General features: G+C 40.4%; 1 protein-coding gene across 1 annotated transcript; it reads left to right on the top strand.

The window, feature by feature from the left end:
• The first annotated feature begins 15,490 nt into the window (after positions 1 to 15,490).
• Positions 15,491 to 33,512, top strand: ISOC1 (isochorismatase domain containing 1). Its single transcript, XM_044780694.2, has 5 exons — positions 15,491 to 15,887; positions 25,764 to 25,883; positions 25,988 to 26,191; positions 27,789 to 27,905; positions 32,368 to 33,512. Exons 1-5 carry the CDS (start codon positions 15,579 to 15,581, stop codon positions 32,512 to 32,514), a joined length of 897 nt encoding a protein of 298 aa, XP_044636629.1. The 5' UTR covers positions 15,491 to 15,578; the 3' UTR covers positions 32,515 to 33,512.
• The last annotated feature ends 27,436 nt before the right edge of the window (positions 33,513 to 60,948 follow it).

Here is a 60,948-nt window from a genome sequence, read left to right as displayed (position 1 = left end):
TGGGGATAATCACAATACTTATCTCAATGGCTGTGTGGTTAAGTGAGTTACATGTGTAGAATACTCGAGTAGGCTGAATCATGATTCTCAAAGATGTCTGGTCCTAATTTCTGGAATGTGTAAATGTTACCTATATGGTAAAAAGGATCTTTACAGATGTGATTAAGTTAGGGATCTTGAGATGAGGAGATTATCCCATTGGACCCTAAATGCAATTGTATGTGTCCATATAAGGAGCCAGAGGGGAATTTGACCACAGACAGATAGAAGGTGGTATGAAGATGGAGGCAGTGACTGGAGAGATATGACCACAACTGAGGAATGCCAACAGCCACCAGAAGCTGGAGAAAGCAAGGAACAGTTCTCCTCTAGACTCACCAGAGGGAGCACAGCCCGCCGACATCTGAATTTTGCCCCAATGACACTAATCTTGGACTTCTGGCCTCTTGAACGTGAGAGAATAAACTTCTATTGTTTTAATTCACCCAGTTTGTTGCAATTTGTTACATCAGTCACAGGAAACTAATACAAATACTTAGGCCCATGCTTGTAACACACTAAGCACTATAAAAGTGTTTGCTATTAGTATGCCAAGAATATGGCCAGAAGTTCACACTCTGAAATACTGAGAACTGGACAGCTCAAGGACCATTAACTGTGTATTTTGAAGGAATCTGTATCTCTTTGAGTACAGAAGTGGGTTCCAAGGAGAAGCTTATTCTGATGAAGGAAGAGAAAAGAATATGCTATTTGGCAGTCCACCTTCCACCAGCAGACATTTTAATCAGATGCTACAAAGGAGAGGGACTCGTGCATCCTCAGAGGGAGGCAGTGGCCGCACTCCAAAGCCTTTTCCTTTTGCTTAATTAAGAAGATGTCCTATTTCTATTCCAGGAAGCAAAATCATCTGGAAGGGTATGTGATAGATTTATCAAAGCCTTAACAACTGTGGCCCTGAATAGTATCTGGAACTAAAATCTGCTTCCCAGAGAATGATAAGAAACCTATGCAGGAGAACGTGCTCTACTGTAGTGAGTAAGGGCCTTTGGAGTCAGATAAAGTGATGCCCTACTGAGTCCTGAATCTGCAGTTACAAGTCACATGACCCAAGAAGACATTTTACCTCTCTGGGCCTCAGTTTTCTTTGTAAATGGGGGTGAGGGGGCACAGTGGTGGGGAGACAACACTGGCTCATTGGATTATTGTATGAATCAAATTAAATAACACATGTTAGGTGTTTAGTCTTGGGCCTGGTGAGCAGTAAATATTCAATGAACAGTGTCCAAAAGACATGAGGCCAAAGCATTAATTCATTCAGAAACACAGAGAATTAAGTAGACAATTGGTTTCTATAAGGCTAAGAAAAAGTGAAAAATTTGTGCACAAAAGTCCCATTAAGTTTTTTGTTTGTTTTTAGCCCCAAATATTATATTCTTTACTCTCGGAAGCATGAAAGTCCAGCAGCACAATGTTTGGGGTAGCAAATTAGGACTGGAGAGGTTGTTCCTGAAAAGAAAAGTAATAGGAGATGGTCCAATTTTTTAATAAACTTAAATTGGAGAAAAATCTTGCCTATGAAAGTAGATTTTGGCATCAAAGCAATATTATAGAAATCTTATTTTTGCCAAGTTTTAGCTCCAGAAGGGAGGTTATAAGAAATCACTTAACTTCTTCATAGCTAGATTTTAAATTTTAATGGAAGTGACAGAATCAACAATATAAAATGGCCACAGAGGCCATGTAGAAAAGGCAGAAATGTACTACCTGAGTGGAGAAAGCACAAGGCCTCAGCATCTGCTTCAGTCATAATGCTCACGTGTGGAAAAACATCCCAAGATTGTGAGTAGGGTAATGGAGTGGAAACTGGGGCAATTGCCATCTCCTGCCTTCACTAAGCAAAGCCAAAGATGGAAGGCTGAATTAGGCCAACCTTGTGATAGTTTATAGCCCTTATTCTCTGTTGTCCACCCAGAAGCCATTCCCTCCTTCATCCTTAGTACCAAAATACCCACTTTGAAGTCTAAGCGTAGGCATGTGACTCACTTCTGGCCAATGACATGCCAGAAGAAGTTTGCTCAGGGCTTTCTGGAAAAGATGTTTTTTTCTTCGCTGACGGCAAGGGAAGCAGAGAATTTCTCTCCCTTGTGCTGCTCTTGCTTGCAACTACTGAATACAGTTGTGCAATGCTTGGAACTACAGCACCTATCACAGGACCATGAGAGGAAGCATGAGGGAATTAGAAAGATGCCAACCTTAAACTATGACATTGTTGAGCTGTTGACCCCACTGCAACCACCACTCTCCTCTGGACTTCTAATTACATGTAAAATCTAAACTATTTATCATGTATTCTGTTTCTTTCAAGTAAAAGTATTTGCAATTCATACAATATATGCAAATAAATTCAGATTGTCAATAATCGGAGTTCAGGGACCTTGGAGCACACTAGATGTAACTATATTACAACATCTTCAGGGAGAGGGTGGGAAATGACTCCAAATTGCTCAACCAGAGAATAAAAAGAATAAGGAGAAAGATAAATTCATTAAATTTAGATATTCATTGATTTGTTCAAGTATTTATTGAGTTTGTATTATTTGACAGGCGCTGTGCCGCTGGGAATACTTTGATGAAACAGGCAGATTGTCTCTGCCTTCATGCAGTGTGTACACTTCATCAATAAACTTCTGGAAAAGATGAATACTGAATGGGAAATGCTAAGACACTAATATAAGAGTGAGGGTCATCTACTTTAGATAGACCTGAAGGTTGAGAAAGAGCCCAGCATGGGAAAATCTTGGGAAACAACCTTACAAGCAGAGTAAGTGCAAAGCTTTGAAGCGCGAAATTTCTCAGAGAATTCAATGTGGCTGGAGCCGTGTGAGTTAAGGATAGAAAGACAGGGGAGAGCAGAGAGGTAGAACAGAGGTCAGACTTTGTAAGGTCTAGCAGAGCAACGTAAGGAAATGGGTTTCATTTCATTTTAAATATAGTTGGAAGCTAATGAGGGGTTTTAAGCAGAGAAGTATGTCCTCATTTATGTCTTTAACAGTTCACCCTGTCACCTGTGTGGACCATAGTTAGGGGGCAAGAGTCAAATCAGGAACACTACTTGCCAGTAATCCAGGTGAGAGCTGATGGGCTTCGACCAGGATGATGGCGACTTGAGGATTATTGGTTGGGAAAAGCAATGGACTCTGCTGATTCGATGAATGTCATGGTGTTGGGGGTGGGAGGGATAAGTTAAGAAGGATTCACAGGTTTCTGGCTTGATCACTGGTAGGTGATCCCACTTTCTAAGATAATGCGACTTTCAAAAATGAGGGAAGGCTTTGGAGAAAAACGTATATAGGATGAAAATTAAGAGTTCTGCTTTGGTCATGGAATGTTTGAGAAGTCCTGGAGACGTCAGGTGAAAAAGTCAAGTTGCCAGTCTGAAGTTCAGGGAGGAGTCAGCTCTGGAGATATAAATTTGGTTGTTATAACATATAGGTGGCATGTAAATTATGGGACTAGGTCATATCATTTAGGGAAGGTGTGCAGAGAGAATAAAAGAGGACTCAGGACAGAGGCTTAATGTGTGCTGACATTTAAAAGTCAGATAACGGAAGAACAACAAATTTTTTTAAAAGACTGGTGAAAGCAGTCAGTGAGGAGGAAAATCAGGAAAATCAGGGGAATATAAAGTAATGGCAGCTACAAACTAAAAATATTTCAAAAATCAGAGTGTGATCAGATGTGCTGAATGTCTCAAAAGTCTAGTAAGTTCAGACCACAGACATGGTCCCTAGCCACAGGCATGGTCACGAGATTTGGCAAGATCACTGGTGACCTTGACAAGAGCAGTTTTCAAGGACTGAGGAAGGCAGAAGCCATCGTGCAGTGAGTTAAGGAGTAAATGGAAAGAGAAGTGCAGTCACTTCTTCCAAGAAGTTTTTCTACGGAGAGCAGAGAAATGGGTTTATATTTGTAAGAGAAGAAGAGGAAAAGAGTTAATTTGTTGTCTTCTCACTGAAAACAAATCCTGTCTGATAAGAAAGATCCAGTAAAGAGGCAGAAATTGTTCATGTAGAACAGGAGAGGGTTACTTGCAGAAGAGAAGTCCCTGAGAGATGGAGGATGGTTGGAGCAAGGATGCTTCCTTCAACTTTTCAGGAGGGAAGATGTGGATGCTAAATGCTGTGCTGACCTGAAAAGCTCTACCAACTTTTGTCAAAGAATGGCAAATCACAAAACTGCATTTGCCAATGTGATACGCTCCCCTGCAGCAAAGCAGTGATGACAAGCAGCAATGGGATTAAGGATTCCAGACCAGCCATAACTGAACTTGAGAAAATTAAAGCCACACAAATCATGGTTAGTGAGATGTCACTGAACTGTCTTAGGTTGCATGGTTTCCAGATCTTAAGATAAATTTGGGAGACAATGGGAGTTATGGGTTTGGGAAAAAGTTTATAATTTTGCTTTTTCCTTTCTACTCCAGGAGTCCCTTTATTGAAAAATGAACCAGACTCAGCATTGGACAGGAACTACCTGATGAGATACACAGAAATTCTGAAATACAACATGTAATAAATTATAAACACCTTTCTATCTTCAAAAGGTGGTCATGGCAAGGTGAATGTATTAAAATAGAAATGTGGGGGGCCAGCCTGCTGGTGCAGTGGTTAAGTTTGCACATTCCTCTTCGGCGGCCCAGGGTTCGCCAGTTCAGATCCTGGGTGCAGACCTATGCACCGTTTGTCAAGCCGTGCTGTGGCAGATACCCCATATATAAAGTAGAGGAAGATGGTCATGGATGTTAGCTCAGGGCCAGTCTTCCTCAGTAAAAAGAGGAGGATTTGTGGCAGATGTTAGCTCAGAGCCAATCTTCCTCAAAAGAAAAAAAATAGAAATGTGGCTCTGAAAGCATGTTCTGTGAAAAAAAAAATAAGAAAAGACAGTTAGGAATACCAGATCAGGCCAAAATTATGACTGACTTTAACGTATTCATACATATCTAAGTTATACCAACAAATAAGGATAATAGACATTTACAAATAGTGTACCAAGTTATATGTAACAAAAAGGAAAATATAATTAGACAACTCCCTCATTTTATTATTCCAAAGGTATTAACCTGCTTGTACATTTACTCAAATTCTCTGCTTTCCGTCCTCGATAGAACAAGTGTCTCTGACCCTACAAGAAGCCCAAACCCCCTTCTGTGGCCTCTTTAAGAACTGTACTCTTTCAATTACCCTCTCCCGCTGCATCATTAATCCCTCCCTTTCTTCTGATTAATTCTCCCTGGTGTAGAATGATAATCCAATGCTTCTAGCATTTCCTATCTTTAAAGAAATTCTTCTAAACTCCTGTCCCCCTTAATCTGAAGAACCAATGGACTCATTTCTCACTACCAATTTTCTCTTTGAACTCAGTAAAACCAGGCTTCTATCCCCTACGTCTCACTGGAATTGGCTTTGCCAAAGTCACCAAGAGCCTTATGTCACCAAATTCTCTACACTTATTCTCATCATACTTAATCGCTCTGCAGTATTTGACATAGTTGGTTGTTCTTTCTTTCAATTAGAAATTTCCTTCAATATGAAATTTCTGGTTTTGTAGGTCTAAAACGATTTAGGCAATTTCATTTGGCTCAAAATGGTAGTAATTTTTGGTATTGTTAACTTCCATGATTCAAGGGTCCAGGGTTTTTTCCCTAGCTTAATATCTATTCCTTACCAATCTCATCCCTACCTTTACCTCCTTTGCTAAACCTTAACTCTTTGTCAAAGGTCTATTTTCTACTCTAGGTATCATCTTCCTCCAGGAGATCTCATCTGTTCCCATTGTTTAAATACCTTCTTTGGGCTGATGTCTTATATGTAAATCATGAGCTTCTGCTCCTATGAGGTCCAGAGATATATATATATATGCAACTACCTATTCACCATCTACTTTTGATACCTAATAAGCATCTCAAACTTAACGTGGCCAAAATAGAATTCTTGTTTTTAACCCCTGACACACTCCTCTCTTAGCCTTCCTCATCTCAGTAATGGGACCATGGCATTGCCAGATACTCAACACAAGGACTAGGAATCATTTTGGATTTCTGCCTTTTTCTAATCTCCCACATCTAATCTATAGAAAGTTCTCTTGCTTTTACCTCTAAAATAACAGCACATTCATCCACTCATTACCATTTACAGTACTAGTAGCCTAGAGCATGGTTCCTCAACCTTGGCACTACTGACATTTGGGGCTGAATCACTTTTCATTGTTGGGGGCTAGCCTGTACATTGTTGGGTGTTTAGCACCATCCCTGGCCTCTGCCTATTGGTGCCAGTATCATCTAAGTTCCCAGCTGTGACAACCAAGAATGTCTCCAGACATTGCCAAATATGCCCTGGGGCAAAATCACCCCTGGTTGAGAACCACCTCTCTAGAGCAATCTGCTACCACCTCTTACCTGGATGACTGTAACAGCCAATGATGCAGGTCTCCCTGCTTCTGTTTTTGACCACTACATGCAACTTTCCACATACTAGTAAGACGAGTTTTTAAAATCATAACTCAGTTCATGTCATTTCCCTAACTGAAACATTTCACTTGGAATAAAACCGAATTCTTTACGTGATTATAGCCATTGCTCACATCTCTGCTCTCATCTCATACAATTCACCATGTTCCAACCACATCATTCCTCAAACATAGTAGCCTTGTTACACTCCAAGAGTCTTTGTACTGATTCTTCCCTCTGTCTGAAATACTTTTTCTTACCTCTCAGATCACAGCTTAAAAGTTTCCTCCTAGGAAAGTAGATCACACTTTTGTGATCACAATTATTTAATTTAATTCTAATTGTGATCACAATTTATTTAAAATATCCTGCATTCTACCACTCCCAACTATGCTCATGACATTTTCTTCTTAGCCTTTTCAGTAACTAGGGTTATCTCATTTATTTGTAGACCATAAGAAGAAGGAGCTTCATAAGCACATTGTCTATCTTGTTTACCACAGAATCCTCAGTGCATATTATTTGTTGATTGGATGTTGGATGAATAGATGAAAAATTCAAGCAGTTCAATGTTATATTAATGTGAGTTTGAATAACACCACGGATGACAGTCACAGCTGAATGTGCCAACAATCAACTTTCAGATCCTCCATGATGTTATAAAATAATAATAATAAAGCCTAGTAATAATTTTCTTCTAGATGTCTCTATTAGATGATCTCTAAGGTCTCTTCTGGTTCTAAAATTTATCTGGCATCTCTTCAAATCATTTGACTATACCCCATTCCATCTATGTATAAAGTCACATCTTGAATACACCTTTCCATTCCTTTGCAGAATTGCAGAAAATTGTCAGAATTTCCCATGGAGAAGGGTGTAGCCGCTCCTGACACAGGAAGGGTTAATAATCACTGGAAAAAGCTTGCCAACAAACTGTGACCCGGAGGTGAGAAGGCCGGTTAGCCAATGATGGGTAAGACCTCCAGGGGGAGGCAACCTAAGACAGGCATCAGCCGCCCTGGGGGCACAGATGGAGACACCATATCGGGAGCAGGAGGGGCCGTTGCCTAGGAGGCCTTGCATGCTCCCAGAGAAAGTATACGAGCACAGCAATAACATGACAATATCAAAACAGAGGCCAAGGGAGGGCTCCTTGAGAAATCACTAAGAATTCTTGGCATTCGCTAATTACTTCACCCAGAACACCTGTGTATGTTTAACAGATGTAAGCTATGTATATATTGAAACGCTGGTTATAATAAACTCAGAGTGGCCGTCAGCCCTCTCCGCATCTATCCTGATGTGTACATTGGATTGCAACACTGACAAAGGGTGTAAAAGCTGTTATGATATTTTGCTTTCCTTATCATAAAGTTTCCAGAAAACACAAAGGGAGTTAGATAATCTTGTTTGGAGCCTGCTGTGGAAATACAGTAATTCTCTAAGAATAGCTATCCCAGGACTAACTTACAATGCAGACAAAGCATCACCTAAAAAGCACTGCCTTTGACTGAACATACCTTTGATTTTTTAGTATGGTGAGCTTGAAGATATGTTCAGTGTAACAATTCTTCACCAAATCTTTGTAGAGAGCCTACTGTGTGCCAGGCAGTGTTTTAGGGGCTGTGACACAGCAGAGAACAACAGAAACAAGTCTCTGCTCTCACCATAAATACAAATGGTGATAACCATTAAGAAAGAGAAGAAAAATGAAGCAGGAAATGGGTATAGATTGTGATCACAGTAAGTGATCTATTTTACATAAGATAGTAAGGGTGGGCTTCTTTGATTTGAAGTCCATATTTGAACACAGACCTAAAGTAAATGAGGGAGCAAAAACTCATATAGACTCACATAAAACTCAGATAGTGTGGCTATCTGGGAGAAGAGTAGTTTTCAGGTGGACAGAATAGCAAGTACAAAGGATAAAGAATGAAAAAGGGTCAGCGGGGCTGGAGTACAAAGAGTGAGCGGCAGAAATTAGGATCAGAGAAATAAGACATTGGGTTACACTTTTTATTTCAAATTATTTAAGGTAAAAATTAACGGACAGTAAAATACACAAATCCTAAGTATACAAATGAAATATAGAATATTAACATCACCCCAGAAAATTCTGTGATCCTTCCAATCATTCGAATTCTCTCGCAGGCAACCACTGTTCTGATTTCTATCACTGGAGGTTAATTTTCTCTGTTTCTGAAATTCATTTGAATGGAATCACACACTATTCACTCTTTTGTGTCTGGCTTCACAGGTTTTTTTTTTCTTCAGACTCATCCATGTTGATACGTACATCAGATATTCATTCTTTTTTATTTCTGTAGTATTCCTTTGTGTGAATATGTCACCATCTGTTTATCGAATCTCATTGATATTTGGATTATTTCCAGTTTTTGGATATTGTGAACAGAGCTGCCATGAATACTTAGGTGTAAGTCTTTTTGGGGACATAAATACTTATGATTGAGATTTTTTGGTTAAAGGACGGGTGCATGTTTAACTACATAAAAAGCTGCCATATCAATTTGTCCAAAATGGTTGTGCCATTTTACATATCCATTGCAATGTATAAAAGTTCTAGTTGCATATTGTTGTCATTGTCTTATTAATTTTAGCTATGTTAATGGGTGTGAGGTAGTATTTTTTTGTTGATTTAATTTGTATTTTCCTAACAACTAGTGATGTTTAAATACCTTCTCATGCTTGTTGGACATCTGTTTGTCTCTTTTTGTGAAGCATCTGTTCAAGTCTTTCCCCCCATTTTAATTTGGTTGTCTTTTTTATTATTGATTATTAGGAGTCCTTTATATAGTCTGCTCGTCTACCTGGTGGTATAGTGTCTCTCCTATAGTGTATCCTCTGGAGTGAGCATCATCGTGCAATATGAAAATTGTCACACATGAAGCTCATTCACATATGAACATTTTCATCCCAGATCTCTTTGTTCTGATTTTCCATCTTTCCTCCTCCAGGTTCCTGACTAGCTTACCAAGCTACTTGCCATTGCCCATGATTCTGTGTATTTTCTAAGCTCAGCTCTGGCAACTTCTCTTTCCATGCAAAGTAGATGACAGGTCATTGCCCAGAGCTTTGCCCACTGGGAGGATTTTCCTCTCATTTCTGTCTTCCAAGGCTTGCACCAACATATTAAGACAATCAATTTGTGAACTAAACTCAAGCTTTTTATCCCCATCAACTGGTGATAATGGATCCTCCATATGACCTGAGGGAGAAGCACTGGTGGAAGAGTAGTAGATGACTTGGGTGTCTAGGCTAGTTGCTTATGTAGGTCATTTGTTCTGTCCAGTCTTGCTTGTTCTTGATCCCATATGTGCCACTTCCAACTTTCTTTGGATTTCTTCTGGGCCTTCTTAACCTTAAGTCTCAGTGGATGTGACACAAATCAGCTCACAGTAGGCTGTTTCATCTCCATGGTCACTTGAAGTATTATCAGAACAATACAAGTTTCTGCTGCAGATGTTATGGTCTTGCTCCAAAAGTGACGGTGTTCGCATTGTGATTCTTGTATTAGGGTTTGCCATAAATCTAATGGTATCTGTTTGTACCACTAATATTTCCAATACTATAAGATCTGTCAGGTCGTATGGCCTGAGAGGCAGGGCTGCTTACACTGCTACCTGCATCTACTGCAAAACCCTTTCTATGACTCTGGGCCCCACTCAAAGCTGGCAGCATTTCATGTCACACAGAACGAGTCATAGCATTATTCTCAGTTGTGGAATACGCTCTCTATGATCCAAAGTGTTCTCCTAGGCACTGTGCTTCCTTCTTCATGGTGGGAAGTGCCAAGTGCAAGAAGCAATGATTTGTCCTGTAGCATGAAAGGGATGTCCTAGAGTGCCCTAAGCCACTGGACCCTAAAATTTTACTAATGTGGTGGGCTCTTAAAACTTCTTAGAGGTTCTCTCTCCCCTCTGGAGCTCTTAGATCTTACCAAGGGCTTCCACGAATAGTCACTTTTTGCTCATCTTGTCCAATTAGCGTGATGTTATCAACATAATAGACAAGTGTGATGTTCTGCGTGATGTCCAGCCAGTCTATGTCTCTTCAGAGTATATTATGACAGATGGAAAGACAGTTAACATAGCTTTGGAGTGATAATGTAAATGTATGGCCCACACATTTGCTTGTAGGAGCTGCCCTAGAAGCACAGTGTTTGGTCCATCTCTCAAAAGCTTTACCAGCGTCTTAAATTCTGTATGCTGGTAGAGTGTTTCTTAACTGATAAACTTATGGTCCACATCCTTGATAATGTACCCTTATAACCCAGTGCACGCATAATGTCTCAGTTCCCTGGTACGTACTTGATAGATACTGCAATTCCTTTGGGATATAGTCCCTTTTGTTCCTTATAAGGCCCAGTACATCTATGGCCTGGTTGTGCTGTTACTTAAGCCCATACATGGGCTTACGTATTGGGAGGGAAGGTGGGAAGAAAATCCTAGAGGAGTTCATGTCTTGCTGAGGAAAAGCCTCTGCACTGTCTTCAAAAGATGGGGGAAGTGCTAGTGATTAAGGAGTCTGAGGACCTATGATTTTCGGTGTCATCAACCCCCTCCCATGTAATGTGTCATGGTCCCATTTCCCAACCAGGACCCTAACCTTGGCATAGAAAATATGCATTCTTTAAGATTTTAACCTTCTTTGGCGCTCTGCTACTCTTAATATTAAGGCCTAGTCCTAGTCCTCAGCATTCTCTGTCTTCTCACTGCAGAAATCGAGAGCCTCTTTCAATGCCACCAAAAAGGCCTTCTGGCTTTCACCCTTGGCTTTTAATTGACAATTATTTTTTCATTATCTTTTTCTAGAGCATCAATCAATCTTTCAATTGTCACCTAATTCCTTTATCTTTATAATTAGTATTTTACCCATATTTTTGAAATGATTGATAGAGCTAAGGCATTCCTTTCCACTAGTAATGATCCCAGTGCACCATTGGTGAAAGTTTTACCAGTCACCAGGGGCTATCTGTGCTCCAGGTTCCAGAAGCGGTGAGGCATTCACAGCCTGACTGTGGATGACACAGATCCCAAATCCCATCCATACTGACTTTATTGGGTCATTCCTGGCACCAAATGCCACAGGTTGGTTTCCCTGGAAGCAGACTCTGAGGTAAATGCTAACATGCTGAAGACTTAACAGGAAGTGCTATTTGGGACAATTATTTCTTCAGATATTCTTTCTGCCCTATTCTTTTTTTTTTTTTTTTTTTTTAAAGATTTTATTTTTTCCTTTTTCTCCCCAAATCCCCCCGGTACATAGTTGTGTATTCTTCGTTGTGGGTTCTTCTAGTTGTGGCATGTGGGACGCTGCCTCAGCGTGGTCTGATGAGCAGTGTCATGTCCGCGCCCAGGATTCGAACCAACGAAACACTGGGCCGCCTGCAGCGGAGCACAGGGACTTAACCACTCGGCCACAGGGCCAGCCCCTCTTTCTGCCCTATTCTGTCTTGCCTCTCCTTCTTGGACTACAATTACACCTTAGACCACTTGATACTATGCTACAAGTCACTAAGGCTCTCTTCATACTTTTTAATCTCTTTCTGTTCTTCACATTGGATAGTTTCTATTAATCTGTTTACAATTTCACTAATTATTTCTTCTGCAACCTATAATCTGATGTTTAGACTATCCAGTAAATTTTTCATTTCATTCCAAATATTGTAGTTTTCAGTTTTAAAACTTGCATTTATTTTTTGTCATTTTCATTTCTCTGCTGATATTCCCTATCTGTTCATTCTTATGACCATTCTTTGAAGTCTTAAATGTACTTACAATAGCTGCTTTAAAGTTCTTTTCTCTTAATTCCAGCATCCGGATTTTCTTCAGGTCTGTTTCTATGTACTGGAAAATTTTCAACAGGAGTGATATACTCTTAAATTATGTTTTAAAAGTACTACTCTGATTGCCATGTGGTGAATGGACTTCAGGGATACAAAAATCAAAGAATGGGACAGTTTATAAGGACAGTGATATAGTCAGATGAGAGACAGTGGTGGTTTGCTCTTGGATGGTATCACCAGTGTGGATGAGAGGGTTTGGATTCTGACCATCATGTCTTACTGATGGCTAGGAGGGGAAGAGAAAGAGGAATAAAGGATAAATTCATACTTATTGTACTTAGTGATTAAAATGCAGTTGTCATTTGCTTACATGTCAAAACTAGAGAGAAAATGTCTAGGGAGGGCACAAAACCATATTAAATGTGAGATATCTATTAGATATTCAAGTGAAGATGTGGAATGGGCACTTGTATATGAGTCTGGCATTTAGGAATGAGGTCTTGCATGACATAAATTTGGAAGTCAAAGGTCTATGGGTGCTATTTAAAGCCACAGGTCTTAAAGAAGACATGTGAGGACTGGGCCCTGGTGTGCTCAAATGTCCAGAGGTCTGGGAAATGAGAACATGGGAAAAGAGCCTGAAAATGAAGTCGAAGGAGAAATAAAAGAGTGGTATTCAAGAGAAGAAAAATATAGTTCAAAATGGAGGGAGTGATCCCCTTGTCAAATGTTCCTGCAAAGTAGGGAGAGTCAAAAAATAAGCCTTTATTAACAAGCCTAGATTAATATTAATCTACTAAGACATTAGGGTTTGTTTCTGCAGTGCATTACGTATTAATCAATACTGTATAGACTAACTTCTTGAATTGCTTGGAATTTAAATTCTGAACGTAAGTGCTTAAATTTAACTAGTAAATCTCCTGAGAGTCCTATATGAGGTCATTTTGGGCATTTTATCTATAATTATAATATTGTCAGTTAGGATAGTTATTTTCTACTTGTCATTGGAATATCTGTTTATGGGTTCTTATTCACTGACTTTTTCTAATAACATTTATAAAACTTATTACTCTAATAATTAGATTCCTGAGAAGAGCAAACTGTCAGTGAAATGTGCACTCACAGCCCTTTTCTAGCATAGTGATGTACTGCTTGACACATGGTACTTAATAAAAATGAATGTGCTCATCAAACATCTATTTCATTAATGCTCTCTGAAGTGCTATTACCACAGAGACAGCACTATTAAATTAAGTGGCCAAAGGCCAATTTCAGGTAGCACAGTGGATACAGAAATTGGTTTCTTTTTGTGTGTGTGTGTGTGTGTGTAAGGAAGATTGGCCCTGAGCTAACATCTGTTGCCAATCTTCCTCTTTTTGTTTGAGGAAGATTGTTGCTGAGCTAACATCTGTGCCAAACTTCTGCTATTTTATGTGGGATGCTGCCACAGCCTGGCTTGACTAGAGGTGCTAGGTCTGCACCCAGGATCCAAACCTGCAAACCCCAGGTCGCTGAAGCGGAGCATGCAAACTTAACCACCACGCCACTGGGCTGGCCCCTGGAAACTAGTTTCTTAACTGAAATTCAGAAACATTTAAAATATCTGAGAGTGGAACGAAGTATGTTGACTTAGGGCTACCAGAGAAGATTGTACAGATGCAAAGGTGCTTGGTGAGAGGGCCTAAAGTTGAGCCCAATCTCCAATCTCCAACCCGCCCTGTCCCAGAAGACCTTAGCAGGTATAAGGAACACTTATAATTAGTCCACTCAGAATAGGTACCTCTTTGTAATCAGTCAGCCTAGAGGAAGGACCTTCTTCTTATCAGCACAGAGTTGCACATCTGCATACCGAAGACTTTGCAATGGAGTGATATGCACAAAAACATAATTTTGGATCTGATGGGTTCAGACAACAGAGTTTTAAATGGAATCGCTCCAAGTTTGATGAGAACCCAGAAAACTATTTTTGGTAGCTTGGGTACAACGAGTGAGCCATAAAGGCCAAAGGATGGTCTTAACAATACTTGAAGGCAGTGGTTCTCAACTGGGGTCAAATTTACCTCCTGGGGGATATTTGGCAATGTCTGCAAACATTTTTGATTGTCAAGAGGAGGGAGGAGCAAGGTGCTACTGGCATCTAGTGTGTTGAGGCCAGGAATGCTGCTAAATATCCTACAAATACACAAGATAGCCTCCATTTAAAATCGTATCCATTCCAAAGGTCAACAATGCTAGGTGAGAAACTCTGCCTTAAAAGTTACTACTTTCTTAGAAGAGGAAACTCCTAATATCTAATTTTATGTTTAGAGTCATGAGCCTGTCTTCCCAGGACCTGATGTTAGGGACACCTTGTTCATAGTGTACATATGATTTTCTAATTCCAGTTAATTATAGTGCCTTACAATGTTCATAAGGCAGAGGATTATTTTATTTGAAGGTTATCACTTTCACTTGCGTAAAAACAGAAATCTGCAGTTTGAATATAAAGTCCTGATTTTTGGTCTCAAATCTCTTTATACTTTCCAATTCCAAATCCAAGTTCTCCCGGAAACTGCGATGAGATATAGGGAGGCCAAAATCTCATATTCATAACTAGAGATATTGCGTTCCACGCGACTGAAAAAACATGAACTTCTGAACCTTGCATGGCCCCCTAAGGAAGCATTAAATTCTGCTGCTATTCTTAAGAGTCCCTGCGTGCCCTGTCGGTTTTAAGATTACTGCTGCCATCCTCGAGGAGGACGGCGTGCCCCTGCAAAAGGCCAACAGGTACGCGTCCCAGCAGATTTCAGCCGGCAGCCCTGTGTCCCCAAGCTCAACCTTAAAGCGCCCGAGAACGCCGCTCTTTCGAAGGTGGGCGGAGCGGGGTGGAAGCTGGCCACAAACCTCCCCTGGGGACTAGCGCCCCGGGGCAGCCAAGGCAGCCGAAGCGGCGGCGAGGGACCCAGGCTCCCCGCGGCCCGACGGACGGCGGTGGGGGCGGCGCGCCGCCCGGAAGGTTGGAGGGGGCGGTCCGGGCGGCGGGCGCAGGCGCTGGCTCGCGCGCGCTTCCCGGCCCCACCGCCCAGCCCTCCGTGGCGGCCCGCCCTCGGCCCGGGCGGGGGAGGACGCGCGGGCGGCGATCGCCGGGACCCGCCCCTTCGCCGGCCCAGCGAGCGGGCGGCGGGCGGCGGGCGGCGGGCGGCGGGCGGCGCGGGGAGGCGGGGCGCGGCGGGCGGCCGTGTGTGCGCCTCCGCGGCCTCGGAGCTCGCAGACGCTCGGGGGAACATGGCGGCGGCGGAGCCGGCGGTCCCGGCGCTCCCCGGCAGCGGCGGCGGGGGCGCGGCGGCGCCGTCGGGCACGGTCCCCGTGCTCTTCTGCTTCTCGGTCTTCGCGCGGCCCTCGTCCGTGCCGCACGGCGCGGGCTACGAGCTGCTCATTCAGAAGTTCCTCAGCCTGTACGGCGACCAGATCGACATGCACCGCAAATTCGTCGTGCAGCTCTTCGCGGAGGAGTGGGGCCAGTACGTGGACCTGCCCAAGGGCTTCGCGGTGAGCGAGCGCTGCAAAGTGCGCCTCGTGCCACTGCAGATCCAGGTGGGTCCCGCGGGAGGGCCGCGCGCCCCGCCGCCGCTCCCAGTCCCCGCGCGTCCCGGTCCCCGCCGCGCTCCTCAGGTGCCCCGCGCCGCCTGGGCTCCGGGCCCTGCGCGCCTCGCCGACTCGGAAGGGCTGCGCCGCTGTCGCGAGCCGCGGGGACGGCGCCACGAAGGTTCCTGTCCAAAGGTGACGGTCACCAGCTGTCCTCGGCCGAGGCTGGGGCGTGGGCCGCCCAGGTGGTTTGGGCGCGCGCGGACGCCCCCACGCGGGTGGTCCTCAGCTGCCCGCATCCGCTTTGTGTGCCGGGAGCAGGGCTCAGCCTCCTGCGTAACCAGAGGGCTGTTGCAGTAGTAGCTGTGTGTTTCCTTGGGGGGGATGCAGGATGGGGGAGAAGAGATTGTGGGGAGTAATGGCCCTAGGGTTTGTTCCGCAGAGTTGTGTTTAGCACTTGCGGAAACACAAACTTCAGGAGTCAGACCCTGTCCCCCATCTCTTCCCTGGCTTTCAGTTCTTTGAGCTTAACAGCTTCCACCAGCCTTAAGTGAAATAACCATTTGCTTAGCCTCTTCCTTGTAACTATCAACTGAATCTGTTGATTACATATACGTCGCCTACATTGAAAAAGTCATTTGACTCCAGGACCGCAATACCTTTTTAAATATCCAACTTTAGCTAGACCATGATTTCCTGGTCTAGCTGGCTGAGAAAGTTGTTTTTCTTGGGCATTATTTTATAGCTCTTTAATGTGTTTTAGAAAGCTGTGCTCTAATACTACGCGGGTCAGTCTCCTGTCCTCTTTTTACGCTCAGAGAATTCACTGGAGGATCTATGTTTTTGAAAAGAAAAGAATATATGGTATATTTTACGTACTACACCATCAACATTTTTTCTTTAGTTGAGAAACTAATAAGCCATTTTTTCGGAAGACCAAACTGAAATGGGGCGTTCGGGGTTAGAAGACATTTTAATATTCAAGCGTCATTTTCTGAGGATTATTCTTTAGTTTGTTTTTTTTTTCCAGCTGTAGTCGGCTGCGGAATCGGTCTTGTTTCCTATCACCCCAGCACCCATGCCAGAAGCTTCCAAAGCAGGTACTTTAACCTGGATAAAGTTCCTGTGTTCAGAGGACAAAGGCTATGAGCTGCCACTGTCTGCCCCTGGGGAGTCTAAAGGGAGGCAGATGGCCTCTGATACCCTAGAATTTGTGCTGCTGTGCATACGGAGAATGTAGAGAATTGTAGTTCCTAGGTGTTTACTACTCCCCATTTTTATGTCTTCCAAGAGTTTTCATGTCTGACACCTCTCTGCAGCCTTCCTTGTCAGTTTGTTTTGATTATTGCTGCCAAAATACCCCAAAGGAGGATGCACCTTTGGCCAATCCATTAATAAAGGCGAGAATCCAAATACTAACTGAGGCGGCCTGGAGCTGTGCTGAGGATGCAGACTTTGTGATGCCTTTCCTGTGGTGGTTGGGAGGGTGCGTGGGCTGTTACCTAAGAAGATGTTATGCCAAGGGAGTGCCCCCCACGTCTGTAAGGTTTTTTTCTCCCAAGATAAAATTTTTTATTTTGAAAACTTCAAAGCCTGGGTCTGACAACTCTATTTAATTAAACATTCTGGAAATTAATAATGTATATGTGAAAACCTGAAATGTCTTGTACATTCTTAAAAGGCATTATATAATTCAAGTCACTTGTGGCCTTGGAAATATTTTCCTTGGTAGAGGAGATAACATGTAATTCATTTTTCATTGTGATGTTTAATAATTATAACAACAGCACTACTCTGTCCATCCTTTTAAAAAATGTTATTTTTTTCTGACTAAATAGTCCAAGAGTTCTTATAATATTCTGTTATGTAACACTTCATATATTTTAAAGTATTTTAAAATATTTTTTTCTTTTGTATCTCATTTTAGTAATCATAATACTTTGACTTTTTTACCCAGGTGCCCCCAGCTTAAAAATAGGTAACGTGAAGGGACATACACACCCCCTATATATATCCATATACCTATTCTGATACCTATTTATATCTGTATGAGAAGAGCTCTCTCTATATATACGTGCAAACACATCCATGTGTCTATACTCTCACAAGAGAGAGGGAAGATATTTTTTTTCATGTCCATTTTACTTTGTGTTTTGGAGCCCAGCTGTGTAATCCTTGAGACATGGACATTGTATGGCTAGATGAAACCATAGAGTTTATTTCACAAACATTTGAGCGGCGGCTGTAAGTGCCTGACTCAGTGAATGCAAATATGTTTAAGACCCAATTCTTGTTCCTTACCTAAGAATCTAACTCTTTCATTTTGCAGAACAGAACATATAGGAAATTGCCTAAGGTTCTGGGGTAATGGTGGAGGTGGGAAAACGCATGAAGGTCCTCGCTTATAGCTGAGCATAGCAGTTACGTTTTGTTTTCATGCTTAATGAAAATATCAAGCAGAATGGAAAACAAGCCACAAACTTGAGCTTGTAATATCATTTGTTTTGATGCTGTTCATTGTTCTTTGTAATAGATGCCTGTAACTTAAGAAGACTCAAGGTGGCCCATCAATGATGCCCTGCTGCTGGGGATGGTAGGCCCTGTCTCCCAGAGGCAGGGGCAAAGAGCATAAATTTGGCCACATGTAGTCAGTCCACTGCTTAAATAATGTGACTTGTTATTTCTCCAAATTTAGGATTTAGAGCCTCTGCGGCCCTGGCTCACATATGTATTCTAGAATGTATTCTTAATTTACTTAGGGGTCTGAGTTTGCTTTCATGCTTGTTCTGACTGTTATTGCTGGTGACCTTGTAAAACACAGTGGTTGCTTGTGCCGCACTGTACCCGTGATTGGTTAGCGGTTCTATGGGGACTGATTGTTAAAACCCCCTATTGCCAGTGTTATGCTGTGGTAACTTGTTAGTGTCTTCTTTTCTGAAATACTCTGTCAACGTGACTGTGAGTGTCCCTTGATAGCTCAGGTAGCTGAAGACAGCTCATGTTTCAAGCATGGTTTATGTGTCTTCAGCTTTGTCACAATGCTTGAAGTCTGACAGTATTGAGATGCAGGGGAAGAAATGTAAATGAGAGGATTATACAGTGGGAATTTAGGTCATTTTTATGACTTACAAGTTTTAATTTTTCAAAAGGTATTCCCAAGTTTTAACTAGTGGAGACATTTAACCCTGGAAACTCGCCTAAATTTGATATCATACCATCACTAGTGTACTTTCCAGCTTGTCACCAGGGAAGGCGGGGCCTAAATAGAAGAGAGGATGAAATGGACATTGGGAGAAGAAGGACGCCAGAAGAGGATTTGGCTTCTGTGACGGAGGAGGGAGGGCTCTGGCGGCTTCGCGTGGGCAGAAGATAAGGGCTTCCCTGGGAAGGCTGTTTTGACCTTTTCCTGAGATGGTTGCTTGGGGAAGGATTCGGCTCCAGCTTTCACTTTCTTGGAAGTTTATTACTTCTCTTATTATTTTAAACAGGGGCATGGACATTTTATAGCTAGAAGAGACCTAGAGTTCATGGTGGGAATGGAGGGGAGGCATGGTTTGGAACGAAGAGGGAAAAGACTCCGTTCCCCCTTGGGCTTGTTCCCCCTTGGTTTGAAGGTGGTGATTTTTGATTACGGAACCTTTCCCATGTGAGCGTGGAGGAGGAGCCGGTGGGTGCGCTGATGCTCAGAAACTGAGCAGAGAAGCAGGAAGGACATACGTTTGGGAGGCAGGCAGTGTCAGGGGCACTGAGAAACAGCTGGATCCTGAGGGTGTGGCATTGTCTCCACCCTGCTGGTTTGATGGGGTTGTGTATCGCTTTTTAAAAAATTGAACATTCCAGATTACTGCCCAAAGCAGTGTAAAGTTTTTGCCCCTTGTGGATACATTAGAGGCTACCTGTGAATAAACTGCATTTGAGAGTGGGCGCTGTGATCTGCGTTTGGAAAGTTTTGTTTTTCATTTAGTTAGTCAAGAGGAATCCATTGTAGATTCAAATGTCACTCTCTTCCTGGGATCTGGCCAGCTTCAGTTGCACCTCAGTCTAAGCTGTACCTTAAGAAATCCCTCAGTCCTCAGCTCTGAGGTGGGTGGAGACAGCTGGTGTCCCTTGGGGAGTTAGAAAGCTCACACTTTAACTGATAAGCTAGAGTTGTAATATTGATGCCAGTGACATTAGTGCTCTCTATAGGTGACTATATTTGTAAAAATAAGAGCGAAATAAATATTCTTTCGCAGCCTAAATTAAAAAGCCCAGAACCTGTTTTCCAGGAACAGATCATTTAATCATTTAATGGTAAATCTTTTGGTGACATCTGGAAATCTACTTTATGAAGCATTTTCTTAATTCTGCAGACTATGTTAACGTAGCAAGTTAGGCAATATTAGTATTTCTGTATATATATTTACTGATTTAAGGGATCTTAGTGGCAAATGGTATTTTAGCTTCATTACAGAAAAAGTTTTTTAACATGTTCTGAACTTTAGAGTGTAGTGTGTGTTTCCTCTGTGAAGGATATCCCAGTGCAGTTATTGATTGCTTACATGAAGCTCATTTAATCCTTAAAACAGCCCTATGAGGGAGATACTATTGTTCTTGCTTTGTTACAGATTAAGAAACTGCTGTTGGAGATGTCAATGATTTGCCTCATTTCGTGTAACTGAAATTAGTAAAATGGAGGTTTGGACTCAGATTCTAACACCCACGGGCTGTGGTGTGTAGGGAGCCACATCACAGACCGCTATTTTAAATGAGTCCGGATTGGAGCAAGGCCTTACAAAGCTGTGGTAATCAGTAATCAGATTTCCTTGGAAATACTTCTCAGCGAAATAATGATACCCCGTATCCCCTCTGGCTTCTCTCCCAAGCAGATCATGCCTATTTTGTGACTATAATAGACCACTAAAATTTTGAAAACAGCACACTTACAATTCCAAACTTTAATCATTCCTATAAAGATTTTCAGTTTACTCACTGTAGTAGTTTACTAGGGGGCTGCTATAACAAAGAACCACAAACCAAGAGGCTTATACAACAGAAATTTATTTTCTCCCAGTTCCTGAGGCTAGAGATAAGAGTTGGTTCCCTCTGAGGGCTGTGAAGGAGAATCTGTTCCATGCCTCTCTCCTCGCGTTTGCTGGTTTGCTGGCAATCTTTGGATTTCTTGGCTGATAGATACATCACCCTGACCTTTGCCTTCATGCTCACAGGCCTTCTGTGTGTCCATTTTTCTCCTTTTTTGAGGACACCAGTCATGTTGGATTAGGCAACCACCCTACTCCAGTATGACCTCATCTTAACTCATATTTTCAATGAGACTCTTTCTAAATAAGGCTACTTTCTGAGGTACCAGGGGTTAGGAATTCAATATATGAATTTTTGGGGACACAGTTTAACATAAACACTCACCGTGCATTACTTTTATGGAGAGAACAGAACTGGTGCCGCGTGTATCACTGGGGAAGGCCAGCCACCCTGGGTGTGCCTGTCCTGAGTAACCAGGATGAGCAAGGGAGGGGCAGGTTCCTTGCAGGTCCAGCAGCCCTTGTTAGAAAATGGTCAGAGCACATTTGCTGGTGAAGGAGGGTAAAGACTGTCATGATAATGGTAATAATGGCACTTGGGGATGAAAAGTCTTTTGAATATGAAATCTAAGGTCAAATCCCAGCTATAACAATTCTTAAGAAAGCGGACAAAAAACATACCTGAAATTGATCTCTTGAGCTCTTGCTTGAGGAGGAAGCCACTGGCATTGATCAACTTTTTGTACTTAAATATGTGTACTGAAATATCTATTATTTATGTATGTGTGTATGTGTTGGGATATATATATAGATATATGAAAGTGTATATTTACACACATACATTTTTTACGTCATTTCCTCCTGCCTACTGAATATGCGTTGATCTGTAGTTGCTACACTTTTACTTGCAATTGAATTTGGTCAAGTCCACTTTTAACTTGCAGTCATGCAGTTCCAACATGTAAATGTTTGACTTTGAGCAACATTTTTAGTTATCTGCAAGGTTTTGGTTTAAGAGAAATTCATGAGTCAAAGTAAGAAGTCCCTGAGTTATAGAGTCAGAGTGTAATTTAAAACAGCTTATTGGAATTCATGTGGATTTTGGGTAGGTGGGTGGGGTTGGTTGGACATGGTTCGAATTTTTCAAGGTTGGTTTTATTCTTGTGGCCTCAAAGCCTCCTTTCTGGCTGGTAAGGTATGGACATTACTCATAAAATAGCATCTTTTCCCCTGATTATCACAGCATAGGGAGACCATTTTTTTTAATAAACTTTTTATTTTAGAATAGTGTTAGATTTACAGCAAAGGTGCAAAGATAGCACAGAGAGTTCCTGTACCTCTGTACCTAGTATCCCTTCTTGTTAACATCTTACATTCCTGTGGCATGTTTGTCACAACTAAGGAACCAACGTTGGTGCATTGCTGTTAACTGAGCTCCACACTGTATTCATATTTCACTAGTTTTTCCCAAATGCCTTTTTTCTGTTCCAGGATCCAGTCCAGGATACTAATTACATTTAGTTGTCATGTCTCCTGAGGCTCCTCTGGGCCATGATAGTTTCTCAGACTTTCATTGTTTTTGATGACCTTGACAGTTTTAAGGAATACTGGTCAAATACATTGGTAGAATGTCCCTCAGTGTTGGTTCATCTGATGTTTTTCTCATGCTTAGCCTGGGGTTGTCAGATTTGGAGAGAAAGGTCATGACGGTCATTCTCATCACGTTACGTCAGGGCTACACACCATCGGCGTGAGGTTATTGATTATCTTCATCTCGATCACCTGGCTGAGGCAGCGTTTGCCAGGTTTCTCCACTGTGTAGTTACCGCCCCTCCTCTGTACTCTACTCTGAGGAAGCAAATCATTAAGTGCAGGCCACGTTGGGAGTTTAACTCCTTGAGAGGGGAATATCTAGGTATTTTTGATTCACCAAGTTATAACCAGTCATCTCTTCATACCTTGCCACCTTATCTCCATGGTTTCTGTCTTTGTTTACTGAAGGTTTATAGATGATGAATTCCTAGGCTGGAAAGGTTTTGCAGGCTAGTGAAGATTTCAGGGCTGCATTTTCTGACCTCAGTCTGCATCTAATATGACATAAATCCGATGTGGTCCCCTGCCCAGAACAAGATACCTCACAGCTGAAATGAGGTACAGGGAAGCACCAGAAAACGGGGACCCCAGGATACCACAACTCTGAACATTGAGGATTCTGGTTAGGTAAGGTTTTTATTCCTTTAAGTAGCCCAATTTTGACCATTTTATATTATACCCCTGAAGTGTTATATAATATACATTTTCTCAATGAGTGGGTTCAAATGATGTTGTCCTAACTTTTGCTATATACAGCTGGTTATTCCTTCGCTAGAGGTCTAGACTGTAGAACTAGTTGAGTTTTGATCTGCTTTTATTGTATTGTGAAACTTTTCTCTGTCAGCTCTCATTTCTTCAGTGCTGGCAGTTTGCCTGTCTCCAGCAGTTTCCTTACTGATTTGCGGTCTGTAACCTTCTGTGACTTTAGAATCCGGACAACTGAAGTTGGGAACGTATACAGAGGTGGTCACTACAGGCTGAGGTGAGCGCGAGAGCTGGAGGTGTAAGCAGGTATAAGCTGTGGGATGTTAGCGCCTGGCCATGCAGTACACTTACACAACTGCCCAGGAGTTTTCTTTTGCCTGCTTGCTGGTTTTCACCTGTTGTGGAATGTGAGCTTGGCTGAGTTACATTACTGTCGTTTGAAACAGGCCAGTTAGAGGTCAGCTGCTTTTCATAGTGTGCCCTAAACACATTGTGGATGACCAGTGCGGTTCAAAGTAATAAAGATAAAATACACAGATTCTGAGCCTTTTGAGCCAAGATTTAATGTTTACTGAGAATGTAAAATATGCAAATAGTGATTGGTTTTTAAAATAGTACCCTGAGTACTTATATACACATCATACTCACTGCTTTTGAAAATGACCAAAATCGAGGCATAATACTTATATCAAAAATTTAAGTAAGGAAACAGCCAAAGATAGCATGTATAATTTAAGATGCCTGAATATTTATTTTAATCATACTTTATTAGCAGAATAGGGAAACCCCATACTTGGTGCTGGAATTACAGGTGGCACCCATTCTGACATGAACTTGGTGTTGGATGGCCTGTGGTAAATCAGTGCACATCTGCAGAGGTAGCACCAGAGAGACATTAAAGTGCCAGAGTCCCTCAGATCAGGACAGATAAATAAAGTGCAAACTGATTAGAACGCTCCTGTTATTAAGGATAAACGATTCCTTTTAGTGATTCACTTAATTCCTGTAGTAATTGTTTCCTGAGAGTATGCTGTGTGCAGAGGGACTAAGGCAGAGCCTAGGGCCAGGCTGGTGGCGAACCACCACCATGTAATCATGACACAGCTTCCCCCAGAAAATTATTAATAATGATTGTCCATGGGTGGTTTTATAGAGAACAAAAATGGGGTAATTAGAGGGGAGGTTAAGGGGTGGCTCGTAAGAGTAGTGGTATGGGTTCATTCAGGACCAGACTGCGTCCTTTAGCGATCTCTGTAATTTCAGAAGGTAGAGAGAAAAGCACCATGGACTTTTAAGAATCCAGTGAGATTAAATTCTTGTATTCAACAGTGATTTTCACTTTTTTGATATATCCATATTGGGCCCAAGTCATTAGAGTAGACCAACTACAGCAATTAATGTAAAGCTTGGTAACCTCTGATACCTAATTTTCGTCTTAATTCATTGGCTTTCCTGAGTGTGATAATTATGTTTAAGAATGCAGATGTCAGGCTGGCCCGGTAGCACAGCAGTTAAGTTTGCACATTCTGCTTTGGCGGCCCAGGGTTTGCCGGTTCAGGTCCTGGGTGTGGACCTACGCATCGCTTGTCGAGCCATGCTGTGGCAGGCGTCTCACATGTAAGGTAGAGGAAGATGGGTACGGATGTTAGCTCAGTGCCAGTCTTCCTCAGCAAACAGAGGAGGATTTGTGGTGGATGTTAGCTCAGGGCTAATCTCCCCCCCTCCCCGCCAAAAAAGAATGCAGATGTCAAATTCGTGTCTGTCCTTTTAACAGTGCTGATGTGGTTGACATCATTTCGTTGCAGTTTTTGAGCTCTAAGAGTTATTCTTAAGAGCATCTTAATAGTTCTGTCTTGATAGCTGTAATTCTGGATTTGTTTCTGTGTTTTAAGTTTTGTGTTCCATAGTCTCTGCTACAGATTATTTTTAATTTTACTCTTTGTTCTTGTAAGCAATGCCATCATCAAATGTGTTTTTTACTATTGTAGCATATTTTTCTGATCATAAAAGTAATGTACATTTTTAAATAACGTTTGAGAAATGTTTTTAAATAGTATTTGGGAAATATAAGAGAAGTATAAAGAAAAAATATTACCAACATCCCTAACTGTATAATTGCTTGTAAATATTTTCATATATTTGCTTCTTTTTTATTCATATTCTTACATTATTGAAATACTATGGAACTGTGCTTTATTTTTAAAATTAACATTAGATTATGAGAATTTCTTCTTAGATGGTACAAATTCTTTGAAAACATATACCCATCTTTTAATTGGCTAAAAAATGTTTTGTCATATGTATATGTTAAAATTCGTGAAGTCATTTCTGTATTGTTGGTCTTTGGTTTATTTCTAATTTTTATTATGAAAGCAATTCAATGAACATCTTCATGAATAATTTCTTTGTTCTGTAATTCAGATCATTTCTTTTGGGTCATGGTTGTAGAAATTGACTTACTGAGTCAAATAGTAGGGACATTTTTCTTCCTTTATTGACCTCCACTGGAAATAAATGTCCTTGTATAACAAGTGCTAAATCATTTTTTTTTCTTTTTTTTTCTCAGCTCACTACCCTGGGAAATCTTACACCTTCAAGCACTGTGTTTTTCTGCTGTGATATGCAGGAAAGATTCAGACCAGCCATTAAGTATTTTGGGGATATTATTAGTGTTGGACAAAGATTGGTATGCTTTTTATTTATTTTTTCCAATTTGCTGAAGCATGATACCTTCATATCTACACACATATGTGCATTACTAATTGTGTTTGTTTGGGGTTTTTTTTTCAGTTACAAGGGGCCCGCATTTTAGGAATTCCAGTTATCGTAACAGAACAGTACCCTAAAGGTCTTGGAAGCACTGTTCAAGAAATTGATTTAACGGGTGTAAAACTGGTACTTCCAAAGACCAAGTTTTCAATGGTATTACCAGAAGTAGAAGCAGCCTTGGCAGAGATTCCTGGAGTCAGGAGTGTTGTGTTATTTGGAGTCGAAGTAAGTACCTGTTGTTATATTTTGGACACAATATTATTTGCAGAAAACTTGATATTGTCAGAATGCAATTTTGTGTGTAGAATACCATGAAGGTGGTAATAATGATGAAAAATGGCTGCAATTTATTAAGGTTTGACTATTTGTATGGCACTGCTCTAAACACTTTATTAATTCCTTAAACCCTCACAGCAACCTACGAGCTAAGTACTGTTGGTCTTCCCATATTATAGAGGAGGAAACTAAAACACAGAGATGCTGTGTCACTTGCCCAGAGTCATTCAGCTTGTTAAGGGATGGAGCTGGATTTGACTCCCAGTTGGTTGATTCTTGGGCCTTTGTTTTAAACCCTATCGTTGGAACACAGTTTCACTAAAGGCATTATTTTCATTTGTGTGTTGGAAGATTTCACCTAGGTCATATTTTTGTGCTAGAGAAACCTTGGAAGTCATGAGTTCATTGTCCTTCACATTTGCATCATGCACATATTCTTTTAAAGGAAAACAATACTCATGGATTCCTGATGCTGATTTAAATTGTTTTTTGTTTGATTTGTCTTTTTGGATGTGTATAAACAGTATAACTATTCATAGCTTTTAAACAACTATTGAACTAAAATTTTAAAATTCTGAAAAAACTGAAGACAATGAAATCCATATAATATTAATTTAATATCTATGATGTTTTCATAGTAGGTTTTATAGTAGTTTTAGTAGTAAAAAGATATAACCTTAGGTTTAGATGCACATGAAATATTTTTGTATTTTGACTTCAATAATGGCAATATAGAGGAAGCCTGTTTGTATAAATATGTCATACCAAACGCTGTTGCTGACTTTTGCGCTTTTTTTGCTCATTCATCATTATTAGACCTCATGACTAATCAAAATCGTCTTTGAGCAGTCCTCCAGAGCTAATGCTAATGAGATGTGGGTTGATAATTCTCCAGAGCTCTCTTATCATATGAAGATAAGGTTGGCGTTGTGGCATTATTGAAATCTGCTTTCATTGGTTGCATAATACAGTTATTGTTGGAGCACATTTTTGCTCTATTTCTCTGCTAATGAGTTACAAGTTAGTCCTTACAAAGATGGAAGCTATATAATAAATTTGCTGGTGATTGTATACTGGGTGTTTTTTGCCCGTGTCACAAGTTATTTTTAACTTGGCCTACCTTGACTTCTCGTGACTCTGTTTTCCCACGACTTTCTCAGTCTGCAATACTGCAGACTCATTCGTTGTGTTAGGCACTTGACTCAACTGCAAATGGCGTCACAGCTGAGTGGTGGTAGTCAGCCATGTGAGGGTTATCCAGATGGTATAGATGAAAATCTCCCAAAAAATTCTCACACAGCTCTAAGAATATGTTCAGAGTTCCTAGTGTAAGGGACATTGATGTTAATCCAATTCCTGGCTTTACAGAGAAGAAACCAAAGGCAAAGATGCTGTTTATGCTCAAGATCACCTGGCTAGAGGCAAAACTCAATGGAGGCCAAGGTCGTTAGACCTGTAGTGCTCATTCTGCTTTATCATGTTGCGCATTGGTAGAATACTTCTGGTTTGCCATGTTCTCACATATGATTTTTAACTTCCCTACTAGACTCATGTGTGCATCCAACAAACTGCTCTGGAGCTCGTTGGCCGAGGTATCGAGGTTCATATTGTCGCCGACGCCACCTCATCGAGAAGCATGATGGACAGGATGTTTGCTCTTGAGGTAATCGTCGTGCTTCGAAATAAATCATTTATCAGATTTTCCAGATAAATTTGAAGAATATTAAATATTTAACAGCAATGAAAAATTTACCTCTTAAATTTGAACTTAATCTGACAATAGCAGACTCATTGATTTCGAGTCTTGATGTGCGCTGACGTTTGAGGTCTCATCGCCATGTCCTATTTTATATTTTCTGTCTCCTTAGATCTAGATTTCTAGTGGTGCCAAAGCTCCTTTACATTTTTGTCCTTTCTGCTGTACTTTTATACATGAACTAAGATGTATGCCAAGAAGCTTAATCTGAACCATTTAGAGATTTGCAAATCAGAAACAGTTCACTTCGGTTTAACTCAGCCAAGATCTGTCCAAAAACTAGGGCATAATGGGCATACTCCTGGTTCAACCTTTTATTGGGTTTCCTTATACTTGAATTTCTGGAAATAGGAGGTGTGTCACTGACACACCTGCAGTGTGTCCTGGCTGGCTGCACTGGAGTGTCAAGATGCACCGTACAGTTGGGGATGCAGTGATTCTTTCCCTGTGTTGCATAACATTAGTCTCACCTAAGCATTTCCTATTCAAGGACTGTTGAAAAGCAAACTACCACACAATTCTTTGAAACATTCACTCCATGTTGTGCATCTCTCTCTCTTTTCTGTTTAATTTTAATTCCTTAATGATTTTAAAGTAATGTCGATGTGGTTTCTGAGTTCTTTAACGGATTATTTTTATTGAGAATGGGAAATACAGGTTTTTTTCAAGACCCTCCAGCATTCCATGCACAAGCTGGCCTATGGACTACTACTTCTCTAGGATTGCTAAATCATCTGTTTAGCCTCGTTTGCCCTAGGGTGGCAAGTGGGGCAAATGAGAAAGAGTAGTCTCCGGAAAGAAAGGAGAAGAGTTAGCGGGGAGGGCTGACGCAGAAGCATGGGGGTCACTGGCAACAGCAGTAGTTTTAAGGCCCTGGTTGGCCATCCCTCTCTGTTATTCCAGAAGCAGTGAGTCCTGTATTGGGATTACAGGTGAAAGTAGTTTTATTTATTCTCTTCATCTATTTTTAAGTCCTTGTGGATTATTTTAGATGTGTCTTTATTATAGCATTTATTACAGAAGATTTTGATTATTGACAATTCTGTCTTCTCACAAGATTTAGAATAAAAGCATGGTTAGCTATTTAGCATCTGAACCTCCTTTGAGAGGTCTGTAATCTCAGTGCTTAGGAGTCCAGACAGCGTGAGGATAATATGAGTTGGGTTGTAGTATTTTGTAAATTTGTATCCTTGGGCAAGTATCCAACATGAATGCCTTGGGTTTCTCATTGGTGAAATGGAAATAATAACCACTGCACGGGAGGATTTTTGTGATAATTAAATGAGATAATGTATTGATAGCACTTAGTATAGTGTCTGACATAGTAAACATTCAAATGTTAGCTGCTGTTTTTATTATATGTTGTTGTCTTCATAAAGGTAGTTTTATCAGAAATATATAAGCATATCACTTCCAAGGCCAGAAAGGAATAGTCCTGAGAAATTCTGAGGAGGACAGGAAAAGAATATTGACTTCACTTAAAGTGTTGAGGTTGAAAGGAGAAAAAGAATCAGGTCAGGTGGTGATGGGGCAGACGTGCCACATTTCAGATTTTTCCTCTTGGTCTTAATTTAATATGGAGGTGATTTAATTTGTCCCTAAATTACTGGGAGAAATGTTAAGTTTTCTCTTTTATTCTATGACTGTGAAAGTTAAATAACAATCTGGCCAGCTCCCCTTCTCTATTCCTTTAGAGTATGACTACTTAAGATCATTCCTGAGACCATCTATTTTGCCTGTTAAGATCATTATACTAATAAGATTTATAGTTAGCATTATTGAAACTTCCGTTCCAGGGTCTGTGGTATATGCTTTATTCAGCAGTTTTTTTGAGCACCTACCATCTGTCAGGCGTTGTGTCTTTCAACTAGTGATTGTAGAGTAAATGCAGAATAGAATAGAATAAAACCCTCCCTCTGAGTTTGATGTCCTTCTGCTTCTAGGGAGTTGATAGTGTTGCTTGGAAGTTTGATGGGTTTAGTCTTTTTATCCCCTGCCCTCTTTGAGGCTGGCATGGCTTTGTGCTCGAGCATCTTTAGGTTTGTGGGTCAGAGCAGCCTCTCCTTTCCTTTGGCCTAGTTGGGCTGCTTTTGCGAGTGTAAGGGAAGAACTTCAGAAGCCCATTAAACCATCTACCTGTGTGCTTTCAACAGCTGGGGTTTAATTGCCCCATTTTAAGCCATGATGACTTGACCCCCACAATCACTGAAGATTGTTGGCCTAGAGTGGACCAGGCTCTGGTCAGCAGAGTATCAGGGAAAGCTTGGCATTTAAATGGGCTTCTTCCAAGGTCATCAGACTTTTTCCTCGACCTGGGCAGTTTTCTGTCCTTCCTGCTTCACTACAGAACTAGAAAGATTAGTGAGAACTGACCTTTGTTGGCACATTAGAGCATATAAAGCACTTTCACAGACATTGAAAGTGTATGATTCAGATTCAGACTGAATCATTGAAAGTGCACTAAAGCAACAGTGAGCAGGATGGAAGGCAGGCAGGGCAGCCAGCTGGTGAGGGCGAGGGCTCCGTCTGAATGACTGGACATTCACACAGCGGAGCTGCAGCTAGGCTTCCATTTATCCCCTGCCCTCCCATCGGAAGCAAGCACACTGTCCTTTAGGATCTCTAACTGTTTTGATGTGATAGCCAGGAGTTGACTGAAAAGGAGCAGGAAGTAGTTTCCAGAAGTCTTTAAACACTCAGAGATAACTCACCCTCTGATATCTGTCCCAAAATAAGGGTGCTAGCAGCTTTGTTTTTTTCTCCTCTTTCCTACATAACTCTCTGCTGATGTTTCATTTCCGGAGAGTTTTGGTCAGCTGCTCTGCACCCTCTTCCGTACTGGTTGTTGAGGTCTGAGCTTGCTTTCTGATAAGTAAGCTATGGCTTACACTCCCTTGTACGTCCTTGGGGACAAAAAGGAAGAGTCCTCCAGCAGGAAGATTGGGCCTGCAGATCTCCAACCATCTGACTTTCACTCCACAGAGATGTCCTGGCTATTCAAGTGACTCCTTCTTTATGAGGAGGAAGTCATCTGAGTCTTTTCCTCTGTTTTACCTAGGAATTGTTTCTTAATCACCTCATCTTCCATGGTTCTTACAGTGGATGCTTCTTGGGATAACAGGTGACCCATTTTTCCCCTAGAGTTTCTGATAACAAATGCATCGAGAGAATCTCTACTCTAGAATTCTCCTCTCTTCTCATCCCCCCTCCCCTCCTCCCCTTGTCTCTGCTTTCTTCCTTTGCCCTCCTCCCTCCCTCTTTCCTCTTCCTCCTTCCTCAGCACTCTCTCTCCTCCCCCTCCTCACCATTTCTGTCCTTAGTTCTTTGTTATGGTTCCACTGGAGCATTTTGGCAAGGACATTTTTGACCTGTCAGTGAAACTTTACACAGCCTTACATTTTATACTCTCGTTTAGTGATTCTAAAAAGTTTATGACAGTGGCAGTGGTGGTGGTTCTGTTATCATCCAGGGGCACATTCTTAAACCTCGTATGAGGCTCTTCTACCAGTCATTTCTAGACAGAGGAACTCTTACTTATGGGAAGGATTCACCTGCTGGATGGCAGATGATTGGAGACAAAAAAGAAATTAAGAATCATTGTTTTAATTCTCCAGTAGTTTTAATGCAATTGAAAACTTTAGTTATGTCAAATTAGATAATAAATTAACAGTGAATAGAAATATTCCAGACAGCTACAATTATATTCATAGCATAGCTAATGGAGCTTTAGAAGTATTCCCCCCCCCATTTTTTTTCCTTAAATAAATAGCTACTCAATGCCAGGTATAAGTATTCATACACATTATGACCTAATACATTATCTCAGTTAAACTATAGAGTGGGAAATATGGATGAAGGTACCTTTTTTATCTCACTAGTAGAAATAGAAATATAAGAGTTTAATGCCTTTAGGAGGAAGCCAAAAGCAGCCCTTAGCTGAGTTAGTGAATGAGTGAAAAACGGAGCTAAATCTGCAGATAGTGTTTAGGAAATAGCAGCAATTCCAGGTGTCCAAATGTTCAGTGATGGCATATAGTGTAGACCACTCCTTTCTCTCTTGTGTCTCATGTTTTACAGTAATTAGCCTTGACTTCCCTCCTGTGCTTGTCAGATATAGACCCTAGTCTTGGCTGCTTGTTTTCTTTGACTTGTTTCTGGTCCATATAACTAACACTGAGAACAATCATCATGGGTTTGTGGTGCGGCCACTTTGGAATCTGTCCCCCTCACTGAATTTGATGGCATGACTAAGGACCATGGTTTTAATGGAAGATGCTGATTATTGTGTCCTGGCATACTTTTTGCTGTTTTCAAACGGTGTTCATTCTCATGCTTACGTCTCGATTTGTCTTTGTCTTTTTTAAAAAAGCGTCTTGCTCGAACTGGGATTATAGTGACCACGAGTGAAGCTGTTCTGTTACAGTTGGTGGCTGATAAAGACCATCCAAAGTTCAAGGAAATACAGAATCTCATTAAGGCGAGTGCTCCGGAGTCGGGTCTGCTTTCCAAAGTATAGGACGTTTGAAGGACTGGAATGCTGCTCACCATCAGATGACAGGACTGTAAGCCCAGACAAGCTCTTGTCTCTACTAGAATTAAAATGTTAGGTCAAAAATTGGCTCCTTTTTTGCGCCTCTTAGTAAAACTTACCAGTTAGACCATTTGGGTACCAGCGTTTAGTTACAGATGTCAAAGGCTTCAGGTGCTGCTTACCTTCGTTTTTTGTTAATGTGCTTTTATTTTATTTATTAAAAAAATTATAACAGAGGTGCCTGTTTTGTCTTTACTGTGTACGCTGATCATAACTTTCAAAAGTGCACACTCTTGTGAAGTTTTAAATTGTGCACTTTAAAGAAAAAGATGTACTGGTAATGGTTTGACTTTTGTATTACTGTAAGATGTGTGTTATAATGTTCATGTTGATTCAGTCCTTCTACTTTACAGGTTGATTGAAATAGGATTATCATATGAGAATTTAAAAACAGGACTGTAGATCATGTTACCCTTTCCCTCACAGGGCAGTCAGCTTCCTTACTGAGCGAGCTGCATTGATCTAACCAGATGAAATTATATGGGATAATTAAACATCTTTCTTGATTACGCTAATTTTCTTATTCTGGTCACTATCACTCATTCTCCTGTTAATGTTCTCTTTTTGTAGCTGAATCTTTTACCTAGAAAACTCATGGGGTCATTGCTTGTTTTAATTTTGTAAACAGATGGGATGGTTTGCAATGCCGTATAATTAGTGGAGGGCTGTTTTAAAATCTTCGAAGTATGATTTTAGCCGAATATCCTTAAAATCATCTTGAATACATCTAATAGGCACAAGATTTAGCAAAAAGATAAAGCTGGATAAAGTGTAGTTTTAAAATGTCCATACTCTTGTTTGATGTTTTCTCCACCTACCCTCCAAATATTGTACTTAATGCAGAAGACATCAGTAATGATTTGGTAGTATTAATTTTGTAGTCATTGCTACCTTTCAATAAATTTATTTTCATTAAACACTTATTGGAGGATTTTAAAACTTTTTTTTTAAATATTATGTGAGGGATGGAACACTGCTGTCTTTTATATTAAAGTAATTAAAGAAAATGTATTATGTGAGTGAAATTATTTTGTCTTCCACAGCATGGCTCTGAGTACTAATCCAGGGATTCTGATATTTATTTAGAGGTATAAAATTTTGACATTTATAATTTTTCAACTCATGGAAATTTTCAAAGGAAAATTCTTTGCAGGAAGAGGCAAATTAATTTTTCTGAAGGACCTTCTTCACTATTTAAAAGCAGTACAAATGTTTGGGTTTTTTTGTCAGTGGTAACAAACAGCAACGTAGCATTCTTTTTGTGGGTGCGTTTAAGTCTTTTTGTTTTGTTTGAGGAAGATCAGCCCTGAGCTAACATCTGCTGCCAATCCTCCTCTTTTTGCTGAGAAAGACTGGCCCTGAGCTAACATCCGTGCCCATCTTCCTCTACTTTATATGTGGGATGCCTGCCACAGCATGGCTTGCCAAGCAGTGACATGTCTGCACCCGGGATCTGAACCAGCGAACCCTGGGCCACTGAAGTGAAACGTGCGAACTTTACCACTACACCACCAGGCTGGCCCCGCATTTTTTTTTCCCGCCAGCAAACTTGTGTGTCAAAAAAGAAGCAAAGAGTCTTCCACATTTTAAAACAGTTTTCAATAAATTTAACCTAGTACTCCTCAAATTTTAATGTGAATGCAGATCACCTGGGGATCTTGTTAAACTGCTGACTCTGGTTCAGTAGGTCTGGGGTAGGGCCTGACATTTTGCATTTTCCAGAAAAGGCCGGTTTCCACCAGTGCTGCTCAGAAGGGACTGCACTTTAGCAGCAAGAATTTAACAACAACTGTTTCCCTCCAGTGCTCCCAGGCCTTCATTTCTCATGAAATACCACCACCACAGTGAAGCCTTTGCACAGCCGAAACCAATTCTGTGACCCTGAATTACAGGCTACCGTAACAAATTACCACAAACTTAGTGTCTTAAAACCCAACAAATTTATCATCTTACAGTTCTGTAGGTTAGAAATCTGAAATGGGTCTCACTGTGCTGAAATCCTTCTTTCCCACTAGATTGTAAGCCCCTTGAAAGTAGGACCTGTGCATTTTCTTTACTCATTCTGGAAACATATTTTGAGAACCTACTAAGTTCTAAACATTGTGCTATGTGCTGGGGATAAAAAGGTGCCCCTAGGAAACTTACGGTTCTGGTACAAAATCAGATATATCACAACCTCTCAGTAAATGTGAATTAAGTTATGTCAAAGGTTCAGGAATGTCAATACAACACAAATTCAGAGTAATGTAATTGTGAATTCTGCCTTCTCCCTTTTTGCAGATCATGCAAAGCAAGGTAACAAGGCCTTATCATTCTAGGAAAACTGAATTGACTTTAATGCATTAGGCTTTCATTTTGGAAGTGTTTATCATTTTGTAGGATAACGCAATTCTTTTCACTGAGGTGAATAAAGAGCTTGAGGACGTGAGCAGGAGAATAGTCCAGTGTGTTGAACTGCGTGGGGCTTAGGAGCAGGGCCAAGACGCTTCGTTTATTGAAATGCTGAAACATCCACAGAAATTTATTCTAAAATTTAATAAAAGTGATAACTTATTCCAAACAGGAAACCAAATACCCTGTAACATCCATCAAATACCACATTTCTCTAATTAGGTGGAATATTTCCCGTTTTTAAAAGGTGATATTTGGGTAAATATGACTTTAGAGCTGGGTGGACCTGTAAAGATCATGATCCCCAAGGTCCATTTCAGCTTAAATTTCTAAAATGCTTTTATTTTGCAAATGCAGCTTGTGAGGCAAAGAGAAATGCCTTTTCTTAAGTTGCACGGGTGGCTAAAGGCACAGCAGGATGAGAACCAGGTTACTTAACACATTGTCCTGTGCTTCCTTACTTAGTTGTTAATGCTAAAGATCATCAGAAGGAAAGGAAGAGGAACAAGAAAAAGGATACGTTTTACAATCTGTAAAACAGTACAACCGTTTCACATTAGCAAAGCTAACATTACATACTCCTGATGCTGATAGCTGTCCCTGGGCCACAATCTTCAATCTAGTCTGCTTTCTTTCCAGATGGTTTTCTCAAAAGCACATTTCCCAACTAATTTTGGAGAATGGCTGATAATATGAAAATTATCATTTTCATGTCAAATAACTATGAAACAATATTCCCACATCATAGATGCTTCCTTAATCCTCCATGGAGCATTCTTGTCACTGTTTAACCCTTGATTAGAAAGATTTTAAAAATCACTAGGGTACCATAATGAGATATATCAATTACTTAGATATGATTGAAATGGATTTTTTTTAATCATTGCAATTGGCTTTTAGAAGTCTTATTTGCATGTTGCTTTTCTCTTTTAAGCCTGAACAGCAGACCATCTTAGCAACAAAGTCTGTTTTGAGAAGAGATTAAAATCCAAAATGGTGGTCAAGTACAATAACCTATTCATTCTTAGTGGAGAGATTTTAATCCTGATTTTCTTGCCATAGGAAACAATTCTGAAATGGTCCCCAAGGTTCTCACTGTGGTGTACACACAGTTAGGCAATCAAACACTAATTTCAGTGCAGGGTTTTGCTCAGGTAATTAAGGTCTCAAATCAGTTCACCTTAGGATAAGGAGCTGCCTTTGTGGTCCCAGTCTAATCAGATGAGCTCTTACAAGGGACTGGGTTCTTCCTGGTAAAAGAGATTCTGAGTGTGAGAGGGCTCCAGGGGAGGGAGGTTCTCCACTGCTGCCTTTGAAGAGGGAAGGAACTACAAGGCTAAGAACCTGGGCAGCCAGCAAGGAAACAGAGGTCTAAGTTGTACAACCACAAGGAACTGAATTCAGCGAACAAACAGGGGAAGCAGACACTCCCGCAGAGGCCCCGGGGAAGACAGCGGTCTGGCTGACACCTTGATTTCCTTCTTGTAAGACCCTGAGCAGAGAATGCAGCCATGCTGTGGCCAGACTTCTGACCTACAGAACTGTGCAGTAATGCATTTCTCTTCTTTTAAGCCACAAAGTTTGTGATAATCTGTTGCACAGCTGTTTGGCCACATGCCCAGTTGAGTGAGCAGTGTGAGATAGGTTGCAGAGAGACAGAAGAAAAGACCGGGAGATGGCGAACGAGACATAGGGGTTTATTGGGAGTTACTTGCAGGGAGTGTCCATTGGCAGCCGGCTGGACAGAAGTGTGCACCCGCTACTGCCCCCTGAGAGAAGCTTGCTTAAGTAGACAGAGGAGCAAAGGCTGCAGGCTTGCCAGCAGGGATTGTCCCTGGATGACCTGCATTCCAAGGACCAGGGCTCCCCCAGGAGGGCCTCTGTGTTCTCTCAGACTGCGACGGTCTTGTTAAAGACCACCGTGGTCTGCTCTTAAAGAGCGCGCAGGCTAGTGCCCTACATGCCACTACCCATGTGTCCAAAAGACCCTTACAATCTTACTGTGCCAGTCTTCCGCGGCTTCCCTCGAGCCAGACACAGAAAGGAGCACTGTAGCCAGAGACCACAACAGTAGTGGAGAGCACAACATGAAAATAAAAGAAGTAGTAAAAAGGCAAGGACACCAAAGAAAACATGTCGCCAGGTTGAGGGGAGGGATTGTATCCAAGCGGATACTGAGTCAGTGGACAGGTTGTCAGTGGCCTGATGTGAATATGAAAGGAGGCCATTGCAGAGGAAACGTTATGGGCATCATATATACACAGCATTCTACTTTGATCAGGGCGCAGGTCCCCTCTTGGGCTGTGGTAATCATATCCAAAGCTGTCCTATTTTGTAATACTACCTGTCTCATTTGGGAGGTTTTTTCATTTAGTAGAGTTATTGCGTGTGTGGTATCCTTGAGGGCTGTTGCCACACGTTGAGCTAAAGCAGACACTTGCCATTCTACATCGGTAACCACAGCCTGTGGGGAGAAGACGGCGAAGGGGTGAAGCAACCCTGCAGTGCATCGCACATGATGGCAGGCACGACTGCCCCGCAACTAGAAGGAAGCTGTCAAAGAGAAGACAGGACATGTGCAGGGATGTCGGGATGCCCCCATGGGGATCTGCCAGTCCAATTATAAAGCAGATAGGTCCAGCGATGAGCACCATGAGCCCACTACCACCGCCAAGGGGAGGCAAAGGCTCTTTTAAGGGTGTTATTTTGTTTTCCCAGCCACATAGCAGCAGTAATGACAATTGTTTGATTACACATTGCTTTAGGCATCCACCCCGTGTTTTTTGAGATGCTTTCATTTGGTGGTGCAGAGTTATTGTGACATTCAATATACCAGGGAAGGGAACCTCTTAATTCTATCTGTACAGCAGTTAACCATCCTATGCCATCAAAAACAGAGCACCGCACCTTTGGGATTATATTAACTTGCTCACGTACAAGTTGGAAGATAGACTTTTGAGAGGCAGCATAAGAGGGCAAGGACAGGTTACTTGGCAGGAGGGGAGTAGAAATGGGAAAGTGGGCGACATTCCTCCGCTCTCACAGGGCTCTCCAGCCAGAGGTGTCGGCAGCTTGGAGATGCCTTGGTAAGCCTGTGGTGGAGGAGAGAGGCTCTCACTGCATACCCAGCTGTTGGAGCAATTTTGTATGTTAGCAACAGTGTGTTCAAGCAGCAAGAAGGTTGGCAGACGTTGTCGTAGGGATGAAAAGTAAGATGTTTAGAGGGAACTAAAACAGAGGTCATGACCATCCAACAAGACACACCAGAGGGAAAGGATGAAAGTACCTTGGGGAATTGGAGGTGTTACTGTGGTATCCTGTTTTAAGCCTGTTTCCCAAGGGACTAAGAGACCACACCAGTGGTACACTGTTATTGTCATCCCCTGGACCTGCTGCCAGATATTATCCCAAAGTTCTGCCCCCCACAATGGGTGACCATTAATAGTCCATCTTTGTCGTGCCCATTGTGCCATCCATAGGGTGAGCCCTTTATAGACTGTTTAACTGTCTATGTACAGACATATTGGATCAGGCTCATGGGTCAACACCATCCAGGCAGCCCACAATTCAGCTCATTGACTGCTGTACCCAGAGCCAGAGTCCAACCACATGCTGTCAGTCCAAGGCTGGATGGCCACTGCCGTCCACTGGGGAGGTGTTGCCCCTTGCAGAGCCGTCCACATATGAGGCCTCCGCTGGGATTGGTCCTTCTCCTTCCTGTACATTTCGCAGGGTTTGAGACATGAACACCTCATCTAATGGGATTGTTTCCTCCGTGGTGTATGTTACTGGTCCCAGGATGGCATGCAATTCTGTACTGAGGGAACTATTTGTCAGGGTCCATCGTTGTTGTAAGTATGTTTGCCATTTTGCCAGTATCTGTGTTTGGGCTGTTCCTGAGTGGGGCTTTTAGAAAGCATCCCTCAGCCACCCCAAAGGGGTAGATGAGTGGGAATATTGTTGTGTTTTTTAAAATTTGCAATCATGTTTATATGAAGAAGAGGAAGAAGGAAATAAGTGGGATGCCACTTGGGAATAAAACTTGTCTCATATTTTATATGCCAATTAGGTATTAATTTTTTTCCAGGAAAGTAGGGCAGGGAAGGAAAATGTATGTCCTGTAGTCCATTGTGTTAATAATATGGCATTCTTCATTGTAAGATTAGCTTTTTATATTTTTCATTGCAGAAAAATAGTTAACTTAGAGCACACCTGTCAGATATGAGGTTTTATTTCTTGGTATAATTGTTAGTTGCACAGTGTTTTTTACTACTCCACTTTAAAACTCACTTGGCTTTCAGATTTGTCCATTGTTCTCACAGCTGCTTCCTTGATAAATTGTTCCTCCCACTTCAGACAGTAAATGCAAGAAATGGAAGGTGATGTGTCTCAGACCCTATAGTTAATACACAAGTACTCACTGTTAACATATATTGAATACATGCAGCATTGAGTTGGGTTTCTGGAAAATGCATATTGTGCTTTCAAAATAGCCTGTTTGGCAGCCCCAACTAAAATGTGGAATGCTTTGTAAATTAAAATGTTGGAAATGTGGAGATTTTTCCAAGAAATTTCTAGAAAGAAAACATGAGACATATGAAGAACACAGATGCAAATTGTTAACCACTACCCAAACGTTACCATCTTTTTGGTTGTATTGTTTATATGCCAATAAATACTTGATTCTTTTGGAGAATTTGGCACAACTCAAATACTCTGTGTCCTGTGATGTCAATACTGGATTTCAGCAATTTATTCCTGCAGGTAGACAGCATAGTTTGCATAGAACATTGTGTTCGTGTCTATCCCATACCTTTCTTTTCAAGTTAGGACAGTAGTTGGAGTTGGTGGTGAAGGTATTTGGCAGGAAAGAAGAGAAGAATGGGGGATTTCCTTTTCATACTGGAGAAAGAGCCACTGGTTATGAAATGCATTGTATAATTGAAAGCATTGAAATGGCAGACGTGGCTGCATTCTTAATAGCTTTGACACGTGGGCTAATTTCTTAATCTGCAAGATGAAGTGATTGTACTGAACTGCATCAAGGGTAAGGTTCATTGAAGTTCTAAATTCTATGCTTCAATTTTTAAGGGAATTAAATTTAACATTTGTTCGAATTCTCATCATATTAGGAAATGTGCCTGGTATCTAAGTGCTTTCTATCTATTAATTCTTATAACAACCCTATGATGTAACTGAAGAACTGAGTGAATAAGTAACATACTTAAGGTCATCCACCTGATTGGAAGTGGAGAGGCTGAGATTTTTAACTGCAAATTTTAACCTGAAGTTTAGAAACCATGCAGTCATCATTATGCTGCTCTCCCTCTTGCCATCTTGTGAGCCAGACACCATGCTAGGGAAACTGAGGAAGTCAAATGATGCATGAAGCATAAGTGGCAAATGAGAGTTCTTTATTCCCAAGTTTTTTCTTTATTTATGTAGACACGCTTCTCTGTACTCAGATTTGCTATAAATAGCTTGATTATTTGAAGACTTAACATTTTACTTACTTAATTTCTTTAAAGAGCTCATTTAAACATAAAAGTTCTACTAAATGTCAACTATCTTGCTTTCTTTAAACTTCCTTTAAATTTTCATTAAATTGCTTTAGATTTGCATTCAAAAATTCAATTTTCTTAATCAGAAATTTTGTCAACTCACCCAACTTCTGTATTCAAATCTTTTGGAGATAAATAGAAGCTGATTTAACTATGGTGCATATTCATTGACTTTGACAAATCACTTTCTGCATATTTTAATTACAAAATGACTACACTTATCTAAAACTAAAACTCTCTTTTAAATACCTGAATATTTTAGTTAGCTTTAAGGTCAGTGAAATATAAAGTTGTCAATGATGTAAATGATTAGGACCAAAATTAGCCTAAGAACTTATTAGAATTAAGAGTAATGGGACACATATATACTACAGCCCTCATTTTCTTTGCATATTGACCAATCTCATATGTTCTGAGTAATTCTAATCAAGTCAGTTGCTGCAATAACCTGTAAACATGAATTTTCAAACTAAAATTGGTGTCAGCTTGGGATTTGGTTTTACTCTTCTTACAAGCTAATAAATTAGCCTGTTATTGTTTCTTGGATGCTGGCAGAAGACATAAAATTCCTGGGTCAGAGACAAAGGACTTTATTACTCACAGCAGTGCAAGCAGCATGAGCAGTAGCATATTTACATTGATTCTCTTTGCCCCCAAGTCCCAGAGGGGTGATGCAATGTGTGCCAGATGGATGCCATGAACTCGATGGGTTTACCCTGAGCTTATATAGCAAGCAGTAAGCAAGCCTGCTATTTGTCCAAAAGGAGCTGATACCTCATCTTTCAAGGTTACCAGCTGCATAAACCACACTGAGAAATGGCCTGGGTGGAAGTGTTCAGGGCCTGGAAGACACAGCACACCCAGCAAGACGTGGAAGAATGCAAGAAGCCCAAGGAGGACTGTTTCTCCCAACAGATAGGTGCAGTGTGCTATAGGGGAAAGGGCAGAGTGGCAGGCTTCTGGTTCTTGTCCTACCTCTCTTATCGCAGCCTTCAAAAAACCTTGCTGAGAGATCTCTAGTTTCTTTCATACAGGACATGGAATCGGACAAGATCACAGAAAATATCTACTTCATCTAGATATTAGGTGTTATACTTTTCTGAAAACTTTCATTTAAACTAAGACTTACAGATTGTCTAAGGTTAAAAGCCGAGCCTCAGAGTTTTCACATAACCAAGCAATACAAACACAATATGGCTGATTGCCCTCATGTTAAATGGATTCTTAGAAGAGAAAACGAATCATTGTAATTGTTCAGTCAAAGATGTCCTTTATAATTTTAGGAGAACTATATCTTAGAAAATGCAAACACAATTATAAATGCATGACTAAGAAATGTTACCTCATTTTCTTTATCTTTGATAACTATAAGAAAAATCCAATGATTGCTTAAGGCATAAAACTGTCCTGAACAGATAAAAAATTAACATCTTTATGGAATGTCTGGACTAGCTTAGAGATATTTTAGATTTACTGCATTGCTTTAGATAAATAGTTCTTTCAAGAGAAAATGAATGAAAACTCATTGCTTAGTCTTGTGAAACACATTTTATAGATTTTTATTTTAGATACTGGAATAAATCCTGATAACACACAAATTTTGTTAAGTAGTACTGTGTTTGGATCAGCTTGGGTGGTCAAGACTTCTCAAAATAGGTTTAGCATCTCCTCTTTACCCCTTGAGAACTTCTACTCTATTGAAAGACCTAATAAAGATATAAATGAAAGATACTTGGGAAGGGAAAGTGTTAAATTATTTCAGTCCACACTAACTTGCAAAATAGCAAAGCATAGTTCTGGAAAAATCAGTCATGCTGTCACTGTTAAAATTTGGATTGTTGACAAACTCTATTTTGGCTAATTAGAATGTGGAAAGATGTAAGTATGTGACTGCCAAAAGGGGTCTTCTACTCACTGCAAGACAAGCCAATAGTCCAGAGGCAAGGTGGTAGGAGAGAAAGGGTCTTTTTATTACAGATTTCCAGCAAGGGGGAAGATAGCAGACTAGTGTCCTAAAGATCCATCTTAAAACTACAAAATTTTGAAGCAGTTATATAGGGCAAATAGGCTGAAAGGTGCGAGGGGGTGTCTCAGAATGTTGACCATCTGGTGGTGTAATCCTTGAGACTCCAGATCATCACTTTCTCTTGTCACCAGTGATGGATTCCAGCAGAGGGCTTTTTCCCAGAGGTTGTTACACCCCTGGGAAAACTTAGAGAACGAAGTTATTGCCTTATTGGAATAGAGAGGTTTATGTATAAGCCAAGGCTGTGAAAATAGTGGAGCATGCATATTTCTCACAAGCAGCTGTGTACTTATCCAGGCTATGTGCAAACTAAAGCATTGCTGACAAAGAAATTGGGGGTGGGGGTGTCTTGTGGATCAGGGTCATTTATAGTCCTAACATGGTTCCCTTATAGAAGATGGCTTCCCTTATGCTAACCTATGTTAACCATTGGATGTGTTTATCTTAGTTATTTAGGCGGCGCTAACAGCTATAGGTGCACAGGGATTTATGAATATCATCTAACAAAAGCTATTCGGTCACTGATAGGCTAGCAGCATAGGTCTGAAGTACTTTAACACATAAGAAATGTAATTTCTTTCAGTCCTGCTCTATTGACTACTTACCTGTGAAAGCCTTCCCACTGGGCATAGTCTAGAGAAGAGCGAGCTATTGTTTCTGAAGGTACTCAGTCTAGTGAGAGACAGAACAAAGGCCACACAGGGTGGTTAGTACAGAGATGATGTCCTGGACACAATTAGGGAATGCTGGAGGACAAATTCTCCCTAGATGGGTTAGAGCTTTTGAAGTCCAGAGCATTTTCATTTTAATTCTTTCTGGTAGGATTTGTTTGTTTGGCAGTTGGTTCGTTGGTTTGGTTTAATATGCAAAACATTTCCTGGCCTTTTCTTTAATAGGATAGGTAATTTTACTTCAAGCTTGTAGTCTCTTGAAGGACCTTACCGTGTTGTAAAAAAAACAAAAACAAACAAATAAACAAAAAGAGTTACACAATCCACGCCAGGCATACCCAACACAGGTGAGGGGCAGAGGTACAAAATGAGTAATAATAGCAGCTTGGCATTGAGTACTTACCATGAGCCAGGCACTTTGATAGATGCTCTGTGTCTGTTATCTAAGTTGCAACCTTATCAAGTTGTTCGTATTATCCTCACACTCAGAGGTTAGGTACCTGGAGCTGGGAGGTGGAATGCATGAACTGTTTTATGGGCTCCCTCACTAACTGTATGGCCTTGAATATTCCTGAATATCAGCTGTGCAGAAGGACATCTCATTAATACATATACCAGGACAATGTCTAAAACTTCTATTGAGAAGGCCAATTATTCATTTTATGTCCAGTCACCCTTGATTAAATGTCGCCCTGCTAGGGGTTGCTTGTCCTGCCAAATGACCCAGAGTCAGTGTGCAGTAGGCCTTGCGTAACCCAGAACTCTCCAACTTGATTGCACAAGGGCTAGTTAGGTAATACGAATAAATGAAATGGGACAGTAGGACTGGCACATGGGAAAGTGCACGTACTTTCTAAAGGAGCAGGTCCTACTTAGTTCTACCTGGTTGCTACCACAGAGTAACGCAGACCCAGTGGCAGCAGAGCTTCCAAATCTTCTAGAGAAAATGCAAAGCCTGACTTTTTAGATGTTGGTCTGGAGAGCACGAGGTCTGCCTGTAGATGCAGCTCTTCACCTGCTCTGGTGCTTCTCTAATTCCTCCCCATTCGCGGTTGACTAGTTGGTCTTCTCTCTTTCTATATAAGCTCTCTAAGGCAGTGGTCTGAAATTTTATTACTAATTAGAATCATCTGGAGAGCTTTTAAAACTCCAATACCCAGAGCACGCCCACCCCAATGAAACCAGCATCTCCATGGTGGGCCCCAGATACTGTTGGCTTTTTTAACTCCCTAGGTGATTCCAGTGTGCAGCTAAATCTGAGAACCAGTGCTCTCAGACCTTGTTACTCAATGTCCCCTTCAGCTCTTCACCATCATGCCTGCAGCAAATGCAGAATCTCAAGGCCCACCCAGCACTACTCGGACAGAAGCTAGAGTTCAACAAAATTCCCAGGTGGTTCCTATGTAGGTTAACGTTTGCGAAGCCTGGCCTCATAATTATCAAGTGACAGATTAAGCTCACTTTTTTTTTTTTTAATTTTTTTTTTTTAGATTTTTTTTTTTTCCTTTTTTCTCCCCAAAGCCCCCCGGTACATAGTTGTATATTCTTCGTTGTGTGTCCATCTAGTTGTGGCATGTGGGACGCTGCCTCAGCGTGGCTTGATGAGCAGTGTCATGTCCGCGCCCAGGATTCGAACCGACGAAACACTGGGCCGCCTGCAGCGGAGCGCGCGAACTTAACCGCTCGGCCACGGGGCCAGCCCCCCAGATTAAGCTCACTTTTAAGCCTTAGGACAGTGCTTCTTAACCACAGCTACACATTAAAATTACCAGGGAGTTTAAAAAACATACCCATGTCTAGGCCTGTCTCGGGAGATTCTGATTTAATCTGTGGTGAGTATTTTAAAAACCTGTCCCAAAGTGAGTCGAGTATGTCACCAGGGTTGAAAACAACTAACTGCCTTAGTTAATTTTCTTCATTTTGTAGTTCTATGAACTTGTCTTTACTCAATAAATCTTTTTATTTTAGTCATCTGATAATTACTTCATATTGAAAAAGGTACTGGAAGAATTTTGCCTGCTACCAAAACTGTTAGCTGTTATATCTGGGTCTGAATGTTTTCTGATTATTTATACTAGTTAATTCTTCAGCTGCCACTCTTGAAGATGGACTTAAGAGTTTGTCTGGTGTTTGTAAACAAGCAGCACTTCACTCGGGTTTTCAATCTGTCTACACAGCAAAATAATCCGTGGACCTTTTCAAAAAATAAGGATACCTGGATACTTCCATGTTTACTGTGTGCTCACAGAGCTCGAAGAGGTCGTTCTGATGGGGTGAAGGGCAGAACCAGCACACCAGTCCCCCAAACACAGGCCCATAATAAGCTAGAGGTAGGGCCGAATCAACCAGGTGTCTTCCCTGAGGGGACTTAGAGATGGCCTGAAATAAATCAAATTATACTGTCATTTATGGCTGTGAACTCCAGTTTCTTCAGCTGTAAAAAAAGCACATCTCTTGTGTTACTTATGAGAAAACTTCATATAATGTTTATAAAGCGCTTAGCACAGTGTCAACTTTTGATATTTCTCAAAGCCTAATCTGACAGGGCAGGTCTTCTCCTGACAGAAGACATTCATCTTAAGTGGTGTGTATCATGGACTTTGGCTCCCCTTTCTTTAACGTCTACCCAAATTAAAGCAGGTTTTTTTCCCTAATGAACTATTTGCATGCCTTCCAATTATATAAAATAGAAAAATAGCCTCACAGTTATATTCTCCTATGCAGATGGCATGGCATACCATAAAGAACCAGAAGTAGCCCCAATAAGCCAAATGATCTTCATTAATGTGAAATTTAATTCTCCGCCCCCCAAAACTAAGCAATTCAATTGAGTAATTCAGTTTATTCAGCTTTGTGGGGCATGCTGGAAGGCTAATTCATGTGGATGATGCAATCAAATATACTTTAAGATTCATAGTCACAGTGGTTCTTAGTCACAGTGGCCAACAGGTCACACCTGTTACTCAAGTTTAATAGGCTAATTTATTTTTGTTGTGCTACAGTGGCTTCCAATCTTCCTATCATAGCAGAAGTAAAAAGAAAAGCTAACATCTCTAGGACACTTTTGGGTAAACACATAAAGCTTACCCAGGAGAGGCAACAGGCTCAGAATGTTCTGGCTGCTCAGAGGGCTGGAAATATCCATATCTCAGTTTGAGATACTTGTATTCTAGTCACAGAACACCTGCACTTGAAGCTCTATGGCGCCCCCTTGGGGCACACTGTGAGAATAAGGCTCTCAACAAGGCTTCATCCAGCGTGGCTCAGCTCTTGCTTTATCATCTATCTTCCACGTAAGTCTTCATTTACAGAAAAGTAAAGAGAGTCCTTGCCTTTGTGGAGCTGACATTCTGGTGGTATCTCAGCTTTCATTTTATAAAAATGGATCAGGTAACTTAGAAACCACTTGAAGAAAATGAAAATACTGGATCTCCTCTCACTGAGGTATTTCCAACAGTCCTTTTAGAGTCTTCTAATAACAGGTTCCTGTGTATTTTTTTCCTAGTTTTTTTGTTCTTTAATTGTTTGTGAAAAGGCATATGTCTGTTGTGTTAACTGTAATAAACCTAGATGGTAAAATACATTGAGAGATGGTGAATGCTTAATTAGAAATCTAAGAATTTTCCAGTAATTGTAACCTCAGAAGTTATCAAATTTCCTTTATGGATGAGATAGTGAGAATGCAGACTTACCTTCTCAGCCAGGATCTGTCCAGTGGGCTTCAGTACCTTCCTCACCCGGCCCCATCAAGGCCTTTCAGATTCCCTCACAGCTTTGAGGAGTGTTATTTATTTGGTAACCAAAGCTTTAAGGCCTGGCAGCCTCAAATATAGAAAAACTGAACCAAGATATGAAAAATGAGGACTCATTATTTACGGTTTACAAAAATGTGAATTTATAAATCAGAAAGTTATTTTTGAATTGGCGTGCCTACTGTTTTCGACTAATAAACATTCACTGTTTGATATAAATTCCTGAGAGGACTTTCAACTACTCATTTGTGTTCTTCCAAATGCATAAATCTGAACATTTGTATTGAGTGCCTCTTCTGCACTGTGAATGCAGTGAAACCTGACTAAGGACGTTACAGTAAAGGAACAACTGTAATTTAACTCCATTGTTCTGCTGAGAGTTTTGCAAGCAGACCTAATTGTGAGTATTTGGTGGTGCTTACCAACCTGAGGGTTTACTTCCCTTTATTGTAAATAACTAGACAGAAATCTGACTGAAATCAAATTAGACATGGCTGATTCTTTCTCCTGGCTATGTTCAATCTCCAACCATCATTATCTCTGAAGATTCATTCTTTCAACATAGATTTTTAAATTTTTTTCATTGAGATGTAATTGACATATTAGTTTTAGGTGTACAACATGATTTGATATGTGTATATGCCGAGAAATAATGATCAAATAAATCTAATTGACATCGATTTTTGTGTTTTCTACATGTTGGATGAATTCTGACAATACAAAGATATAATAAGGAATGGTCTTACCTCAAGGTGATTATTATTATGGAAGGAAGTTCTAATCTAAGAACCCAAAAGTGAAATTTATTCATAATTCTTGCTAATAATCAATGATTCCATAAATAATAAAAACTTAGTATTTCACTCGAAAACTAGTGAAACTAAATTAATTTTTTAGCTTTAGGCATTCAGAAATATGTTGTGATGTTTTTTTCTGTAATGGAGTTAGAGACTGCATCCACACAGGGAGTGGTGGGAAACAAATGCCATCAGATAAAGACTTTTGGCAAAGACATAATATGACAAAGCATTTTTTTCTCCAGTGAATTCTAGTGTAGTTCTATGATCTCAGATTATTAAAGAAATATAAACCTCCTTTATACAAAATTTAGGAGTAATATTCTGAGAGAATTCTGTAAGTTTCATAACAAATTAGTTTGTATGTGTTATTTCACCTAAATATTAAAACCCAAAGCAAATTTTCACAGTCCTGAATTAGATGTACTTTCTAGGCCATCTTAAAAAGAAGGGGCTGTTTCCTTTTATCCTTTAAAAATAAATTAACTATATCAGTTGCATTCTCATGATAGCTGATTTTACTGTCAATTCTAAAACGAGGACAGACAGGGGTGATCTGGTGGGTTCAGGGAAATATAAGCTTATATTTGTAGCCTCTAAGTACAGGCATTTGTATTCTCTCAAGGAACCATATTCAGAAGTTAACTGACAAAGCAGACTGGGCTTAAAGTTTATCCACGGTGGCAGATGGACAGAAGTAGGAGACTGAGAATATTGTTCAACAAGGTAAATTTGAAAAGATGACTACTAAGACCAGAGGATGAATGGTCATTACCCAAGCCTACCTTATTCAATCCTAAGGAAGAAAGAACGATAATGTTAGATATTTAAGGACCACATTGTAAAGAAATATTCATGCCTGTAACTTATGTTTCTTTCATCAAAAGTATTAACTCACTACATGACCAACTATCTTTTTACACATTCCTAATAATTTTGAAGTTATGGCAGAATTTTATTTATTCATTTATTCATAATTTATTTAATACTACAAGTCAGGTCGCATTTCCCAAAATAAAGACAACTTCACCAAGTTGAACTCTAATTTAAACTAATGACTCGCATACATAATGAGCAGATGTGTACCCATGATTACTTTTGGCTTGTCTCAGAGTTGAAAAAAGTCATTTAAGAAAATAATAAGAAAGGTGACCACAAAATAGTTGAAATCTACTATTGGACAAAATCCTGTAATGTTAAAAGGCAAACATCAACTGGGGAAAATTCTGCAACATTTAATTAAAAAGTACCAATATTCTTATGTAAAGACTTGTTACCAATTTAAAAAATGGCAGCTTTTTTTTTTCCATTAGAAATTTGGGCAAGTAAGAAATGACCAGGCATTTACTGAAAAAGAATGCAAATGACCATAGCATGAAAAAAATTTTAGTTATTAATCATCAAAAAATGCAAGTTAAAATAGGAAGCTACCACTGTTCACAATACTTGTGAAAGTGAACAAATAGAAAGGTGATCTGATATAGTTTTGTGTGTAAATTGGTGCAAACTTTCCAGAGGACAGATGGTAAATTAAAAAAATTTATATTCATGTTCTTTAAATTCTGTATAAGAATGTCTCTTAAGGAATGAAACATTAAGAATACTTATATAAATAGATGTTTATCATTTTAGGGAAGACACATGAATGGATATAAATGGTTGAGAAGAAACTTGCCAAAGAATCAATAAATTATCACTAACTCTTCAATCATATTAAACAAATACTTCTTGCATAGCCAAATTTGTGTGTGTGTGTGTGTGTGTGTGTGTGTGTTTGTGTGTGTGTGGACATTGGCCTTGAGCTAACAACTGTTGCCAATCTTCCTCTTTTTGCTTGAGGAAGATTGTCACTGAGCTAACATCTGTACGAGTCTTCCTCTATTTTGTATGGCTTTATGAGTGCTGTGTGGGTCCACATCCAGGATCCGAACCCACGAACCCCAGCCTGCTAAAGCAGAGATGCGAACCCAACCACTACACCGCTAGGCTGGCCCCTTGAATAGCCAATTTGACTAGTGCCGGGAAGTACTGTGTATACTGTGATGCCTGAAGCAGAAGTCCCTGCTAGCAAAGCTTACCATTCTAGTTGAGGTTGATATTTAGTGTGTTTTGTTTTCTTCTATAGGCTTTTCAGTATTTTCCAAATTTCTCCAGTGAATGTAATTTCTTACATTTTCAGAAATATAGGTTTCTTAATTTATTCTGGTTAAAAAATGCCCATTTGTTCTTTTAAAATATATCAGACTGAAATATTGTGACTAAACAAACCATTCTCTGCTGTGTTCCTTAAGTGTTTTGACATGTGACATACTGAATTGGGCCACAAAGGCCCCAGCTGTGTACAAAAGTGTATGACTGCGTAGTAACTCTTTTATTTGCAACCATCATCACATCAAGCTAATAGTAGATTTTCTAAACATTTTTCCAAATTTTTTCTGACAATGAAGCCTTTTGAGAATTTTGAGAATGAGAAAACACATGAAGAAGGTGTGGAGACATTTCCCTCATCACTGATGCCCCTGGCTCATAACAAAATCCTGAATGATACCTGATGTTTTTACCATTTAACCCATATATTGGGGAGGAAAAAATGGGGTTATTCAGGGGTAGGTGACGTGTTGTTACGTAATTACCTATTAAACCTGGGTGGTGGTTCCTAATCTGTGCATCAGAATGACCCGGGGAGCTTAGTAGAAAGCAGATTTTCAGGTCCCTGCCCAAGAAATTGTACTTCAGTAGGTCTGGGATTGGGCCAAGCCTCAATTTTTTATGAGGTTGTCTCCAGTGGTTCTGACGGCAGTGGCCACATATTAGAAAACACTGAGAATAAGTGCCCTGGGGCTTGAAGCAGAGATGCCAGTAAGCTTTAGAATGTTAAATTATCGTCTCCGTGCTAATCTCCAAAGAAACATTTCCCTTTAGCCCAGCTCTCAGACAGATGACCCATTTCTGTAGAGGTTTTCTAAATCCTCTGCACAATGAGCATTTCTTGAAGGTCCCCTTGTGGAGCTCTCTTTTCCTGAATGTGATAGATTCAGATGGAATGGAAATGACTAGGTCACCTCCAGCATGAATAGTTGTTTTCTTTGTCGATTTTCTTACCCAGTCTTTGTGTCTCACACTTGAGCCGTCCATGCTCAAGGGTAAATGTCTGTCACTTAATATGTTTCTAGATACTTCTGTTTGACAAATACTAAGCTGAGGAATTGACACATTATTCTCTGAAACATGTCTTTCAAAAGGAAATATCACTGCAAAAGGAACTTTTTTGCTCTTCAATTAGCAAAACAAATTTGCCTAATTTGAATTCAGCATCAAAATGAATATGTGACAGGCTAAAATTCTCCTAGAGTTTGGGGCTTCCTAAATATATATGTAAATCCTGTGGGTCCTTTAGTTGCCAGTTCAAGGTACATTTCAAAATCTACTTAAATGGTGATACTTCAAGCATGGTCATGACCTAACATTGGATACAATTATGAAGTAGACGTAGGTGGTCCCTCCTCTCTGCTTCCTGATTCTGCTCTATCCGGGAAAGTGTCCATTTCTACCTCCTGGCACCAGGGCCACCAGGTCTCTCTGCTATGTTCTCTCAAACCTGCCTGTCTCAGCTGCCAACAATAACTTACAATTAGAAGTGGATGTTTTACTTCTTCCTGTGATTTTTGCATTTTGGGGGTAGAACGTTTTGGTGTTATTCAGGAGGGATGTTGAATATTAGCAAGAGTTCAGAAAACATTTGTGGGGAGCTCAGGGGTTTCCCCTGAAATGAAAATCCCTGAGACTATTCTTTCCCCCTGGGAAACCACCCTGACCTTTGATATTCCTTCCTCAATATTTTGATAGTATGGTATTCATAAAAATACCATCCCATCCTAGACACTAAAATGTGTTTCTGAAAATATTTCTTACTTTTATTTTCCCTTTCGTTTCCTAAAGCAAATGAAACACATGAATATGACTTCATATAGGTTCATATGAATAGATAATATGTGTATATATGAACATATTCCCTGTAAATTGCTATTAAGTGGAGATTATTTTCAAGTGATGATTTTTACATGGGCTGACTATTTAAATTGTGCGAGAACTGGGTTTGTTGTCTTGTATCATGGAGACATCGGACACTGAAGACATGCATATTGTGTTAGTAAATTGTGCTAGGATAAGAAGGCAAGAAAACAGCTGCACTAGCTAATGAAACACCAGACATTTGCTTTGCAAACTCATCAGATATTAGTACACTAAATGTACTTTGTGATTATTTCTCGAAGAGTTTTGTTTTTAAAAGTTTTTATAGAAAGTTTCTATAGTTTCTATAGATGAGAAAGCAATGGAAGAGATAAGCCACTTTTAACAAGTTTTAAATCTGTATGCTTTTCATTCAGAGCTTAGCATGTGGCTTGGCATGTAGTAGGCCCTTAATAGGTACTTGATTGAGTTAGGAAGTGTTAGAGATCTACAAACTCTCTAAGACAGCTGAGTGGAAAGTGCACTGGATTAAGTTCTGCCCCTGGTGGGCTATGTGAGACCAAGACAGTCATTTTACTCAGACTCATACTTATCAAATCATAAATTTACCCAGCTTGCAATTAGTCATAAGATCTCATAACTGATAGAGAAATCACCTGTTGCCTATTATAGCTCCTTCTTTTACAGATGAGGAGTCTAAGGCCCAGATGGGTCAGAAGATTTGCCTTAAGTAATTAGGAGCAAAACTGTCACTAGTTCTCATCCTAAATGTATGTTTTCACTACAGCCCTTACATTTCTATTAAGTGTAACACGATTCTAATAGTACTGAGCTCACATTTTATCCCCTCAACGACTCTGTATGGATGAGGAATTTAATAATATCCCCAATTGACAGATGTGAAAACTGAGGTTTAGACAAGCTAAGTGCCTTATTCAAGGACATATGTTTTGAAGGAGTAAAAGCGTCTTCCATTTTGCCCTTTATGTATTGCCTCTTGTGAATATGCTATGTTCCTAGGTCTCTACCTAAGCTAGTGTTAAGATTGCCTTCACTGGAAATGTTTGGATTTCCCTTTTTTTTCCGCTTTTTCTCTCCAAAGCCCCCCAGTACATAGTTGTATATTTTAGTTGTGTGCACTCCTAGTTGTGGCATGTGGGATGCCACCTCAACTTGGCCTAATGAGCGGTGCCATGTCCGTGCCCAGGATCTGAACCAGCAAAACCCTGGGCTGCCAAGCGGAGGGCACGAACTTAACCACTCGGCCACAGGGCTGGCCCTGGATTTCCTTTTTAATCTTTCGAAGATAGTTAACTTCCATGTGGTTCTGCAACTTGAGGAGTTATTTAATTAAACCCAATCAACTAGATTAAAAAATAGAGAAAAGCAATACATACATGTACTCCTAGTAGTTAAAATTAATAGGTTACCGTTCTGAAATTTTTTTAACCTGACATTTTAAAGTTTGTGAGCATAATCTCAAACTATCAATCAGTGGGTTTTTTTTTTTTTTGTGAACAAAAAACTGATTAGTTGACATGATTTTTAAAACTTAAATTGCTTGAAAGAATGAAAAGGAAAAGAAGCTTCCAAATTATAGGCCAAATTTGATAAGCCGAGGTCTTTAAAAGAAGTTAGTTCTTAAGTGAGGCTAATTCTCACCTTCATGTAATATTCTCTCTCTTCCTCCCAAAGATATGCTGTTGGACCACAAGTCTTAGTGGAAAAAAAGTCCAGAAGCAGCTAGATGACTCAGGAAAGGAGAAAGACATAGCAATTTCCCTTCCAAAATATGAAGATTTCCAGCCACCATAAGGCAGAACAGACATTCTTTCATAACAGTACATAAGAATTTGTTTTACGTGAATGGTAAGGCTTAAGCTAATTATATTGTGATACCTAGACATGTACCAAAGAAGATCATGTTTCACCCTTCATTATGAAAATATCTTCCATGGCCTTTAGACTTAGGGGAGAATATTGAGTCAATACTCTCATTTTACTATTGAGGAAACAAAGGTTTAGAGAGCTGAGGTGGCTTGTCCAAGCTTTCACATAGAGGTGTGAAGCCAAAGCCAAAACTTTGCTTTCCTGGCTCCCTTCCTGGTCTCTGTGTTGCTAAAATAAACTGTATTCATGGATAGGTAATCAGTAGACAGTAAACAAATGTCTGCAATAGTTTTCCATGGAACATGGGCATGATGGACAAAGCTGCATTTCCGCTAAAGATCATGGATATATAATCAACCAGGTCACAGATGCCATTTACAGTTGTCGGAATGAGATGTGCTCTGATAGAAACCTGGGAAATAAAGATGGAATTTTCAGTCTAGACTGCTAACAAGCCAGCTTTAGGAACAGCAAGTATGTGTTGCAAGAGGTCATTGGGAGGAGGTGACTACTGGTTGACCACAAACTGGACGGGCCCAATCAGAGGCTCCTCCATCCCCTCCCCTGACCTTGGAATGTGTGCTCCACCCACCGTTCCCATAGCCAGAGCCATGTCAAGGACGTAACCTTGAAGGAGTAACATGTTGAGACTCTCTGCATAGCACATGTGACTGAACCCAGTTAAGGCTGCTGTAGAAACCTTTAAGATCGTGGCACAGAGGAGTGGAGAACTACTCGTCCTGCGGCCACCCAAGACAAACCTTGGCAGTAAATTCCCCTGCTTCTTAGAACTTCCACCTACCAATCTAGAGTGGTCTGCCTCTTTCTTCAGTCTCTCCTTGCCCTCTGTGTATGGCATCAATTTGTGAACCGATAGTATGATACAGGTCTTAGGGTGAATTTAGCAAAATGTCTCAAAAAATTCTTCCATTTTTTTAAACCAAATGACAGAAATTTCGAGAGGCTTACAACACACAGGATAGTCTCTGTGGTCCGTTTATCCAAGAAGGCAGAGCCACTTTTAAACCGCTGAAGGCCAAAAGGAACTTGTATTCTTTTAAAGATCCTTGTAGAAGAGTTATCTTTGATAACTCGCTCCAATGTTTGACCACACGCATATTAGGAAGTTTTTAAACCCAAAATATCACTTGGTGAGCTTTAAGCCTATTTGATCCTTGAAGTCAGGGTACATCAGACTCATTTATTCTGTTAACCTAATGCTTTAGTGCCATTCCTACGTCTTCCTTCATATCTTTTATTTTCTGTTTTCTAAAAGAATCATTTTTTTTTTTAAGATTGGCACCTGGGCTAACAACTGTTGCCAATTTTTTTTTTCTGCTTTATCTCCCCAAACCCCCCCGTACACAATTGTATATCTTAGTTGCAGGTCCTTCTAGTTGTGGGATGTGGGATGCCGCTTCAATGTGACCTGACGAGCGGTGCCATGTCTGCGCCCAGGATCGTAACCCTGGGCCGCCGCAGCGGAGCGCGCGAACTTAACCACTCAGCCACGGAGCCGGCCCCCTAAAAGAATTATTTTTTAAGGCTTTATTTTCTACAGCAGTTTTTGGTTTACAACAGAATTGAGAGAGAGGTATGGAGATTTCCCATATACCCCTCGCCCACACACATGCACGGCCTCCCCTCGTTATCAACACCACTCACCAGAATGGTACCTTTTTAAAAAATGCTTTTACCAAGGATAAACCTATATTGACACAGCATAATTGCCCAAAGACTGTAGTTTACCTTACAGTTCCCTCTTGGTGTTGTACTTTCTATGCGTTGGGACAAATGTTAAATTACATATGTCTATCATTATAATATCATACAGAGTATTTTCAGCCCTAAAAATCCTCTGTGCTCTGCCTGTTCACCCCCCGCCCCCAGAATGCCTTCCCCAACCTTTGGCAGTCACTGATCTTTGCATCTTCTCCATAGTTTTGCCCTTTCCAGAATGTCATATAGTTGGAATTGTACAGTGTGTATCCTTTTTAGATTGGCTTCTTTTACTTGTGATAAACATTTAAGCTTCCTCCATTTAAGCTTGATAGCTCTTTTTTCCTTTTTTGTTTTCTTTAGCCCTAAATAACATCCCATAGTCTGGACGTGCTATAGTTTATTTATCTATTCACCTACTGAAGGACGTCTTAGTTGCTTCCAAGTTTTGACAATTATGACTAAAGCTGCTATAAACATCTATGTGCAAGTTTTTGTGTAGACATAAGTTTTCAGCTCCTTTGGGTAAATACAAAGGTATATGATTGCTGGATCATGTGCTAAGAGTAGGTTTAGTTTGTAAGAAACTGCCAAACTATCTTCCAAAGTGGCTGTACCATTTTGCATTCCCACCAGCATTGTACAAGAGTTCCTGCTGCTCCACTTTCTTGCTAGCATTTGCTGTTGTCAGTGGTCTGGATTTTGGCCATTCTAATAGGTGTGTAATGGTCCTTTTCATATCTCTAAGTCAAATATAGATGAGTGCTTATTTTCCAAGTTAATTATATATTCATATAGTTTTTGACTCTCTGTTGAAACCGTTTCATGTTCTCATGGCTCTTTCTTTGCAGTCTCCAGTAACTCTCAGGTTGCCACTGACTTTTCCCTCCATTCACTCATTCATATCATGTATGTTTACTGAGTTCCTACTATCTGGTAGGCAACATGTTTTATGCTGGAGGTAAAAAATAAAGCAGATAATCCTTGGCCTCAGTTTAAAATTCAAATGAATTTTAAAACACATGTTGCTTTTTATTATAGACATTCAATACTATTTTATTTTTCAAACAACAGGCCTGCCCCATTCTTTCCCATCCCCATTCCTAAATGTCAACCTCCAGAAAAAACAAAAATTTTTTCATAGCATATGTCCAGAAAAGTATACACGTCATACCTGAACATCTCAATGGATTTGTACAGTGACCAAACTCAGGTAACCAGCAAATCAAGAAGCAGATCATCCTCAGTTCTTTGGAAGCCCCCCTTGTGTTTTGTTTGTCAGTTCTCCCTCCCCTCAAAGGTAAATTCTTTTCCAACTTCTAATACCATAGATTAGTTCCACTTGTTTTTGAGCTTGATAAAAATTTTCATCTGCTCTAATGTTAATGGAAATTGTGAGGTTTCAGCTTTGGGCTGTGATGAATGGTGCTGCTAAGAGCAATCTTGTCAATGTGTTTTGGTGCACATATGCACACGCTTCTGTTAGGGATATTAGTAGGAACGGAATTACTACATCATAGGTTGTACATTTGTAGAGCTATGAGAGAAACTGCCAGACAGATTTCCAAAGTAATCACACCACCTTACACCACTTTACATTCCTATCAGCAAAATGTAGGAAGAACCAATCACTCTACAGTTTCTATTTTTACTTCAGGCAATTAATTCCTCTAAATGTTATATATGTGTCCCTATCTATCTATATCTATAATATATTACAGATCTCAAGAATAACTACTGGCACCCTTGTACATACACTTCACTGCACCCACCTTGTCTCTCCTCACCTTTCTCCCAAAATTAGGGTTAAATTATCTCTTCTGTTGGTTATATTTGTAACTTAATATTCTCTTATGTCTTCTTTTTGTCAGCTTTAAGCAGTTCCCCTTGCCTTTCTACTATGTTACATGTAAATACTAGCATCTCTCTACTTCTCTCTCAACTTTTATCGTTTCTCACGTCAAAGTTTTTAAATAAACTTTTATTTTGAATTTTAGACGTATAGAAGCACTGCAAATATAGCAGTTTTTCCTATTGTTATCTGCTACATAACCATGGTATGTCTATCAAAAATAAGAAACCAACATTGGTATATTACTGTTAACTAAACACCAGACTTTATTTCTGTTTTACTGGTTCTTCTGTTCCTGTTCCATCTCTGTTCCAGGTTCCAATCCAGGATACTACAATTCACTTACTCGTCATGTTTCCTTATTTTCCTCTGGTCTATGACAGTTTCTCTATCCTTCCTTGTTTTCAAAGACCATGACAGTTTTGAGTACTGGGCAGGTGTTTCGGAGAATGTACCATGATTTTCCTCATGATTATACTGGAATTACGAGATTTGGGAGAGAAGACCACAGAAGTCAGTGTCCACGTCACGTTGTGTCAGCGGTGCCTGACATCCCTGGTGGTGATAACTTTCATCGTTGGTTAAGGTAGTGTTTGCCAGGTTTCTCTACTGTCAAGTTACTATTTTTCTCCTTTTCATACTCTATTCTTTGGAAGCCAGTCAAAGGCCAGCCCACACTCACTTTTAAATAGTGTGGTAGACAGACTTCTAAAGTGACTTCTTAGGTTCTCACCGCCTAGTATGTAATCTCTTGCCTTGAGTGAGGGCAGGGCTTGTGAATATGATGGGGCAGTGTGACAAAGGTGAGGGGATAGCTACTTCCGTGACTATGTTATGCCATATAAGACCGGAGGTAGATTCTCCAGGTGGATTTGAAAAAGTAAGTCCCAGGTTGTGAGAGGGCTCCACGGCTAAGTCCTGAAAGTGGCCTCTAGGAGCTGAGAGATTTTAGTTAATTTGTTGTACAGCAATAGAAAATGAATTCCGAACATTATAGGAAATTAAGACAGTTAAGACAGACGCACTCTTTAAGACAGACACATTCTTGTGGCTATGAACACTGTCTCTGTGCCCTATATACAGCTTGATTCTGAATGTAAGCAAGCAATACATAATGTACATTATTGTCAAATATATACTTTACTGCAAATTTTGAATATGTGCTAGGATCTCATTTCTTAAGTTCTAAGCATACAAATCAAATAGTTTCCTTTTTCCTATGCTAGTTCTCAAAAATCAGGGCATATGTTATTAGATTTAGTTTTTGGTAAATGTTTTTTAAAACCTTTTATTTCTTATAAAAAGAAGAAATAGTCCAAATTTCGTCAAACAGTTAATTATTCCTATTTATTGAATTGAGTCATTGCATTCTTTATTTGCAGGCAGACGTCTTAGAGTCCATTGATTCCTATTCTAGTTTGGACTGTTTGATTTCTAGGCTTGATGAACAGATGCAATTTTGGGGTGCAATATATTCTAAGATCCCTTTGGGATGCTTATTTACATTTTTTCAAAGTCGTTTTTCATCTTCAAATTATTTATCAGGAGTAATTCTGTTTATCTTACTCTTTCTTTGTTGCTGGTTATCTTTATATAGCCAATAATCAGTGGTCATTCGCTCAAATTTAAGAATAAAAAAGTGCTGATTCTACCAAGTATTTGGTATGGGTTTCTGATTGTATTTGTGCATGTGCTTTCCTCATGGGACTCTCCCCTGAATGAGAAGGCTGCTTGGAGTCTGTCTCTGTGGCGCCTCTCTCTGGCCTGTGTGTCTCTCTCTAGCCTGTCTGTCTATCTGTCTCTCTCTGGGCTCTGTCTCTCTCTCTGGGCTCTCTCACTTACTCTCTGGGCTCTCACTCCTTTGCTCTCTCACTCTCTGGGCTCTTGCTCCCTCTCTCTGGTCTCTCTCTCCAGTGTGCTCTCCCTCTCTCTCTCTCCCTCTCTCTCCCTCTCTCCCTCGCTCTCTGGACGCTTGCTCTCTTGCTGGCTTGCTCTCTCTGGGCTCTCACTCTCTCAGTCTCTCTCTTTCTGTTTCTCACTGCCTCTCTGGCCTTCCTCTCTCTCTGTCTCTTTTATTTTCTCTGAGTGGAACTTGTTGACTGACAAGTTTTGCTGTCAGAGGCAGAGAACTGCCTTGTAAATTAGGAGTTCACCAAATGCCAGAATGAGGACTTCTTCTGGGATATCCACACCCACACAAGTGCTATAGCCTTCTCTAGGCAGCTCTTTACAGATTTTCTACAAGAGGTTAAATGTGTCTTGTCATGGGAAGAGGGAAGTCGGCACTGTGTGTGTGTGTGTGTGTGTGTGTGTGTGTGTGTACAGGTGCACTTCCTGGGGCACTTGCTCTATAGAGATGTTAAATGAGAACTCCTGTTTTATTTTCCCCTTTCACTGCCATGCTCTGTGCCTCATACACTGAGCTTAGGCCAGTCTGGGGTTCTACTGGGGAATCTGCCTTTCACCTCTGTTTTGGTTCCCTTGTGGTCTTTCTTTATTAGCAGATTTCCATGTACTTGCAGACTTCCAGAAAATTGTTAGTCTCTAATTCTCCTGTGACCACCTACAATTCTCTTCACTCTCATAAGTTCATTCATTTTCATGTTCCTTTATTGGAAGGAGGAGGAGAGGCAGGCATATGTGCACATTTCTGAACTAGTGCCAAGGAGCTCCCTTTTAAATTATAACTTCCCACTGCCAGTCTCAGGCTAGCTTGTTAGCCTCCTGCCTCCACAGTTCTTTTTCTGTTGCTCACCTATTGCCAATGTTCTCATATGCATGGGTTTCTGAATGGTAGCAGTTGCAGGGTCAGATTCTTGGGTTTCAAACTTGGCTCTGGAACTACCTGATGCATTGCTTTAGGAGAGTGGCTTAAAATTTGTGCCTCAGCCAGGACACAATCAAGATTATTACTGTTGTCTCCTTCATAGAGTAATCTGAGAATGACTTCATACATTTTCACTGCCATAGCATTTCTAAAAGTGTCCTTTGATTTTAAAATAACCTTCTCTGTCATAAAAACCATAAGCAGACACAGAAAAATGCCAGCAGGCAGAGGTAAATTGAATACATTCCAACGTTCCATCAACACATCTTGAAAATTCTTCATCATTCTCATTGGTGAGTGATTCCTGACCAACATCCAGAATGCTAAGTTTAGGGGCCAGCCAAGAAGAAAAACAGCAGTATAACTTTCTAAATCCTGCCCCTTGGTATAACTTATCCCCAGTGTTGATTTCATTATGATTTCTTTTTTATAATTCTCTGACTAAATGAGAACTGATGAATCATTGCATAATTAAATAGCCATGGAACAGCGGGATGCATACTCTGGGCTCTCTCAAACAGGCAGGATGTATTTTCATTTCATTTGGTTGATGGAGGAAAGGTGACTCTAAGGAGAAATATTTTTCTTACTTTTTTAAGCATACAAGGTGTGTATAGGGAGAAATAAAGGATTGCAGGGCAAACATCAACATTTTTATTAATTTTTTTAACTTCTACAGATAATTAACCTGAGAAAAGGTACAACCTTTAAACGTTCCTTCATATGTTTCCAGGATTTGGATTAACTGAATGAATCATTTCCACTGAGGTCTGGGCTCTGTCTCTGGCAGAGACACCAAAGGACTACTGTGGGAGGGCTTGGTTATTGTGCTTGCTATTGGTCTCAAAAATTAGTTGAAGAGCCAAAATACACTGATTTCATTAATATCCCATGAGGATAC

Source organism: Equus asinus, chromosome 9 (genome assembly GCF_041296235.1).
Source record: "Equus asinus isolate D_3611 breed Donkey chromosome 9, EquAss-T2T_v2, whole genome shotgun sequence".
In the NCBI taxonomy this organism is placed as follows: domain Eukaryota; kingdom Metazoa; phylum Chordata; class Mammalia; order Perissodactyla; family Equidae; genus Equus; species Equus asinus.
The sequence above is the reverse complement of the archived record's forward strand: the minus strand, read 5'-3'. Positions and strand labels throughout refer to the sequence as shown.

Bases quoted from the DNA above. Each gene is read 5' to 3' on its own strand.
- ISOC1 (XM_044780694.2), top strand. From the start codon at position 15,579: ATGGCGGCGGCGGAGCCGGCGGTCCCGGCGCTCCCCGGCAGCGGCGGC. The intron at 15,888-25,763 runs GTGGGTCCCGCG...TTTTTTTCTCAG, and splicing joins TCGTGCCACTGCAGATCCAG to CTCACTACCCTGGGAAATCT. The intron at 26,192-27,788 runs GTAAGTACCTGT...CTTCCCTACTAG, and splicing joins TTGTGTTATTTGGAGTCGAA to ACTCATGTGTGCATCCAACA.